General features: G+C 39.9%; 4 protein-coding genes and 2 pseudogenes across 4 annotated transcripts; 4 read left to right on the top strand and 2 right to left on the bottom strand.

Annotated features, from left to right (window-relative positions):
* Positions 1–5,029: 5,029 nt before the first annotated feature.
* LOC130040343 (uncharacterized) lies at positions 5,030–5,412 on the bottom strand (annotated as a pseudogene).
* An 8,392-nt stretch (positions 5,413–13,804) lies between these two features.
* On the top strand, positions 13,805–14,737 carry LOC130040182 (olfactory receptor 2G3-like). The gene has a single exon (XM_056132189.1). The coding sequence runs from the start codon at positions 13,805–13,807 to the stop codon at positions 14,735–14,737; it is 933 nt and encodes a 310-aa protein (XP_055988164.1).
* Positions 14,738–26,385: 11,648 nt separating this feature from the next.
* Positions 26,386–27,318, top strand: LOC130040183 (olfactory receptor 2G3-like). The gene has a single exon (XM_056132190.1). It carries the CDS (start codon positions 26,386–26,388, stop codon positions 27,316–27,318), a length of 933 nt encoding a protein of 310 aa, XP_055988165.1.
* A 15,944-nt stretch (positions 27,319–43,262) lies between these two features.
* LOC130040467 (olfactory receptor 2G3-like) lies at positions 43,263–48,598 on the top strand. The gene is made up of 2 exons (XM_056132549.1): positions 43,263–43,287; positions 47,688–48,598. Exons 1-2 carry the CDS (start codon positions 43,263–43,265, stop codon positions 48,596–48,598), a joined length of 936 nt encoding a protein of 311 aa, XP_055988524.1.
* An 8,435-nt stretch (positions 48,599–57,033) lies between these two features.
* On the bottom strand, positions 57,034–57,979 carry LOC130040184 (putative olfactory receptor 2B8; annotated as a pseudogene).
* Positions 57,980–67,186: 9,207 nt separating this feature from the next.
* LOC130040185 (olfactory receptor 2G3-like) lies at positions 67,187–68,119 on the top strand. The gene has a single exon (XM_056132192.1). It carries the CDS (start codon positions 67,187–67,189, stop codon positions 68,117–68,119), a length of 933 nt encoding a protein of 310 aa, XP_055988167.1.
* Positions 68,120–72,089: the final 3,970 nt, after the last annotated feature.

The raw sequence follows: 72,089 nt of genomic DNA on the forward strand, positions 1-72,089 counted from the left end.
ACCATGATCAAGTAGGAATTATCACAGGGATGCAAGGATGGTTCAATATATATGAATCAATCCATGTACTTTATTATATAAACAAAAGGAAGTATGAAATAATATGAATGATATTAGTTGACACTGAAAGCTTTTCACAAGAAAACTAAGCATCCATATATGATAAAACTTCCACCAAAAGATAGGGATATAAAGATATGTACCTTATATCCCTATACTTTTATACCTTGAGAATATATATCTTGTGAATCACTTAATCACTTAATCACTTAACTTCCCGTTAGTTGTCGATTTGCTTGAGCGGGCGCCAGTAACGTCTCCATTTGTCCCTGTCGCGTGCTAGTGTAGCCCAATGGCATCTGTTCGCTCCGGGAACATGAAGGGCCTCAAACCGATCGTTCATGATCTTGACGAAGAAGTCTGACCATCTGGTAGGTGGGCGGCCACGCGGTCTTTTGACATCCTGTGGAATCCAGTCAGTAACAGCTCTAGTCCAGCGGTCGTCTTTAAATCTCATTACGTGACCAGCCCATCTGATTTTCAACACCTTGGCAAATGAGACAGCGTCCCTGATCCTTGATCGTCGACGGATGTCAGAACTCCGGATTTGTTCTCTAATTTGAGTGAAACGTGATATTCCAAGCATAGCTCTTTCTATTCTTCTTTGGGAGACCTGAATGGCGTTCTCATCTTGTTTGCGTAGGGCCCAGGTCTCTGAGGCATATGTTAATGCAGGAAGAACAGTGGAATCAAAGAGATGTGCCCGGAACCGGAGGTTCTTTGTCCTCTTAGCTATTTCTTCGACGTTCTTGAAGGCGTTCCAAGCCACTCTCTTCCTCCTGCGCAGCTCGGGTGCCAGGTCATTTGTCATGTTGACCTCTCGACCTAGGTACACATAGCTGTTGCATTTGGAGATGGTCGTTCCATTGAGAGCGAATGGGGCGTCAGGAACAAGGCTGTTTCTCATAAACATTGTCTTCGTAAGATTCAGCTGTAGTCCTACCTTTCCACACTCACGGTCAAAGTCGGCCAGCATTTGTGCCGCTTGGCTGATGTTTGGTGTTATTCAAACAATGTCATCAGCAAAGCGGAGGTGGTGTAGTTGCCGACCATCTATCTTCACTCCCATTCCTTCCCATTCCAGTCGTCGCATGATGTTCTCGAGGGTGGCACTGAAGAGTTTTGGTGAAATGGTATCACCCTGCCGCACCCCTCTCTTGACATAAATGATCACTTCTTTGTAGAATGGTGAGATCCTGGTAGTGAATCCGCAATACAGCTCACGGAGGATCCTGATGTATTGGGCTTGAATGCCCTGATTGGCTAGGGCTTCAATGACCGCTTCCGTCTCAACAGAATCAAAGGCCTTCTTTAAATCAATGAACGTTAAGCAGAGTGGCATCTTGAACTCCCGAGAAACCTCAATGAGCTGGTTATCGTGTGGATATGGTCGATGGTGCTGAATCCTTTGCGGAACACTGCTTGCTCGCATGGTTGTCCTTCATCTAGTGTTCTGCCAATCCTATTTAGGATGACTCGAGTGTACAACTTGTAGATGACAGACAATAGGCAGATCGGGCGATAGTTGCCAATGTCATGGATGTTTCCCTTTTTGAACAGTAGTACGGTCCTGCTGGTTTTCCATTGGGACGGAACCTTGCATTCAGACAGGTAGCGTGTGAAGAGCCGAGCCAGTGTATTGATGAGTACTGACGGCAGGTTCTTCAGGTGTTCAGGTCTGACCTTGTCTGGGCCGGGTGCTGTTTGTTTCTTTACCGACGAAATGGCATGTCGGATTTCGGAAGGGAGAACGTTGGGAATGACATATCCATCCTGTGGAATTTGGTATGTTGGCAAGTGGACATGGCTATCGAAGAAATTTGAGTAGAAGTCATGGATAATCTTCTCCATTGCCGTTCTGGAGGATGTGATGGATCCATCAGGACGTCGGAGGGCAGTCATCTTGTGAATATACCTCAAGATAGTAAAGACTATTTGCAATAATTCTATCACCATTATCATAATGAACAGCAACAAAAATCTGAAAGCCTTTCCTTTCATATCAAGTGCAAGGCAAAGTGATCCACTTTTTCTACTCTTATTTGAATATAGCTTATGAATTCCTTGCTACAACAATTAGGCAAGAAGAAGAAATAAAAATAAAAAGGACATAAGATGGAGAAGAAATTTATTTTCTCACTATTTGTAAATTCCTTGATAATATATACAGAAGACCACAATGACTCAATTAAAAACCTTAGGAACAGTAAACAAATACAACAAAGAAGAATATTACAAAATCAAATTAGTAAAGAAAAATCAGTTGCATTTCCCTTATACATATAAAGAAGTAAAGGAGAGAAATAAGGAAAAAGATTCCATAAAAATACTTTGAAATGTCAAACAAATTATGAATTAGTTTAATAAAAGCAAAAAGAACATATATTGAAAAAATATGTTTTATATATATGTATATATATAATATATCCACGATGCCTGCATGTTCTTCGCCAACTATAAGACAAAGATGACTGCCCTCCGACATCCAGATGGATTGATCATAACTTCCAGAGGGACAATAGAGAAGATTATCCATGACTTCTACTCAAATCCCCTTGATAGCCATGTCCACCTGCCCAAATACCAAATTCTGCAGGATGGATATATCATTCCCAATGTTCTCCCTTCCAAATCCCACATGCCATTTCATCAGTAAAGAAGCATAGAGCACCAGGTCCAGACAAGGTCAGACCCGAACACCTGAAGAATCTGCCATCAGTTCTCGTCAATATACTGGCTCCACTCTTCATACGCTACCTGTCTGAATGCAAGTTTCCATCTCAGTGGAAAACCAGCAGGACCATCCTGTTGTATAAGAAGGGAAACATCCATGTCATTAGCAAGTATCACCTGATCTGCCTGATATCCGTCATCTACAAGGTGTTCACTCGAGTCATCCTGAATAGGATTGGCAGAACACTAGATGAAGGACAACCATTTGAGCAAGCCAGGTTCTGAAAAATATTCAGCATGATCGACCATATCCACACGATAACCAAACTCATTGAGTTTTTGCAAGAGTTCAAGATGCCACTCTATCTAACATTCATCAATTTCCAGAAGGCCTTTGATTCCGTTGAGACTGAAGCAGTTATCGAAGCCCTAGCCAAACAGGACATTCAAATACAGTATATCAGGATCCTCCGTGAGCTGTATTACCACCAGGATGTCATCATTCTACAAGGAAATGATCAATGATGTAAAGAGAGGGGGTTCTACAGGGTGATAGCATTTCACCAAAACTCTTCAGTGCCACTCTCGAAAACGTCATATGGCAACTGGAATGGGAAGAAATGGAAGTGATTACAGATGGTCGGCAACTATACCACCTCCACTTCACTAATGACATTGTTCTAATAACACCAAACATTCACCAAGAGGGCACGAATGCTGGCCGACTTTGACCATGAGTTTGGAAAGTTCAAACTGCAGCTGAATCTCCAAGACAATGTTCATGAAAAATGAACTAGTTCCTGACATTCCATTTGCTCTCAATGGAACAAACATCTCTGAATGCAGCAGGTATGTGTACCTGGGTCGAGAACTCAACATGAGGAATCACTTGGTGCCAGAACTGTGCAGGAGGAAGAGAGCAGCATGGAACGCTGTCAAGAGCATAGAAGAAGTTGTTAAGGGGACGAAGAACCTCCGGCTCGGGGCACATCTTTTCAATTCCACCATTCTTCCTGCACTGACATACACCTCAGAGACCTGGGCCCTATGAAAACAGGATAAGAACTCTATTTGTGTATCTCAAAGAGGAATCAAAAGAGCTATGCTTGCAGTATCACGCTTCACTCAAGTGAGACAAGGAATCCAGAGTTCTGACCTCCGTCGATGATCGAAGATCAGGGACACTGCCTCCTTTGCCAAGGTGTCTAAAATCAGATGGGCCAGACATGTAATATGATTTATAGATGACCACTGAACTAGAGCTGTTACTGATTGGATTCCACGGGAGGTCAAAAGACCGTGTGACTGCCCACTAACGAGATGATCAGACTTCTTCATCAAAACCCTTTACAAATGGATTGAGGCTCTTGGTATTCCTGAAGCGAGCAGATGCCACTGGGCTGCATTTGCACACGACAGGGACGAATGGAGACATTACTGGTGTCTGCTTGAGCAAATCGATGATCACAAGTGATGCAAGTGATATTGGAAATTGCAAGCCATAATTGAAAGATATATTAGAGGACACCAAGAAGTGGAAAACTATTTCAAGTGCATGGATTGGAAGATTTGGTAAAGTCAAACTGACCATCCTATGCCAAAAGTTTAGATTCACTGTAATTCTCATCAAAATTCTAATGACATTCTTCAAGGACTTATTAGACACTAAGAGATCATATCATGCCTGTGAGAATGACACATATCAAAAAGAATGCGAACAACCTGTGTTGGCAAGGATGTGGTAAAAAAAAAAATCTCTCACACACTGCTGGTGGGAATGTTTTCTATTTCAGCCCTTATGGAAAACAATATGGAGATTCTTCAAAAACAGTCTAAAAAGAACTCCCAAGGATTCTGATTATACTTCTTGGTATCTACCCCTAAGAACAAAACATTCATTCAAGAAGATATATGATATGCATAACTGTGTTTGTTGCAGTCACTATTTCAATAGCCAGGCTATGGAAACAACCCAGGTGTCCAATAATGGATGCTTGGATAATGAAGCTGTGTTATATAAACTAAACAGCCACAAGGAAGGATGAAATCATGCAATTTGATTCAACTTGGATGGAACTGGAGAATCTCCTGTTGAGTGAAGTCAGAAGGATAAGAACAAATACATGTTATTATTAATTTATGATCTATAGAATGCCATGTCAAGGGAATAGAAGGTAGAAAAGATGGGCATACTCTTGGCCCCGTCACTGTCATCCCATTCATCATTGATTTTACTCGAGCGGGCACCAGTAGCATCTCCACTTGTCCTCGTCCTGGGATTTTAGCATTGTAAACTTTACGCCCTCTCTCCGCGGATGCGGCGGGCCAGCTGGATGTCCTTGGGCATGATGGTGACGCGCTTGGCATGGATGGCGCAGAGGTTGGTGTCCTCGAAGAGCCCCACCAGGTAGGCCTCACACGCCTCCTGCAGCGCCATGACGGCCGAGCTCTGGAAGCGCAGGTCGGTCTTGAAGTCCTGCACGATCTTGTGCACCAGCCACTGGAACTGCAACTTGCGGATGAGCAGCTCTGTGGACTTCTGGTAGCAGCAGATCTCGTGCAGCGCCACAGTGCCGGGCCGGTAGCGGTGCGGCTTCTTGATGCCGCCCGTGGCCAGCATGCTCTTGCGGGCCGCCTTGGTCGTCAGCTGCTTGCGGGTGCCTTTCCGTCTGTGGACATGCACATCATCTGTTTAGTAGGAGTCCTCTCCTTCCCAACTCAGCTGGAGACTCCTTCAAGGTTAGGGAAATGAGATCCATTTTAGCTACTGTTGTTGGCATATTTGGTATCTCATGGGTGGCTTGCCAGTCTCTGCCGTGTGGACTGGATATCCTCTGTAGCTTGCCGGGTTCTCCAGGACCCTTGGTCCTAGATTACAAAACAAAACAAACAAAAAGAAAAACCACTAGGGAAGGAGAGATAAAGGAGGTGGTGATGCCAGATGAGATAGTCTGGAGCAAATATAGGAACAAAACAAGGAGTGTTCACCAATTCTGGAGTACAAAATACTAAATGTATATATCTGAGACACTACAATCAATACTAAAGTTAAACTTAAGAATGTGCCTGTCAAGGAGAGAGGGTGAGGGAGTGGGAGGGAAACTGGGGTCATTGGTGGAGGAATGTGGACACTGGTGGTGGGACTGGTGTTAGAACACTGTATGCCTGAAGCCCTCTTGTCAGCAACTTTTAAAATCACAGTGCCTAAATAAAAACAGCATAAGCATAAAACACACTGGAAAAGAGAAAGAAAAAAGACAAGGAAAACGTCAATAAAATCAATGATCAATAATACTGAGCTTCAAATAAATTTGATGCATACGTTAATAAGCCAGAGTACAGGCACTTAAGTGGTAAAAATTCATAGAAATTTAAAAATATTTTTGCTTGTTAAAGGATTTCTTTTGCACCAGCAATCAAACTCAGGACCTCACACAGGAAAGTAAAGTGCTCTACTGATGAAACACATCTTCAGTTCTATGCTTACTAATGAACTTACCTAACTACAAAAAAAAAATTATCTCACTTATCTGATTATGTAAATAATTGAATTCTTTACTTTTGGAAAGTGATGTTGAGCTCCACCCAAATCTTTGGATTTTCTCCTGGCTCTGTGCTCAGGTATAACTCCTTATAATTCTCAGGGGACCACATGCAGTGCTAGGGATCTACCCAGTGCAAGGCAAGCACTTTAATCCCCATAACATCTCTCTGGCCCTGATTCCTTTTTGCTAACCTAATTTCTTTCTTCTTCTTTCTTTTTAATTAGTGGAACACCATGAGGTACAGCTGTAGACTTACAAATTTTTGTGCTTGAGTTACAATTGTACAATGATCAAGTACCCACCACCAATGATCGCAGTAGCCCCTCCCAAAACTTCACCATCCCCCGCCCCTCGCCTCTGTGGCAAGGCATTCTCTTTTGTTCACTCTTTCCTTTAGAGGTATTGAGTAGCCATCGTGTTCGGTCTATAGTCTACTTACAGCATGCATTTCACAACCCGAGTGAGTTCTCCAAACATCCTTTACTTGGTGTTCCCTTCTCTATCTGAGCTGTCTTTCCCCCCAGCATATGCTGCTGGCTTCTAAGCCATGGAGCCAACATCGTGGTACTTAAATCAGCTATTCTTGGGTGTTCAAGTCCCATTCTGTTATTTTATATTCCGTAGGTGAGTGCAGTCTTTTTCTGACTGTCCCTCTCTTTCTGGCTCATTTCACTTAGCATGATACTTTCCATGTAGAACTACTTATACATAAATTTCATGACTTTATCTTTTCTAACAGCTGGATAGTTTTCCATTGTGTAGATGTACCGAAGTTTCTTTAACCAGCCATCTGTTCTTGGGCACTCAGGTTTTTTCCAAATTTTGGCTATTACGAACATTGCAGCAATGAACAAAGTACAGATGTCATTTCGACTGTACTTCTTTGCCTCCCTGGGATATATTCTCTGGAATGGTATTGCTGGGTCAACTGGGAGCACAATTTCTAATTTTTTGAGAATCATCCATACTGTTTTCCAAAAGTTGTCAATGCTTCCCTACAACTCTTTCTTTTCTTTCATCCCCTACAAAGAATATATTAATATATACCCTGGAAAGGGTAATGAGGTGAGGGAATCTATCTCTGATATAGTTTGTCAGAGACAGAACAAAGTTCACTTGAAAATTGCATTCTTTTAAACTTCACCCCTGGGAAAACCATGCTCCGGACATTCTCAAACTTCACCTTAATGAGTAACTTGGAGATACAGGTCCCCAAGCATTTTTATCTAATGTAATTTTATCCTGGGATTACTGGTTAAGAAATATTTACTTTCATCCAGTTTGTAAGCATTGGCCAGAGATATTCACTTCAGGGAGACTTTCTAACTTGTTAAAGTCATGCCAGCAGCCTTCTTTCCTGCATGGTTGCGAAAATAAAAGACAGAAGGGGGTGACCTAGAGGAGTAAGTAAGCTTTCCCTTCTCACCTCTCTCTCTCTCTCTCTCTCTCTCTCTCTCTCTCTCTCTCGTTTTGCCTCCACTCACATTACCAACTCAACTACTTGAACAACTTAATTAGCCTCATCTATAGATTCTTGTCCAGGAGTACATTCTGAGGTCTGACTTTGATGCATCTTTACCATGGCTCCTATCACAAGAATAATCAGAGAAATGTCTGCCAAAAAGCAGTTGAATGATTGTCAAAGAAAAACCATCTTTTTTCTAACCCATGTCTCCCCTTTTCAAATAGCTCAATATAGCTTTTGTTCATATTTCAGGGTCTGGAAAGATAAACTTTACAGTCTTGTTTTGGGGTAGAATATATAGACTATATATATATATGTGTGTGTATATACATATATATAAATATCTTATTATCTCATTCCTACTTTGGACAAACTTGCAGGCTATCGAATGTAGCCTGCCCACAGGGCAGAGTCTGGCAAACTCCCCGTGGCGTACCCAATATGCCAAATACCAGTAACAATGATGGGTCTCATTCTCCTAAAGAGCCTTGAATATAATCTCAGGGCTAGGATGAAAGAGACGTTACTGGGGCCTGCTCGAGGCAATCGACGATTAACAGGATGATGAAATGAAATGAAATATATATATATATATATATATATATATATATATATATAATCGAGAGCTTGTTTGGAGGTTCTAGCAGGGGAGCGCAGCTACTCGTATACCCTCGACCGAAGACCGGTCCGTCTCTATCGGGGAAGGTCGTCCTCTTCGACCGAGCTCACAGCTTTGGGAGGGACGCACATGGAGCGGTGAGGGAGGAAGGGGACACCCGCCTAGCCAGCCAGATCAGCCGAATCAACCCTGACGATCAATGGGGTGACAGATGTCGAATGATAGCACAGCAGGTAGGGCGTTTGCCTTGCACACGGCCAACCCGGCCGGCCTGTGCGGCCTGTGTTCAATACCTTTTCCCCTTTCAGAGAGCCCGGCAAACTACTGAAAGTATCTCGCTCGCATGGGAGAGCCTGGCAAGCTCCCCGTGATGTATTCGATATGCCCAACACAGTAACAACAAGTCTCACAATGGAGATGTTGCTCAGCCCTGTAGAGTAAAGCGATCAACAATGCGAGAACAGTGCTACAGTGCACATACACAAACACTAATTTTTTTAGAGCATGATATACTCTATTTTGACAAGCACAAACACTAATTTTTGACTCTTCAATTCCTCAGATCTTCACTTCCTTTATATCCACATACACAGAAATATTAACCCTTAAATCTTAGACTTGAACTGTGAAAGGGCAAAAGCCTCCACTTTTCATCTCCAATTTCTAATGGAGAAAGTATAGCTAGTCTTCAACTTAGTCAAGTTAGGAAGATAGTCAGATATAAGTAAGTGTAGAGGTGGAGAAGTGGAGAAGGTCTTACTGTAAGAACTCCTTATAACTGCTTAAAAAATTTTAGAACACTGTACTTGAAAAATATGAGAATAATTAAATTTTATTTTCTTAGTGATTCGGATACAAATAGTCCAGTCCTAAACACCTCTCTCAATATTATGTTCTTTATGAAAATATAAAAATTTGTTTCTATGATATTTCCTAAATCTAAAATTGTATTAAATTTAAATTTAGTGATCTTGAGATTTGATGGAAAATTAGAGAATTAGTAATTCTTAAATTTATTCAGTTTGAGAAATGTAAATTCATTTTTTAAAAGATATTACTTTTAAACAAATTCAAATTTCCCCCAATTTTATTTAAACACTGTGATTTACAAAGTTTTTCCATGATTACTTGTTTCAGGATTTAATATTCCAACCCAAATCCCTACACGATTGTCTCTATTTTCCCAAACAACCGGCAAGTCTGTCCCTGTAGCAGGTCAACACTAATTTATTTTAAATTCCTTTAAACAAATTCAACTTTAATTTGGATTCTAATTTTCAAAAGTGTGAAAATTATTATGTTATGTTCTAGAAACAATGGGTCTAATGAGCTATCATTTGATATTTTTTTTGGTTTTATTGTTTTCTCTCTCTCTTTCTTGCTCTCTCTTTTGTTTTAGGGTCATCCTGGTGGTGCTCAGGGCTTGCTTATAGCTTTGAGTTCAGATATTGCTCCTGGTGGGGTTTGGGGGACCATATGAGGTGCTGGGGTGGATTTGGGTCAGCTGTGTGCAAGGCAAGTGCCCTACACACTGTACTCTCTCTCCAGCCCTATGAACATACTGTGTTTTTAAACAATTGAAGCATAAATTTTAATGATAAGAATTAAGGCATGTAGATTAGGACAAATTAGTATTTGTTGTTAAGTAACATTAGGAATATGTGGTATATATGAATTTCCATAGTATGATTTTTGGTATTCTGAGTAGAGGTTAGATAAACATGGTCAATCAGCCTGGGAAAAAAATTCAGTGAATATGGGCTGGAGTGATAGCACCATGGGTAGGGTGTTTGCCTCGCACAAGGCTGAATCGGGTTCGATTTTCCTTTCTTGGAGAGACTGGGAGCTACTCAAAATATCCCACCTGCAAGGCAGAACCTGGCATGCTCCCCGTGGCGTATTCAATATGTCAAAAACAGTAACAACAAGTCTCACAATGGAGACATTACTGGTGTCCTCTCGAGCAAATTGATGAACAACGGGAGGACAGTGCTACAGTGCTACAGTGAGGAGAAGTTATTACTAGTTACACAAATGTATTTATTTTAAAATTCTAGAAAATGAAAAAAATACTTTATTAAAGCACCGTGATTTTTAAAGTAATTGAGGTTGGACACACAGCTTTCCAGCATATATTCCACAACCAGTGCCCCTAGGGCTGGTCCCAATCCTCACACTGACTCCTTGGCTGACACAATGTAAAATTTGGGGTTTGGATCTCCTGTTTCCAGTGTTACTGGTTTTGTGGTTTGGACATACAGCTATTCAAATTTAAACATTCAGCTTTAGAATGAAAATATTTAGGGAATCCTTATATATTTTAGAGGGAATGCAAAATGGTACAGCAATGGGGGAAAATAGTATGACTTAAAATTGATTTATACATATACTAGTATCGAAATCAGTATTTCAAAAATCTATCTGCATAGACCAAGTTCATTGAAATTATGTACAATAGATAAGAATGAGAACATCTGGGAAAGGAGTGTGAGGGGACTAAAGGAAAGAAATGAGAATTACCTACATGTCCTTCAAGGGATTAATTAAGATAATCTGTTTTCTATACATACCTCAGTTATTTTTGCAATCATATTTTGCAATCACTTTTGTATTCCGACATTCGGAACAAACTGTACAAATCAGAGATACGTCATTAGCTACATGAAATAAAGCAGTCAGAGAAAGACAAATACTCTATGGTATCACATATATGAGGAGTGTAAAATGAGAAAAAACTGATACCATAGGAACAGAGAAGAGAATAGAATGGTGGTATCCAATGTCTGGAGAAAAGGAAGTGAGGATAATATCAGTAAAGGGTACAGCAGGCTGGCCATAGTTAATAAAATGATATCGTGCACTTGGAATGTACTCAAATTAAAAACTTAAGCATATGCAACACACCCCAAATACAAAAGTGAACGATATTGAACATATGAGATACTCCATGTTAATTTTCTTGTTTGTGATCATTCTTTAATGAGAGTGACAATCAAGTCATCCTGGTGGATACTTTCAATCTACTAATTACATTTGTGAATTATTCCTCAACACATTAATTAAATAAAATTTAGGACAGTAAATAAAGATCTAGAATTATATTTACCTAATTTTCTTTTTTGGATTAAAAACATAGCTGAATTAAATGACAATTTTAGCTTTTTCTATTTCTAAAAGTAATTAATTGAATAAGATATGTATGCCTGTAAAAGTGATAGTAAACCTTCTAGAGTGTTTACACTGCAGGCAGCCAGTGGGTTTGATCCCCTGCATCCCATATGGTTCCCTGATCTCTGCTAAGATTCCTTAGTGCAGAACTAGGAGCAACCCTGAGCAACACTGGATGTGATGCAAAAACAAAAACAAAAGATAAAAGATACACAGATTAGTATATTAAAAAAGGTAAGGGGATAGACATGAACCAATATCTTATACTTCACAAATTTTATTACACAGAACAATTTTTAACAGGTGGCAGAATGCCAATGCTTCTTCTATGCATGTGTATGGGTGAGTTTTTATATTTTTCTCCCCAAATTCTCCACTGGAGATTGAACCCAGGACCCCACAAGCTTTTAAGCACATACTTTATTGCTGGGCTGGAGTAATAGCATGGCGAGTAGGGCGTTAGCCTTGCACATGGCCGACCTGACCCTACCGGCAGACCCAGGTTGGATTCCTCCACCCCTTTTGGAAAGCACAGCAAGCTACCGAGAGTATCTCCCCCGAAACAGAAAAGCCTAGCAAGCTACCCTTGAGGTATTTGATATGCAAACACAGTAACAAGTGTAACAATGGAGCCATTAGAAGGCCTGCTCGAGCAAATTGATGAACAATGGGAGGACAGTGACAGTGACAGTGACTTTATTGCTAAGGCATCTATGTGGATCTTTGAACTTATTGTTTTTAATTTGATCTTTTTTGGGGGATTTGGTCCACACCTGGTGGTGCTCCAGGCTAGCTCCTGGCTCTGTGTTCAGATACCACTCTTGAGGGGCCATCTGGGTGTGGTGTCAGGAAACCACTGGGGTCAAATGCATGCAACGGAAGTACCTAAATCCCTGTACATCTCAAAAATTATTATTATTATTTAATTTTTTAAATTTTATAAGTAGCACTGTAGCACTGTCCTATACCATAGTTCTCCTGCTGTTTATCGATTTGCTCGAGCGGGCCCAGTAACGTCTCCATTGTGAGACTTGTTGTTACTGTATTTGGCACATGGAATACGTCAGGGGTAGCTTGCCAGGCTTTGCCGTCCAGGCAAGATACTCTTGGTAGCTTGCCAGGCTCTCCGAGAGGGGCGGCAGAGGAATCGAACTTGGGTCGGCCAGGTCGGCAGGTCTGCCGCATGCAAGACAAACACCATACCTTCTCTGCTATAAAGTAGTTCACAATATTTTATTACACTTAATATTAAATTACCAATCCGCCACTATTACACCTTTCCACCACCATATTTCAAATGTTTCCATTCTGAACCCCAGCCATTTCTCAAAGGAGAACCGAAATAAGATGTTTTGTATTGTTTGTTATGAAAACCCACTGAAAATTCTCAAAAAGTTTTGTTATAGGGAAGAGTTGAAGACTGTTGTATTTCACTCAGGAGCGATTAAGCCATTCTATAAGAGGTCACTAACATGCTGTTAAAAGTTAAGCCTTGTGTGTATATATATATATATATATATATATATATATATATATATATATATATGAAAAAATATGTAGTTCAAAGTAGGAGGAAATAAAAATAGATTTCCTCGTACTTTGAACTACAACAAATGTGGTGCAGTACTCTTGGAATATGGGTGGTATGAGGTATGAAATGTCCAGGAATAGGTTCACTTGTGGGTGGGGCTAGACCCAAATATTGGGAGCATTGATGAGCTGGGCAACAGTTGAGTTCTGGAGGTTTTTGGCTGCCAGGGCTGGGTCCCTTGGGACTACAAGATGTCTCACCACTCCCCAGCCTCCCCACCAGGTTGCCCCGAGTGAAACAGCCTGGAATGAGGTCTGGCAGTATGGTTATGACAAGTGTCATGTTATACTCCCTTCTAGGAGAGAAGAACATGCGACTCTGGAAGGTGGCCCATGATGAGATTATCTGGCACCAGTCAGAGGTGTGTTATGGGCATCACTGTTGAGTTCCCAGAGATAGGGGGATACCCAAACATTATTTTAAACCATTTTCTTTCTTTTATTTTTTTACTAAGTGTCTTTTTAATCAAAGCATTTGTGCATTAGTGTCCTTTTGCATCTTCCTTTACTTCCTCTTCTACTAGCAAAATTGCATAACTTAATCCAGAAGCTTTATGATAATTATCAAGAAATAGGAAATGGATATAATGTGTATTGAGACAAGAAATATAATAAAAAGAATACTGTTTTTGTTTTTGATAAAGATCCCTGTGTCCTTTTTATCTTTTTTATCCCAACAGACCAATGGAACAAAACAATGAAACAGATGATGGGTATCTTGTCTTGCTCGGATTCTCAGACCAGCCCCGATTGGAGTTTATTCTCTTTGTGGTGGTTTTGGTCTCCTACCTTCTGACGATTGTTGGGAACTCAGCAATCATCCTGGTGTCCCGCCTGGATGCCAAACTCCACACACCCATGTATTTCTTCCTCACCAACCTCTCCTTACTTGACCTGGGCTTCACCACCAGTGCTGTCCCTCAGTTACTGTGGAATTTGAAGGGTCCAGCCAAGACCATCACCTGGACGGGCTGCGCCATCCAACTCTACGTGTTCCTGTCCCTGGGTTCCACGGAATGTATTATCCTGACTATCATGGCATTTGATCGCTATGTCGCTGTGTGCAAACCTCTCAATTACACCACCATCATGCACCCCTCCTTTTGCAAGGCCCTAGCAGGAATGGCATGGGTGAGTGGAATAGGAAATAGTCTTATTCAAGGCACCATCACCCTTCGGCTTCCTCGATGTGGGCGTCACCATCTGGATCACTTCTTATGTGAGGTGCCTGCCATAGTCAAGTTAGCATGTGTTGATATACATGCAAATGAGGTTCAGCTTTTTGTGGCCACACTAGTTCTCATCCTTATTCCTATGTTATTGATACTGCTCTCCTATGGACTCATTGTGCAAGCAGTGACAAAACTTAAGTCAGTCCAAGCTTGGCGTAAGGCTCTAGGGACCTGTGGTTCTCATCTAATAGTGGTGTCATTCTTCTTTGGGACCGGCTCGGTCATATACATCAAACCACAGAAATACTATGGCTATGTCGACGGAAAGTTCCTTACACTCTTTTATGGAGTTTTAACTCCCACCCTCAATCCCCTCATATATACTCTCAGGAATAAGGATGTGAAGGGAGCTATGAGGAGATTGTTGAGAATAGACAAGAACTGACTTTCTTAGCTAGAAAGTGACTTAAGATCTATCATCAGACAATTGCTCTTGCATATAGAATATACCTGTTTACCATTTTTCTGCCTGTACATACAGTATAAATAACAGGGCTTTGAAAAAAAACACTTATATTTACCTTGGAAGGTCATGGACCTTCATTTGTATGAATGTGTATGTTGTGTCCATGTACAAAAGATAGAAATTGAAAGATTAAAAATGAATTTTTAAAATCATTCTCAAGTTAAAACTCATTTACAAGCATATATTTTAAGTATAATTTATTTGTTAACTCTAGGTGAAATAAATTGATGGAATAGGAATAAAGGAGAAATAATAAAATTAGTATTATATTGAAATAAAGCAAAATAGTATCTGATGTGATCAGTTATAGTTTGTATTAAGAAACACAGGTTATATCTTTCAGTACTATGGAAATTCTATTTTAAAATCAAAAAGAGAAAAATGTGTTGTACATATGAGCTGTGAATTTTTTACTTTCTGGTAGTTGTAGTGTTCAGGAATAGAGGCCCAAGTTTTATTAAGGATTGTCCACTAAAAAGTAGAGAAGTTTTTCTAATAACTTTCTTATGTTCAACTTCTTATTATGACATCTTATTATCTCACTCCTACTTTGGACAAACTGGCAGGCTACCGAATGTAGCCTGCCCACACGGCAGAGTCTGGCAAACTCCCCATGGCGTACCCAATATGCCAAATACCAGTAACAATGATGGGTCTCATTCTCCTAAAGAGCCTTGAATATAATCTCAGGGCTAGGATGAAAGAGATGTTACTGGGGCCTGCTCGAGGCAATCGACGAATAACAGGATGATTTGTGATTTGTGATTTGATGTTCAACTTCACTTTTTTGTTATATAATAAACAGAAAACTTTGCCAATATCAGACAAATTGAATTATTCAATTATTCAAAATTCTTTAATCAAACTTTTACATAAAATTTCTGTTTCCAAGAACTTGCTGGCAATAACTTAGGGCTCATTGTATAAAAGAATAAATACACTGTTTGCAAGATTTTGCGACTGAACGGGAAAGAGCAGAACACTAAGTGAAAGTAAAGAATTAAAATGTGTTCTTCAAACATTTGTGAAATTGGAGTTCATTTTATTATGACAACGAAGAGTCACAGATAGCTAGAGTTAAATAAAATATGAGAGTAGGCAAAACTAAGAGTGAAAAATTTAGATACTTAATTAGAGGCAAGAAAAGAAGGAAAATAGAATATCTTTGGAAGATTCTTGAAGAAATAAAACAAAAATGTTTTTGCTGAGAGAACAGAGAGTCAAAGTGTAATCTTTGTAACTCCCAAGCCGGATTTTCTTTTTGTGAAGTGTATGAATGTACATCAGTTTCCATGATAGATCTAAAGTTCGTTATTGCTTTCTTCCTCCTTCTCAATAATCCATTAAATGCACCTCTTTCCTTATCTCACTTCCTCTATTTCTTATCTCAGTCTCATTTTGTAGCACAGTAGCACTGTCCTCCCATTGTTCATTGATTTGCTCAAGTGGGCACCAGTAACGGCTCATTTGTGAGACTTTGCTATATCAAATAGGCCACGTTGAGCTTGACAGGCTCTGCTGTGTGGGCAGGATACTCTTGGTCTCTTGCCGGAATCTCTGAGAGAGGGATGGAGGAATCAAACCCTGGTCGGCAGATGCAAGGCAATGGATCTAACAGCTGTGCTATTGCTTTAGCTAAGTCTCATTTTACAAGTGAATAGTTGATGGAAATTTAATGGATAAGAGGAAGCCACGCCCACTTCTGCGGAGGCCACGCTCCCTGCTGCACTGTAGTTGGGGACTTTGGGCAGGGTCCTTCATCAACCTGTCCCAGGGAGCAAAGCCTGGCGCTGCAACATGACACACACAGGCACATGTCCGGAGTGAGGGGGCCCGGCCCAGGAAGTGGGGGAGGGAGGGCTCTGGACAGAGCTGATTTTGTATTCTATTAACTACTAGTGAAAAATTTTAATTGATTTAATGTCCTGTTGATACAAACTACTTTATTTTAAAAAGTGAACATACATTTTTGTGTTTGATGGGTCTGAGTGTCTATGTTATTATAGTATAAAATCTTAGCTAACAAAATACAACATTGTGTTAAAAGAATCACACACTATGATCAAATGGGAATTATCACAGGGATGCAAGGATGGTTCAATATACATAAATCAATCAATGTAGTTTATTATATAAACGAAAGGAAGTATGAAATAATATGAATGATATCAGTTGACACGGAAAGCTTTTCACAAGAAAACTAAGCATCCATATATGATAAAACTTCCACCAAAATATAGGAATATAAGGACATATACCTTATATCCTTATCTTTTTATACCTTGAGAATATATATCTTGAGAGGGCTGGAGCGATAGCACAGCGGGTAGGGCGTTTGCCTTGCACGCAGCCAACATGGCCGACCCGAGTTCGATTCCTCCGCCCCTCTCGGAGAGCCCGGCAAGCTACCGAGAGTATTCGATATGCCAGACACAGTAACAACAAAGTCTCCAATGGAGACGTTACTGGGCCCGCTCGAGCAAATCGATGATCAACGGGAGGGCCTTTATACCTTTATATATCTTGAGAATACATCTCAAGATATTAAAAGACTATTTGCAATAATTACATAGCCAATATCATAATGAACAGCAACAAAAATCTGAAAGCCTTTCCTTTCATATCAAGTTCAAGGCAAAGTGATCTACTTTTTCTACTCTTATTTGAAATAGCTTATAAATTCTTTGCTACAACAATTAGGCAAGGTAAAGGTAAAGGTAAAGATCCTCCCATTGTTCATCGATTTGCTCGAGCGGGCCCAGTAACTTCTCCATTGGAGACTTTTGTTGTTACTGTGTTTGGCATATCAAATATACGTCACGGGGAGCTTGCCAGGCTCTGCTGTGCGGGCGAGATACACTCGGTAGCTTGCCGGGCTCTCCGAGAGGGGTGGAGGAATCGAACTCAGGTCGGCCATGTTGGCTGCGTGCAAGGCAAACGCCCTACCACTGTGCAAGAAGAAATAAAAATAAAAAGGACCTAAGATGGAGAAGAAAATTATTCTCTTACTATTTGTAAATGAGTTGATAATATATAGGGGAGACTTCAATGACTCATTTAAAAACCTTAGGAACAATAAACAACTACGACAAAGAAGAAAAGTACAAAATGAAATTAGTAAAGAAAAATTAGTTGCATTTCCCTTATATATGTAAAGAAGTAGAATAGAGAAATAAGGAAAGAGATTTCATTAAAATAGTTTAAAATGTCAGACAAATTATGAATTAGTTTAATAAAGGTAAAAAGAACATATATTGAAAAATATGTTTTGTATATATAAAATATATCTGCAATGCCTGCATGTCCTTTGCCAACTATAAGACCAAGATGACTGCCCTCCGACATCCAGATGGATCTATCTTATCTTCTAGAAAGACAATGGAGAAGATTATCCATGACTTCTACTCAGATCTCCTTGATAGCCATGTCTGCCTGCCCACATAACAAATTCTGCAGGATGGATATGTCGTTCCCAATGTTCTCCCTTCTGACTCCCACACGCCATTTCGTTATTAAAGAAGCATAGAGTACCTGGTACAGATAAGGTCAGACCTGAACACCTGAAGAATCTGCCATCAGTTCTCGTCAATACACTGGCTCAGCTCTTCACATGCTACCTGTCTGAATACAAGGTTCCATCCCAATGGAAAACCAGCAGGACTGTCCTATTGTACAAGAAAGGAGACATCCACAACATCAGTAACTATTGCCCATTCTGCCTTTTGTCCATCATCTACAAGTTGTTCACTCAAGTCATCCTGAATAGGATTGGCAGAACACTAGACAAAGGACAACCATTCAAGCAAGCCGGGTTGTGAAAAGGATTCAGCATGATTGACCATATCCACTCAAGCTCATTGAGGTTTTGCGAGAGTTGAAGATGCAGCTCTGTCAAACGTTCATCGATTTCAAGAAGGCCTTTGGTTCTGTTGAGACTGAAGCGGTCATCGAAGCCCGAGACAAACCAGACATACAAACTCAGTATATCATGATCCTCCATGAGCTGTATTACCACCAGGATGTCATCATTCTACAAGGAAGTGATCATTTATGTAAAGAGAGGGGTTTGACAGGTGATACCATTTCACCGAAACTCTTCAGTTCCACCCTTGAAAATACCATGCAACAACTGGAATGGGAAGAAATGGGAGTGAAGAAATGGTTGGCAACTATACCACCTCTGCTTCGCTGATGACATTGTTCTAATAACACCAAATATTAGCCAAGTGGCAGAAATGCTGGCTGATTTCGACCATGAGTGTGGAACGGTTGGATTCCAGCTGAATCACACCAAGACAATGTTCATGAAAAATGAACTAGTTCCTGACATTCCATTTGCTCTCAATGGAACGAACATCTCTGAATGTAGCAGGTATGTGTACCTGGGTCGAGGACTCAACATGAGGACATTCCTTGGTGCCAGAACTGCGTAGGAAGAAGAGAGCAAGCATGGAACATCTTCAAGAGCACAGAAGAAGTTATTAAGAGGACAAAGAACCTCTGGTTCCGGACACATCTTTTCAACTCCAGCATTCTTCCTGCACTAACATATGCCTCAGAGACCTAGGCCCTATGAAAACAGGATGAGAACTCTATTAGTGTATCCCAAAGAGGAATCAAAAGAGCTTTGCTTGGAGTATCATGCTTCACTCAAGTGAGACAAGGAATCTGGAGTTCTGACCTCCGTTGATAATCGAAGATCAGGGACACTGCTTTGTTTGCCAAGGTGTCGAAAATCAGATGGGCCAGACATGTAATATGATTTAGAGATGACCACTGAACTAGAGCCATTACTGAGTGGATTCCAAGGGATGTCAAAAGAACGCATTACTGCCCACCTATGAGATGGTCAGACTTCTTCGTCAAAGCCCTTTACAAATGAATTGAGGCTCTTCGTGTTCCTGGAGGGAGCAGATGCCATTGGGCTACAATAGCATGCGACAGGGACAAATGGAGACATTACTGGTGCCTACTTGAGCAAATCGATAATCAAAGGGATGACAAGTGATACAAGTGATATTGGAAATTGCAAGCCATAATTGAAAGATATATTAGAGGACACCAAGAAGTGGAAAAATATTTCAAGTGCATGGATTGGAAGATTTGGTAAAGTCAAACTGACCATCCTATGCCAAAAGTTTAGATTCATTGTAATTCTCATCAAAATTCTAATGACATTTTTCAAGGACTTAGACAGTAAGAGATCATATCATGCCAGTGATAATGACACATATCAAAAAGAATGCAAACAACCTGTGTTGGCAAGGATGTGGTAAAAAAAGATACACACTGATAGTGGGGATGTTGTCTACTTCAGCCCTTTTGGAAGACAATATGGAAATTCTTCAAAAAACATCTAAAAAGAACTCCCAAAGATTTTGATGATATTTCTCGGTATCGCCTGCACGACAGAGCCTGGCAAGCTCCCTGTGACGTATTCAAAATGCCAGACACAGTAACAACAAAGTCTCCAATGGAGACGTTACTGGGCCCACGCGAGCAAATCGATGATCAACAGGAGGGCCTTTACTTTACTTTACTTACCCCTAAGAACAAGACATTCAGTCAAGAAGAATGTGCCTGTCAAGGAGATAGTGTGAGGGGATGGGAGGGAAACTGGGTCATTGGTGGAGGAATGTGGACACTGGTGGTGGGACTGGTGTTGGAATACTTTATGCCTGAACCCTCTTGTCAGAAACTTCTAAAGTCACAGTGCCTAAATAAAAAACAACATAAGCATTAAACACACTGGAAAAGAGAAAGAAAAATACACTAGGAAAACATGTCAATAAACTTGACGATCCATAATACTGAGTTCTTCAAATAAATTTGATGTATATATTAATAAACCATAGTTCAGGAAATTAAGTGGTAAAAATTTATAGAAATCAAAGTAAAGTGTTTTACACAAGAAAGTAAAGTGCTCTTCTGATGAAGCACATCTGCAGTACTATTCTTACTTATGAACATAACTAATTACAAAAAAAATTATCTCCTTTATCTGATTATGCAGATCATTGAATTCTTTACTTTTGGAAAATGGTATTTATTGAGCACCACCCAATTCTTTGGACTTGCTCCTGGCTCTGTGCTCAGGTATAATTCCTTCTAATGCTCAGGGGACCACATGTAGTGCTAGAGATCTACCCAGTGCAAAGCTAGCACTCTAATCCCCGTACCACCTCTCTGGCCCTGATTTCTTATTGCCCAGGTAATTTCTAATAGCAAAGACATTGCTTCCCTACAACTATCTTTTTTTTCCTTCATCCCCTACAATGAATATACTAACATACACACTGGGCAGTGTAATGAGGTGAGGGAATTTATCTCTGATATCTTCTTTGAGACAGAACAAAGTTCACTTGAGAACTGCATTCTTGTAAGCTTCACCCCTGAGAAAACCTTGCTCTGGACACTCTCAATCTCCGCGTTAATGAGCAACTTGGAGATCCAGGTCCCCAAGTATTTTTCTCTAATGCAATTTTATCCTGGGATTATTGGTTAAGAAATATTTACTTGGCCAGAGATATTCAGTTCAGGGAGAAATTCTAATATGTTAAAGTCGTGGCAGTAGCCTTCTTTACTGCATGGTTGTGAAAATAAAAGACAGACGGGGGTGACCTGAAGGAGTAAGTAAGCTTTCAATTCTCACATCTCTCTCTCTCTCTCTCTCTCTCTGGTTTTGCCTCCACTTACATTATCAACTTAGCTACTTGGACAATTTACTTAGCTTCATCTATAGATTCTTTTCCAGGACTACATTCTGAGGTCTGACCTCTATGCATCTTTACCAAATATGACTATTGCTCATATCACAAGAACAATCAGAGAAGTGTCTGGTGAAAAAACAGTTGAATGTCCGTCCAAGAAAAACCTTTTTTTTTTTTATCTAACCCATGTCTCCTCTTTTCAAATAACTCAATATAGTTTTTGTTCATATTTCAGGGTTTGGAAAGATAAATTTTATAGTCATGTCTTGATGTTAAAGTCATGCCAGTGACCTTCTTTTCTGCATGGTTGTGAAAATAAAAGACAGACGGGGGTGACCTAGAGGAGTAAGTAATCTTTTGATTCTCATATCTCTCTCTCTATCTCTCTCTCCCTCTCTCTATATATACATATAGGCATATATATATATAAACACATACACAGACACTAATGTTTTTAGAGCATGATATACTCTAATTATTTTGACAAGCACAAACACTAATTTTTGATTCTTTAATTTCTCAGATCTTCACTTCGTTTCAATCCACATGCACACAAGATCAACCCACATATCTTAGCCTAGAACTGTAGAAGGGCAAACGCCTCCAGTTTTCTTCTCCAATTTCTATATGGGAGAAAGCATAGCTAGTCTTCAACTTAGTCAGGATAGGAAGTTAGTCAGATATAAGTAAGTGTAGAAGTGGAGAAAGTTTTCTTGTAAGGGTTCCTTATAACTGCTAAAAATATTTTAGAATAATGTATTGAAAAATATGAGAATAATTAAATTTTATTTTCTTAGTGATTCTGATACAAATAGTCCATTCCTAAACACCTCTTTCAATGCTATTTTCTTTATGAAAATATGACAGTTTATTTCTATGATCTTTCTTAAATCTAAAATTGTATTAAACTTAGTAAACTTTAAATTTGATGACAAATTAGAGAATTAGTATTTCCTGAATAAATCTAGCTTGAAAATCGTAAATTTATAATTTGAAAGATATTACTTCTAAACAAATTTTATTTCCTCCCACTTTATTTAAACGCTGTGATTTAAAAAGTTGTTTGAAACAACTTGTAGGATTCAATATTTCAATTCCAATTTTACTGTATTCTCTCTCTCACTCTTTCTCTCTCTCTCTCATTTATCTTGCTCTCTCTTTTGTTTTAGGGTCATCCTGGTGGTGTTTAGGGCTTATTCATAGATCTGAGTCAGGTATTCCTCCTGGAAGGGTTTGGGGGACCATATGAGGTGCTGGGGTGGATTTGGGTCAGCTGTTTGCAAAGCAAGTGCCCTACACACTGTACTCTCTCTCAAACCCCTTGAACTGTTTTTTCAAACAATTGAAATATAAATTATAATGATAAAAGCTAAGATACGTAGATTTGGTAATATTAGTATTTGCTGTTAAGTAGCATTAGGAATATGTGACATATATGAATTTCTATAGTATGAGTTTTGGTATTCTGAGTAGAATTTATTACTTGTTACATAAATGTACTTATTTTAAAATTTCAAAAAATTTTTAAAAACTTTATTAAAGCACTGTAAGTTTTAAAGTAATTGAGTTGGACACACAGCAATTCGGCAAAGATCCCACAACCAGTGCCCCAGAGTTGCTCTCAATCCTCACACTGTCTCCCTGGCAGACACATTGTAAAATTTGGGGTTTGGATCTTCTGTTTCCAGTGTTGTTGGTTTTGTGTATACAGATATGCAAATTTAAACATTTATCTTTAGAATGAAAAAATTTAGGGAATCCTTATATATTTTTGGAGGGGTTGTAAAGTGGTACAGAAATTCTGGGAAAAAGTATGACTTAAAATTAATTTACACATATACTAGTATTGAAATTAGTATTTCAAAAATCTATCTGCATAGACCAAGTTCACCGAAGTTATGTACAATAGATAAGAATGAGAGCATCTGGGAAAGGGGTGTAAGAGGACTAAAGAAATGAGAATTACCTAAATGTCCTTCAAGGGATTAATTAAGATAATCTGTTTTATATACATATCTCAATTACTTTAGTAATCAGAAGGAATTCCAACATTAGGTACAACCTGTACAAATCAGAGGGACATCATTAAGCTACATGAAATGAAGCAGTCAGAGAAAGACAAATACTACATGGTATTACATATATGAGGAAACTAAAATAAGAAAAAGCTAAATGCCATAAGAATAGAGAATAGAATAGTATGGTGGTGTCCAATGTCTGGAGGAAAAGGAGGTGAGGATGCTGTCAGTAAAAGACACAGCTTCTTACTTAGAAAAAGAATAAATTCTGAGGAGCTAATGTTCAGCAGGCTGGCCGTAGTTAATAAACTGATATCGTGTACTTGGATTGCACTCAAATTAAAATCTTAAGCATATGCAACACACCCCAGACACAAAAGTGAACGATATTGAACATATGAGATACTCGATGTTAATTTTCCTGTTTGTGATCATTCTTCACTAAGAGTGACTATCGAGTCATCCTGGTGGAAACTTTCAATATAATAATTACATTTGTGAATTATTCCTCAACACATTAATTAAATCCTAGCGTTTAATAAGTTCTGGAGCGATAGCACAGTGGTAGGGCGTTTGCCTTGCACGCAGCCAACATGGCCAACCTGAATTCGATTCCTCCACCCCTCTCGGAGAGTCCAGCAAGCTACCGAGAGTATCTCGCCCGCATGGCAGGGCCTGGCAAACTCCCCGTGATGTATTCCATATGCCAAACACAGTAACAACAAAGTCTCCAATGGAAACGTTACTGGGCCCGCTCGAGCAAATCGATGATCAACAGGAGGGCCTTTACTTTACTTTACTTTAATTAAATAAAATTAGGGCAGTTAATAAAAATCTAGAATTATATTTATCTAATTTATCTTTTTGAATTATGAACACAGCTGAATGAAATGACAATTTTAGCTTTTTCTATTCCTGAAAATAAATAATTGAATTAAGATATGCCCTTAGGAGGGCACAGATGGGGGCCAGAGTGGTAGTACAACCTGTAGGGTGTTTGATTCCCGTCATCCAAGATGGTCCCCTGAGCTCTGCTGGGATCCTTAGTGCAGAACCAGGACAGCTCTTGAGCACCACTGGATGTGATGCAAAAGAAAACAAAAAGAAAGAAAAAGGGGAGCATATTAGGATATTAAAAATGGTAAGAAAATAGATGTAAAGAATATCTTATACATAACAAATTTTATTACCCAGAACAATGTAGACAGGTGGCAGAATTCCAGTGTTTCATCTATGCATGTGCGTGGGTGAGTTTTTTCATCCCTACCTCCAATTTCTGCACTGAAAAATAAACCCAAGACCCCACAAGCTTTCAAACACATACTTTAATGCTAAGGCACCTATGTGGATCTTTGAGCTTATTGTTTTTAATTTGACTATTATTTAGGGATTTGGTTCACATCTGACGGTGCTCAGGGCTTGCTCCTGGCTCTGTGTTCAGAGATCATTCATGGGGAACCATCTGGGTTATGGTACCAGCAAATAACTGGGGTCAGATGCATGCAAGGGAAGTACCTAAATCCCTGTACATCTCTCTGGTCCAAAAATATTATTATTTATTTTTTTCACTTTATAAAGTAGTTCAAAATATTTGATTACATTTAATTACCAATCCACCACCATTACACATTCCCACCACCATATTTCTGATATTTCTATCCTGAACCCCAACCCCTGCACCAAAGTGGAACCAAAATAATGTATTTTGTATTGTTTGTTATGAAAAACCACTGAAAATACTCCAAAATGTTTCCTTAGAAGGAAGAGTGTGAAGAATGTATTTCACTCAGGGGCCATTAAGTTCTTCTATAAGAGCTCACTGACGTGTTGTTGAAGGCTGAGCTTTGTTTGCAAATATCTGTATACATATTCAGATATATGAATACAAAGCGCATATGTATGTATCTGTACATATAGCGAGATATTTTTACATATATTTTTACAATATATATATATATATATATACTGTAAAAACTATCAGTTTAAAATTGATTGCCTCCTACTTTGAACCCCATAAAATGTGGTGCGTTACTCTTAGAGTATGGGTGATGTGTGGTATGAAGTGTCCAGAAATAGGTTTACTCGTGGGTGAGGCTGGGCCCAAGCATGTGGAAAGCGGTCGTGAGCTGGGCAAGAGTTGAGTTCTGGAGGTTTTTGGCTGCCAGGGCTGGGTCCTTGGTGAAGGGAGGGATCTCGATAGCACAGCGGGTAGGGCGTTTGCCTTGCACGCAGCCAACATGGCCGACCAGAGTTCGATTCCTCCGCCCCTCTCAGAGAGCCCGGCAAGCTACCGAGAGTATTCGATATGCCAGACACAGTAACAACAAAGTCTCCAATGGAGACGTTACTGGGCCCGCTCGAGCAAATCGACGATCAACGGGAGGGCCTTTACCTTAGGGCCTTTACCTGTGAGTGAAAGAGCCTTGCACGATGTCCTGTGGCACGGTTATGGAAAGTGTCATGTTATACTCGCTTCCCGGAGAGAAGGACATGCAACTCTGGATGGTGGCCCATGATGAGATTATCCGGGCGCCGGTCAAAGGTGGCTTATGGGTGTCACTGCTGAGTGGCCGAAGATAGGGGGATACCCAAACAATTTAAATATTTTTTTACCTGGTGTCTTTTTAATCAAAGCATGTGTGCATTATTGTACTTCTGTATCTTCCTTTACTTTTCTACTAGCAAAATTGCATAACTCAAACCATAAGCTTTATCATAATTATTAAGAAATAGGATATGGATCCAATGTGTATTGAGACAAAAATGATAATAAAAAGAATTTTTTTTTTTTGGAGAAAGTTCCCTGTGTTCATTTCATCTTTTTTATCTCAACAGTCCAATGGAACAAAACAATGAAACAGATGATGGGTATCTTGTCTTGCTCGGATTCTCAGACCAGCCCCGATTGGAGTCTATCCTTTTTGTGGTGGTTTTGATCTCCTATCTTCTGACAATTGTTGGGAACACAGCCATCATCCTTGTTTCCCGTTTAGATGCCAAACTCCACACACCCATGTATTTCTTCCTCACCAACCTCTCCTTACTTGACCTGGGCTTCACCACCAGTGCTGTCCCTCAGTTACTGTGGAATTTGAAGGGACCAGCCAAGACCATCACCTGGACTGGCTGCGCCATACAACTCTACGTGTTCTTGGCACTGGGTTCCACGGAATGTGTCATCCTGACTATCATGGCATTTGATCGCTATGTTGCTGTGTGCAAACCTCTCAATTACACCACCATCATGCACCCCTCCTTTTGCAAGACCCTAGCAGGAATAGCATGGGTAGGTGGAATAGGAAATAGTCTCATCCAAGTAACAACCATGCTCCGACTTCCTCGATGTGGGCGTCACCATCTGGATCACTTCATATGTGAAGTGCCTGCCATGGTCAAGTTGGCATGTGTTAACACACATGCAAATGAGGTCCAACTTTTTATAGGCACATTAGTCCTCCTCCTTATTCCTATGTTATTGATACTGCTCTCCTATGGACTCATTGTGCAAGCAGTGATAAAACTTAAGTCAGTCCAAGCTTGGCGTAAGGCACTAGGGACCTGTGGTTCTCATCTAATAGTGGTGTCGTTTTTCTTTGGGACCGGATCGGTCATATACATTAAACCACAGAAATACTATGGCTATGTCAACGGAAAGTTCCTTACTCTGTTTTATGGAGTTGTAACTCCCACCCTCAATCCCCTCATATATACTCTCAGGAATAAGGATGTGAAGGGAGCTATGAGGAGATTGTTGAGAATAGACAAAAAGTGACTTCAGATATATCATCAGACAATTGTTTAGCTCAAAGTGACTTCACATATATCATCAGACAATTGCTTTTGCATATAGAATATGCCCATCTATTATTTTTCTATATGTACATACAGTACAAATTACAGGGTTTGGAAAAAGAACTTTTATGTTCATCTTGGAAGGTCATGGAACTTCATTTGTATGAATGTGTATGCTGTGTATATAAACAAAAAAATTGAGATTAAAAAATAAATTTTTAAAATCATTTTCAAGGAAAAACTTATTTACAAGCATATATAGTAAGTATAATTTATTGTTTAACTCTAGCACAGTGGTAGGGCATTTGCCTTGCATGCAGCCAACATGGCCAACTTGAGTTCGATTCCTCTACCCCTCTTGGAGAGCCTGGCAAGCTACCAAGAGTATCTTGTCCGCACGGCAGAGCCTCGCAAGCTACCCGTGACGTACTCGATATGCCAAACACAGTAACAACAAGTCTCATGATGGAGACTTTATTGGGTCCGCTCGAGCAAAATCGATGAACAATGGGAGGACCGTGACCAAACTCTAGGTGGAATAAAATGATGGGATAGGAAAAAGGGAAATGATAAAATTATTATTATATTGAAATAGAGCAAAATAGCATCTTTGATGTGATCATTAATAGTTTGTATTAAAATACATGGGTTATATCTTTCAATATTATGCAAATTATATTTTAATTTCAAAAAGAGAAAAAATATGTTGAGTATAGAAGCAGTGATTTATTACTTTCTGGCAGTTGTAAGGAATAGAGGCCCAAGTTTTTTTAAAGAATGTCCACTGAAAAGGTACCTTTTTTTCTAATAACTTTCCTATTTTCAACTTCACTTTGTTGTCACATGATCAGCAGAAAATTTGGTTGAAATTGGACAAATTGAATTATTCAAAATAGATTTTTCAATACAAACTTTACATAAAGGTTCTGTTTCCAAGACCTTGTAGGCAATAAGTGAGGGCGCATTGTATGAAAGAATGACTATACTGTTTGCAACACTTTGTGACTGAGATGGATAGAGCAGAACACTAAGTGGCAGTAAGGAATTTAAATATGTATCCTTCAAACATTTGTGAAATTGCAGTTTATTGTATTCTGAGAACAAAAAGTCACAGACAGTTAAAGTTAAATAAAATATGAGAGAGCAGGTAAAACTAAGAGTGAAAAATTTAGATTCTTAACAGAGGCAAGAAAAGAAGGAAAATAAAATATCTTTGGAAGATTCTTGGAAAAATGTATGAAAAATGTTTTAGCTGAGACTGGAGAACAGAAAGCCAAAGTGTCATCTTTGTAACACCCAGGACTCAATTTTCTTCTTTTAGTGAAGGGTATGAGTTTACATCAGTTTCCTATGATAGATCTAAAGTTCATTTTTGTTTCTTCCTCCTTCTTAATATCCCATAAAATCTGCCTTCTTTCCTTATCTCACTTCCTCCATGTCTTATCTCAGTCTCATCTTACAAGTGAATATGGGGTGGAAATGTGTCAGAAATGTAAATGTCCACTGAAGAATGTGTTTAAATTTCTTTAAGACCCTGGGGTTTGGGTCATACCCAGGGGTGTTCCATCCAGGGCTATTCCTGGAGGCTCCCTGGCAGTGTTGGGTGAGGGGTGGGGGGAGGCAAACCATATTTGATGCTGGAGATCTAACTGTGGTTGGTCACATGCAAGGCAAGTTTTTGTTTTTGTTTTCTTGCTGTGCTATCTCCCTAGCTCTATATTGTGTTCAAAATTAATTTATAACATGGTAAATGAGGTCATGGTGTTAAAAATAAGAAATAAACAATCAAGTTGATGAGAAACCTGGAGTTTTATGCTCATATGGAGTCATTTAAACTAGAATAGAATCACCTGTGGGGAAAAGTTTATAGGGTAATTAAAGCTATAGCTAAAATGGTTAGAAAAATAGGACAAAATAAGACATGAATAAACCAGTTAGGATATATTTATCAAGGAAATCACATATATCCAGATGTCTAAGGGCCTCAGGGCTGACATGTGAATAGAAAGATCTTTGTTGACGTTGGGTGAAGGGTTTTTGTAAGGCAGAGAGTTTGTTTCATTTCTAAGGGCATTCACAGATCACAGATCACAGATCATCCTGTTATTCGTCGATTGCCTCGAGCAGGCCCCAGTAACGTCTCCTTCATCCTAGTCCTGTGATTATATTCAAGGCTCTTTAGGAGAATGAGACCCATCATTGTTACTGGTATTTGGCATATTGGGTACGCCACGGGGAGTTTGCCAGACTCTGCCGTGTGGGCAGGCTACATTCGGTAGCCTGCCAGTTTGTCCAAAGTAGGAGTGAGATGTCATAATAAAATGTCGCGGCCGCGCAGTTCCGGGCTCTGGTTTTTATAGTCTCTGAGTCTTGGCCGCTGATGGGATTACGCGGCGCCAGGGGGCCAGTTGGTGGGTGTGACCCCCGCCTACTGGAATTTGGAGGATCTGGGTGGAGGATGCTCGACTCCAATCCAAGTAGGCTTGGAGATCTCGGTCCCGGAACCCACGTGGCTTTGTCCCTCTGCCGGTACCTTCAGGTGTGTGGAGAGTGGTCTCAGCATGGTGGTGTCTGGTCCTGGAGGTCTTTGGCTGCCAGAGACCTGGTCGGGGCGGGGAGGAAAGCTCAACCTGCTCCCTCCAAGGGGCCACGGTGAGGAACAGCCAGGCGCGGGGGCAGAAGACTGCATTCACACTCACAATTAAACTCTGATCTTTAAAGTAGACATGCTCCAAAACTCTTCAGCTCAGAACAAAGGGCGAGGAATGTGAATGAGATAAAAGGAAAGAGTCGAGACAACTATAGGGTATAAAATGAAGACTTCTAGGGTCCAGAGAGGTAGTACAGGGATTAAAGTCAACTTCCCTTGTATGTGGCTGGCCCACCCTGGTTTGAATCTCCAATGCCACATATGGTCTACTGAACTTTGCCAGGAATCACATTTGAGCACAGAGACATGAATAGCCCCAGAGCACCACCTGGTGCAAAACCAAACTGAAGCAAAGCAGAAATGCCCACAGGGCTGGAAGATGTACTGTGGGTAAGAAACTTGTTTTGCACACAGTTGATCCCATTTGATATCCATCATGGCATATGGTCCCCTGAGCACCACTAAAGTGATACCCAAGCACAGATCCAGGAGTAATCTCTGAGCACTGCTGGGTGTGGCCCAACCCTCCTCACCAGCAAAAGTTTAAATTTTTTTTTTATGTATAGACCTAAATACGCCAACATAAATATGCATAGGAATTTCACGTAGAGTTAGTGTTGAGTTCAGTCTCTATAATATTTCCTTTAAAGACAGCACAACTCATTCTCAAATAGTCAACCTCCCAAACCTACAGTCTACGTCACATGTAATAGCAATATCCATTGAGGGCTTGGTGGCAAAGTTTTCAAAAGCTATCTTGCTGTGATATATTATTCAACTGTATATTTCCATATTTTTGAGTTTTCTTATATACAGCTTTACGATGACAAAATGTTTCTTTCTATTTTTTTCAGTCACCTTTCTTCACATTCTTATAATCTCTCCCTCATTTATCAGATTATGACTTAATCAATAGGCCTCCACCTTCTTCTCCCAGGTACTCCAGCTCCCCTGACCAAGTGTCCCAGACATTGCCTGTGGGCCCCAGTCAGCAACAGAACCTGAATTGTCCCAGCAACCTGCAGCCTGCAGTGGGCGTGGCCTCCACAGTAGTGGGCGTGGCCTCCGTGACAGGGGACGAGGCCTTTGGGTATGGACAGAGTCATTTTCTCCCTCTCCCAACACTCTGGATTCACATCTCAATCCCCATTACCTAATTCTGTGGAGAACTCTCTGGCTATCTCAAGCACAGTAGACCAATAGGCCACTAGCCTATTCCAATTGTACCAAAATACTGGTGAAAACAAGTCTATTCCAATATTACCAAAATACTGATGAACACAAGAAACTCTACAAGCCCAATATTAAAGAACATATCCTCTGAACCTTCCCTAGAGTCCTCACATAAGTCACAGAGAAATACCTGAGAGGAAGGACACATTCTAGAAGGGGAAAGAGGTGACCACCATCGACTGAGGTCATCCAGAATCCTTTTACACAGTAAGAGGTAATAGTGCTAGTGAACTGGAAGGCTCCACCTCCATACAGTCACAGCAACATGAAGAAACAGCACAAATCCCCACTATGACGAGAGGATGAAGAAAAGAGACCAGAAGCCTGGACCGGGGTTACCCACAAATACTATCTCTCTGATAAAGAATTCAGAGATGACATGCTGAGGATGTTCAATGAATTCAAAGAAACAGTGGAGCAGTCATCCAGCAAATTAAGGAGAATATGAAAGAAACAGTGTAACAGATATCCAAGAAAATACAGGAAGAAATGAGAGCAGAAATAAAAAAGCTCCAATCAGAAGTGACACTAATAAAAGATTTGGTAGATGAAATAAAAAACTCAGTGGGTGTCCTCAACAGTAGAATGGCTACAGCTGAAGACAGAATCAGTGAGCTTGAAGATGAGCTGTAGAAAGCTTATAGGCAATGGGGCTGGAGCAATAGCAAAGCTGATAGGGCATTTGCCTCGCACGTGGCTGACTCAGGTTCGATTCCCAGCATCCCATAGTGTACCCTGAGCACCGCTAGGGGTGATTCTTGAGTGCAGAACCAGGAGTAACTCCTGTGCATCGCCGGGTATGATCCCCCCCAAAAAAAAGCAGAAAAAAAGAAAGCTTATAGGCAACACTGGGAAAAGACCTCAAAATAACTCTAGGGTGAATCAGAGACCTAGGGGATGGTTTCAAGAGGAACAACATTAGAATTATTGGAGAACCAGAAAGAGAGGGAGGCAACCCCAATGAAAATGCCACAGTTAAAGAAATCATTGTTGAAAAATTCTCAGAACTGAAGAATGCAGGCATCCAGATCCAAGGAGCCTGAAGAGTGCCAGCTAAAAGAGACTCTAGCAAAAAGACTTCAAGATATATCACAGTCAGAATGATGGATGCCACGGACAGAGACACAGTACTGCAAGCAGCCAGGTCAAAGAAGGAAATCACATATAAAGGAGCACCTCTTAGATTTACAGCAGACCTATCTTAGGAAACCCTCCAAGCCCGAAGACAGTGGTGGGATATAGTGAAAAAACTCAATGAAATGAACACCTTACCAAGAATACTTTATCCGGCTAAACTCTCACTCAAGCTCAAAGGAGTGATACATTATTTCATGGATAAACAACACTTCAGGAGCTTCATAGACTCAAAACCAACCCTAAAAGAAGGACTAAAGGGGCTACTGTAAGACAAGAAAACCCCTTACAAGCACAACAAACCTCTACAGAAAGATGGTACAAAAACCCATGACAAGAATATCCCTCAATGTCAATGGTCTACATGCACCCATTTTGCAACACAGAGTAGCAAAATGGATTCAGAGACAGAACCCAACATTCTCCTGCTTACAATAAATGCATCTGAACAGTCAGAGCAAACAGACTCAAAGTCAAAGGATGTAAAACAATCCTTCAAGAAAAAAACTCCCTCAAAAAAGGCTGGAGTGGCCATACTAATATCTGACAATATAGATTTCAGGCTGAAAAAGATGAGAAGGAACAGTGAAGTGCTCTGCTGTCTGTAGACAGTGGAGGATCCGCATGTGGGCAACAGTTAACCTCACACTCTCTTGGTGAAATCCTGATACCAACTCTTCAGCCAGGTGGGATATGGCTTGTTGACACAGCAGCGCTTGTCTCTGGAATTCTCCTTCTCCAACTCCTTCCTGTCATTATGTTAGAGAAGGATGCAGGTCCCTGGAGAGTGGAAAAGCCACAGAGGTGTGTAGCATAAAAAATATGCTCACATAAAACAATGCTAGAATTTTTAAAAATATGCAATGCATTTCTATAGTTGTCTCTAAAATATATAGCCTATATCCAAATTATGTGATCCTCAGAATATGGCGGGGTGGCAAGAAAACAAAATACAGTGGATGGGGTGGCAAGAAAAAAAGAAACAAGCTACTGAGGCTGTTTATGTTTTTCAAAATACAATTCTATATGCCTAGAATTATGCATAAGTATAATTTGGGATAAAAATGTTTGTACTGGAGTTTCCTTTCCCTAATGTTACTGGTGAAGGACAAAGCATAAATGATGTATAATGAACTCGTAATTTACTGTCCTTTCAATTATAGAGCCAGAAGCAGACAGAAATGCTTGCTAGTTATGTAGTTATCTGTATAGTTGCGTAGTAATAGGTAGAGTTGCTTACAGGTCCTTCAGAGTACCTTGCCACATGTTATTTATTTCATGGGAATAATTGTGTGGAAGCTACTCCCTTATCATCTGGATCTCAGGCCAGAGACACTGAAAAAAAGACTAGAATGAAAACAGAAACCAAAGTGTTTCTGCTTCCTCATCTGCAATGGAGTATTTCCAGGTAGACACTTCCTTTGGCTTCTGTTCCTGTCACAGGCTTCCAATTGTTGGTGCTTCTACCAGGTAATCCCAGTCCTTTGCTACATTCTTGGCTCTGGACCAACAAGGGTTGTTCATTCTGGTTTTTCTAATCCAACTTAAATTCAACTGAGAATAACTTTCCCATCATTTTTGTAACCAATCAATGCATTATAACCTCCTTATTTAAATAACTGAGAATCCAAAATAATTAGTATCCGTTATTACTCTTTTGTTAAAATTAAGTGACCATGTTTTGCAAAGTTCTTCATAGTTGAGTGTCAGTGTTCCAGCGTCAGTCTCACCACCAGTGTCAGTTTCCTTCCTCTGTTGCCCTCAGATTTCTTCCCACCCACCTCACCTTGACATCTGCTATCTTGATCTGCACATTTTAAGATTAGTTGCTGGCAAGCTACTGAGAGTATCTCGCCTGCATGCCAAATCCTGCTAAGCTACCTGTGACGTATTTGATATGCCAAATGCAGTAACAAGAAGTCTCACAATAGAGACTTTACTGGGCGCACTCGAGCAAATCGATAAACAATGGGAGGACAGTGACAGTGACAGTGTTATGGTTTGGATTCCATCCTTTCAGTGTTGTTGAGTCTGTAGTTTGGATTTATAGCTATGCCACTACTCTCCACCATCGATGTACCCAGGGCCCTTGAGCCCTCTCCCTTGTTATTCTTATTCTTAAGAATAAGAATTCTTCTTATCCACTTATTCTTACTCTGGATTTTGTATCCTTTTTAATAAGTGCTAGTGAAAAGTTTTAATTGAATATAACGTCTTGTTGGTACAAACTACTTTATTGTTTAAAAGTGAGCAAACAATTTCTAATTTTTTGAGAATCATCCATACTATTTTCCTAAAGGGCTGAACCAGTTGGCATTCCCATCAGCAGTGAAGGAGGGTTCCTTTCTTGCCACATCTGTGCCAACACCGGTTGCTTTTGTTCTTTTGGATGTGGGCCAGTCTTTGTGGTGTGAGATGATATCTCATTGTTGTTTTGATCTGCATCTCCCTGATGATTAGTGATGTAGAGCATTTTCTCATGTGCCTTTTTACCATTCGGATATCTTCTTTAAGAAAGTTTCTGTTCATTTTGTTGCCCCAATATTTGATGGGGTTTAATGTTTTCTTCTTGTGGAGTTCAACTGGTGCTTTGTATATCCTTGATATCAACCCCTTATTGGATGGGTATTGGGCGAATATCCTTTCTCATTCTATAGACTGTCTTTGTATTTTGGTCACTGTTTCTTTTGAGGTTCAGAAGTTTCTTAGTTTAAGATAGTCCCATTTGTCTACCTCTGTTTTCACTTGCTTGGCCAGTGGCATGCCATCTTTGAAGATACCATTCGCTTCAGTGTTGTGAAGGGTTTTGTCAACCTTGTCTTCAATGTACCTTATGAATTCTGGTCTGATGTTGAGGTCTTTAATCAATTTTGATCTTACTTTTGTACATGATTCTAGGTAGAGATTTGAGCCCATTTTTTGCATGTAGCTATCCAGTTTTGCCAGCACAATTTGTTAAAGAGACTTTCCTTGCTCCACTTCACATTGACTGAGCGATACCACTTCTGGGAATATATCCCAGAGAGGCAAAGAAGTACAGTCGAAATGACATCTTCACTTCTATGTTCATTGCTGCACTGTTCGTAATAGCCAAAATTTGGAAAAGATCCAAGTGCCTAAGAACAGATGACTGGTTAAAGAAACTTTGGTACATCTACATAATGGAATACTATGCAGCTGTTAGAAAAGATAAAGTCATGAAATTTAGATACAAGTGGTTGTACATGGAAAGTACCATGCTGAGTGAAATGAGCCAGAAATAGAGGGACAGACATAGAAAGATGACACTCATCTGGAGAAAATAAAGTAACAGAATGGGAGTTGAACACCTCAGAATAGTTGAGATAAGTTACCAGGAGGTGTGCTCCAGGGCTTGGAAGCCGGCAGCACATGCTGGAGGAAAAGGCAGCTCAGATAGAGAAGGAAACACAAACTAAAGGATTTTTGGAGGACCCACTCAGGATGCAAGATGTGTGCTGAAAGTAGACTATAGACCAAACATGATGGCCACTCAATACCTCTATTGCAAGCTACAAGACCCTGAAGGAAAGAGTGAACAAAGGTAATGTCCTCCCACAGAGGTGGGGTTGGGGGGAAGGGATAGGGTGTGGGGGTGGGAGGTCTACTAGGATCATTGGTGGTGGAGAATGGGCACTGGTGGAGGGTTGGGTACTCAACCATTGTATAAGTGAAACCCAAGTACCAAAGTTTTTAAGTCTGTGCTGTACCTCATGGTGTTTCACTAATTAAAAAAAGGTGAAAAAACATTTTGTGTTTAATTGATTTGAGTATCTCTGTTATTACAGTACAAAATCTTAGCTAACCAAATCCAATATTGTGTTAAAAGAATCACACACCATGATCAAGTGGGCATCATCATTTGGATGCAAGGATGTTTCAATACACATAAATCAATCAATGTAGTTTATTATATAAACAAAAGGAAGTACGAAATAATATGAATTATATTAGTTGACTCAAAGCTTTTCAGAAGAAAACTTAGCATCCATATATGATAAAGCTTCCATAAAATACAGGGATATAAAAAATATACCTCAAGATAGTAAAGACTATTTGCAGTAATTCCATAGCCAGCATCAAAATGAATAGCAAAAAATCTCTGAATGCCTTTCTATTAATATCACTGCAAAGCAAAATGATCTACTTTCTCTACTCTTATTCGATATAGCTTTTGAATTCCTTGCTACAATAGTTAGGCAAGAAGAAGAAATAAAAAGTACATATGGTGGAGAAGAAAGTTACTCTCATTGTTTGTAAATGACTAGATAATATATACAAAAAACCATGATGACTGTAATTTAAAAATATTAGTAACAATAAGCAAATACAACAAAGTAGAAGATTACAAAATCAAATTAGTAAAGAAAAATTAGTTGTATTTCCCTTATACATATAAAGAAGTAGTTGAGAGAATAAGGAAAGAGATTACATTAAAAATAATTCAAAATGTCAAACAAACTATGAATCAGTTTAATAAAGGCAATCCCCCCCCATATATTGAAAATTGCAAGGCACAATTGAAAGATATATTAGAGGACACCAGTAAGTGGAAAAATATTTCAAGTGCATGGATTGGAAGATTTGATAAAGTCAAACTGACCACCCTATGCCAAAAGCATAGATTGATTGTAATTCTCATCAATCCTAGTGACATTATTCAAGGACTAAGACAATAAGAGATCAGATCATGCCAGTGAGAATGACATATACCAAAAAGAATGCAAACAACCTGTGTTGGCAAGGATGTGGTGAAAAAGTAGTTCACACACTGCAGGTGGGAATATTGTTTATTTTAGCCCCTTTGGAAAGCAATATGGAGATTCCTCAAAAAAGTCTAAAAAGAACTAGGAATGATTCTAATTATACTTCTTGGTATCACCCCCTAAGAACAAAACATTCATTCAAGAAGAAATCACTTGATCACTTGGCATCCCGTTACTCATTGATTTTCTCTAGCAGGTGCCTGTAACGTCTCCATCTGTCCCTGTCGCATGCTACTGTAGCCTAATGGCATCTGCTCATTCTAGGAACATGAAGAGCCTCAAACAATCAATAGTTCAAGGTCTTGAAGAAGAAGTCTGACCATATTTTAGGTGGGTGGCCATGCAGTCTTTTGATGTCCATTGGAATCCAGTTCGTAATGGCTCTAGACCTATGGTCATCTCCAAATCTCATCACGTGTCTAGCCCATCTGATTTTCGACGCCTTGCCAAATGATACAGCGTCCCTGATTCTTGGCCGTTGACAGAGGTCGGAACTCTGAATTCTTTCTCTCAGTTGAGTAAAGCATGATACTCCAATCATAGCTCTTTTGATTCCTCTTTGGGAGACCCGAATAGTGTTCTCATTCTGTTTTCGTAGGGCCCAGGTCTCTGAGGCATATGTGAATGCAGGAAGAACGGTGGAATCAAAGAGATGTGCCTGGAGCTGGAGTTTCTTTGTCCTCTTAGATATTTCTTCAACGCTCTTGAAGGTGTTCCAAGCTGCTCTCTTCCTCCTGTACAACTCAGGTGCCAGGTCATTTGTCATGTTGACTTCTCAACCTAGGTACACATAACTGTTGCATTTAGAGATATTTGTTCCATTGAGAGCGAATGGAATGTCAGGAATGAGCCTGTTTCTCATAAACATTGTCTTCGTGAGGTTCAACTGTAGTTGAACCTTTCCACACTCATGGTCAAAATTGGCTGGCATTTGTGCTGCGTGGCTAATGTTTGGTGTTATTAGATTGATGTCATCAGCAAAGCAGACATGGTGTAGTTGCTGACTGTCTATCTTCACTCCCATTCCTTCCCATTCCAGTTGTCGCATGATGTTCTTGAGGGTGGCACTGAAGAGTTTTGGTGAAATGGTATCACCGTGCCGAACCTCTATCTTGACATGGATGATCACTTCTTTGTAGAATGGTGAGATCCTGGTAGTGAATCCTCAATACAGCTCACGGAGGATCTTTATGTATTGGCCTTGAATGCCATGATTGGCTAGGGCTTCAATGACAGCTTCTGTCTCAACAGAATCAAAGGCCTTCTTTAAATCAATGAACGTTAGACAGAGTGGCATCTTGAACTCCTGAGAAACCTCAATGAGCTTAGTTATCATGTGGATTTGGTCGATGGTGCTGAATCCTTTGCGGAACCCGGCTTGCTCGCATGGTTGAACTTCATCTAGTGTTCTGCCAATCCTATTTAGGATGACTCAAGTGAACAACTTGTAGATGACAGACAATAGGCAGATCGGGCAATAGTTGCCAATGTCATGGATGTCTCCCTTCTTGAACAGTAGTACGGTCCTGCTGGTTTTCCACTGGGATGAAACGTTGCATTCAGACAGGTAGCGTGTGAAGAGCCGAGCCAGTGTATTGATGAGTACTGACGGCAGGTTCTTCAGGTGTTCAGGTCTTTTCTTGTCTGGGCTGGGTGCATGTATTTATCTGAGCCACTACAACCAACACTACAGTTAAACTTAAGAATGTGCCTCTCAAGGAGATAGGTGAGAGAGTGGGAGGGAAACTGGGGTCATTAGGGGAGGAATGTGGGCACTGGTGGTGGGACTGGTGTTGGAACACTGTATGCCTGAAACCCTCTATCAGCAACTTTTAAAGTCACAGTGCCTAAATAAAAACAGCATAAGCATAAAACACACTGGAAAAAAGAAAGGAAAAAAGACAAGGAAACATGTCAATAAAATTGATGATCAATAATAGTGAGTTTCAAATAAATTTGATGCATACCTTAATAAACCATAGTACAGGCACTTAAGTGGTAAAAATTCATAAAAACAAAAACACTGTCCTCTCGTTGTTTATTGATTTGCTTGAGCAGACCCAGTAATGTCTCCATTGTGAGACTTCTTGTTACTGTGTTTGGCATATTGAATACATCATGGGTAGCTTGCCAGACTTTTCCATGAGGGTGAGATATTCTCGGTAGCTTGCCGGGCTCTCCAAGAGGGGCGGAGGAATTGAACCCGGCTCGGCAGGGCTGACTGCGCTCAAGGCAAATGCCCTACCGCTGTGCTTTCATAGAAATTTAAAAGTATTCATGCTTATTAAAGGGTTTCTTTTGCACCAGCAATCAAACTCAGGACCTCACACATAAAAGCAAAGTGCTCTATTGATGATCCACATCTTCAGTTCTATGCTTACTAATGAATATATCTAATTACAAAAAAAATTATCTCACTTATCTGATTATGTAAATAATTGAATTCTTTACTTTTGGAAAGTGGTGTTGAGCTCCACCCAGTTCTTTGGATTTACTCCTGGCTCTGTGCTCAGGTATAACTCCTTATAATGCTCAGGGGATCACATGCAGTGCTAGGGATCTACCCAGTGCAAGGCAAGCACTTTAATCTGCATACCATCTTTTTGGCCCTGATTCCTTTTTGCCCACGTAATTTCTATCTATCTATCTATCTATCTATCTATCTATCTATCTATCTATCTATTATCTATCTATCTATCTATCTTCTATCTATCTTTCTTTCTTGCTTGCTTTCTTGCTTTCTTTTTCTCTCTCTCTTTCTTTCTTTCTTTCTTTCTTTCTTTCTTTCTTTCTTTCTTTCTTTCGTGAAACACAATGAGTACAGTTGTACACTTACAAACTTCCGTGCTTGGGTTTTCGCTGTACAACGATCAAGTACCCATCCCTCCACCAGTGCCCATTTTCCACCACCAATGATCCCAGTGGTCCTCCCACTCCCCACCCCATCCCCCTCCCTCCGCCTCTGTGGAGGGCATTCCCTTATGCTCACTCTTTCATTTAGAGGCATTGAGTAGCCATCATGTTCAGTCTGTAGTCTACTTTCAGCAAGCATTTGGCATCCTGAGCGAGTCGTCCAAACATCCTTTACTGGTGTTCCCTTCTCTATCTGAGCTGCCTTTTCCCCCAGCGTGTGCTGCCGGCTTCTAAGCCCTGGAGCACACCTCCTGGTACTTATCTCAACTATTCTGGTGTGTTTGACTCCCATTCTATTACTTTATAGTCCCCAGATGAGTGTCATCTTTCTATGTCTGTCCCTCTCTTTCTGGCTCATTTCACTCAGTATGTTACTTTCCATGTACAACCACTTGTTTGTAAACTTCATGACTTCATATTTTCTAACAGCTGCATAGTATTCCATTGTGTAGGTGTACCAAAGTTTCTTTAACCAGTCATCTGTTTTTGGACACTTGGGTTTTTTCCAAATTTTGACTATTGTGGACAGTGCAGAAATGAACATAGAAGTGAAGATGTCATTTCGACTGTCCTTCTTTGCCCCACTGGGATATATTCCCAGGAGTGGTATTGCTGGGTCAATTGGGAATTCAATTTCTAATTTTTTGAGAATCGTCCATACTGCTTTCCAAAAGTTGCCCACGTAATTTCTAATAAAAAAGACATTGCTTTCATGCAACTATCTTTTTGTCCTGAGCCCCTACAAAGAATATATTAATATAAACACTGGACAGCGTAAAGAGTTGAGGGAATTTATCTCTGATATGGTCTGTCAGAGACAGAAAAAAGTTCACTTGAGAATTGCATTCTTTCAAACTTCACCCCTGGGAAAACCTTGCTCCGGACACTTTCATACTCCACGTTAATGAGCGACTTAAAAGCATTCTTTTAAGCTTTACCCCTGGGGAAACCAGGCTCCGGACACTCTCAAACTTCACGTTAATGAGCAACTTGGAGATCCAGGTCCCCAAGCATTTTTATCTAATATAATTTTATCCTGGGATTATTGGTTAAGAAATATTTACTTTCACCCGTTTTGCAAGCATTGGCCAGAGACATTCACTTCAGGGAGACATTCTAACTTGTTAAAGTCATGCCAGCAGCCTTCTTTCCTGCATGGATGCGAAAATAAAAGACAGAAGGGGGTGACCTAGAGGAGTAAGTAAGCTTTCCCTTTTCACCTCTCTCTCTCTCTCTCTCTCTCTCTCTCTCGTTTTGCCTCCACTCACATTACCAACTCAACTACTTGAACAACTTAATTAGCCTCATCTATAGATTCTTGTCCAGGAGTACATTCTGAGGTCTGACTTTGATGCATCTATTACATGGCTCCTATCACAAGAATAATCAGAGAAATGTCTGCCAAAAAGCAGTTGAATGATTGTCAAAGAAAAACCATCTTTTTTCTAACCCATGTCTCCTCTTTTCAAATAGCTCAATATAGCTTTTGTTCATATTTCAGGGTCTGGAAAGATAAACTTTACAGTCTTGTTTTGGGGTAGAATATATATATATATATGTATATATATATGTGTGTGTGTGTGTGTGTGTGTGTGTGTGTGTGTGTGTTTTGGGCTGGAGTAACAGAACAAATGGGTAGGGCATTTGCCTTGCATGTGGTCAACCTGGCCAACTAGGGTTCGATTCCTCCGCCCTCTCGGAGAGCCCGGCAAGCTACTGAGAGTATATCACCCGCACAGCACAGACTGGCAAGCTCTCCGTGACTTATTCAGTATGCCAAACACAGTAACAACAAGTCTCACAATGGAGACATTACTGGGCCCACTCGAGCAAATAGATGAACAATGGGAGGACAGTATTACAGTGCTCTCTCTCTCTCTCTCTCTCTCTCTCTCTATATATATATATATATATACACACACACAAACACTAATTTTTTAGAGCATTGATATACTCTATTTTGACAAACACAAACACTAATTTTTGATTCTTCAATTTCTCAGATCTTCAATTCCTCTTAATCTATATACACAGAATTATTAACTTATATGTCTTAGACTTGAACTGTGAAAGGGAAAATGTATCCACTTTTCATCTCCAATTTCTAGATGGGAGAAAGTATGGCTAGTCTTCAACCTAGTCAAGTTAGAAAGCTAGTCAGATATAAGTAAGAGTAGAGGTAAGAAGTGGAGAAGGTCTTCCTGTAAGAGTTCCTTATAACTATTTAAAAGATTTTAGAATACTCTAATTGAAAAATATGAGAATAATTAAATTTTATTTTCTTAGCAATTCTGATACAAATAGTCCAGTCCTAAACACCTCTATCAATGTTATGTTTTTAATGAATATATGAAAATTTGTTTCTATGATCTTTCTTGAATTTAAAATTGTATTAAATTCAGTGATCTTGAAATTTGATGGAAAATTAGAGAATTAGTAATTCTTAAATTTATTTAGTTTGAGAAATGTAAGTTCATATTTTTTGTAAGTTCACATTTTGAAAGATATTATTTTTAAACAAATTGAAATTACCCCCAATTTTATTTAAACACTGTGATTTACAAAGTTTTTCCATGATAACTTGCTGCAGGATTCAATATTCCAACCCCAATCCTTACACCATTGTCTCCATTTTCCCAACCAACTGGCAAGCCTGTCCCTGTTGCAGGTCAAGACTAATTTATTTTAAATTTCTTTAAACAAATTCAACTTTAAGTTGGATTCTAATTATCAAAAATGTGAAAATTATGTTATGTTCTATAAATAATGGGAATAATGCACTATCATTTGATGTAATTTTTTTTGGTTTTATTCTCTCTCTCTCTCTCTCTCTCTCTCTCTCTCTTTTGCTTTAGGGTCATCCTGGTGGTGCTTAGGGCTTACTTAGAGCTTTGAGTTCAGGTCTTGCTCTTGGAGGGGTTTGGGGGACCAGATGAGGTGTTGGGTGGATTTGAGTCAGCTGTGTGCAACGCAAGTGCCCTATGCACTGTACTCTCTCTCCAGCCCCATGAATATACTGTATTTTTAAATAATTGAAATATAAATTGTAATGATAAGAGCCAAGGCACGTAGATTTGGAAAAATTAGTATTTGATGTTAGGTAGCATTAGGAATATGTGGTATATATGAATTTCTATAGTATGATTTTTGGTATTCTGAGTAGAAGTTAGATCAACATAGTTGATCTGCCTGGGAAAAAATTCAGTGATCATGGGCTGGAGCAATAGCACCGTGGGTTGGGCGTTTGCCTTGCATGTGGCTGAACCAGGTTTGACTCCTCTGTCCCTCTCGGCGAGCCCAGCAAGCTACCGAGAGTATCCCGCCCTCATGGCAGAGCCTGGCAAGATCCCCGTGGCGTATTCAATATGCCAAAGGCAGTAAAAACAAGTCTCACAATGGAGACATTACTGGTGTCCGCTACAGCAAATTGGTGAACAACAGGATGACAGTACTACAGTGCTACAGTGAGTAGAAGTTATTACTAGTTACACAAACATATTTATTTTAAAATTCTAGAAAATTAAAAAATACTTTATTAAAGCACCATAATTTTTAAAGTAATTCACACAACATTCCAGAACAGATCCCGAAATCAGTGCCCCTAAGGCTGGTCTCAATCCTCACGCTGACTCCTTGGCTGACACATTGTAAAATTTGGGGTTTGGGTCTTCTGTTTCCAGTGTTGCTGGTTTTGTGGTTGTGATATACAGCTATTCAAATTTAGACATTCAGCTTTAGAAGAAAAAAAATTACTTTATACATTTTAGAGGAAATGCAACTTGGTACAGCAATTCTGGAAAATAGTACGACTTAAAAATTGGTTTATACATATACTAATATTGATATCAGTATCTCAAAAATCTATCTGCATATACCAAGGCATTGAAATTATGCACAATCAGAACGAGAACATCTGGGAAACGGGTGTGAGGGGACTATAGAAAAGAAATGAGAATTACCTAAATGTCCTTCAAGGGATTAATTAAGATAATCTGTTTTCTATACATACCTCAATTATTTTAGTAATAAGAATGAATTTCAACATTAGGCACAACCTGTACAAATCAGAGATACATCATTAGCTACATGAAATGAAGCACTCAGAGAAAGACAAATACTCTATGGCATCACATATATGAGGAACCTCAAATAAGAAAAAGCTAATACCATAAGAACAGAGAATAGAATACAATGGTGGTATCCAATGTCTGGAGAAAAGGAAGTGAGAATAATATCAGTAAAGTGTACAGCTGCTTACTAAGATAATGAATAAGTTCTGTGGAGTTACTGTTCAGCTGGCTGGCCATAGTTAATAAAATGATATCGTGTACTTGGAATGCACTCAAATTAAAATCTTAAGCGTATGCAACACACCCCAGACACAAAAGTGAACGATATTGAACATATGAGATGCTTGATGTTAAATTTTCTTTTTTATGAGCATTCTTCAATAAGAGTGACTATCGAGTCATCCTGGTGGATACTTTCAATATAATAATTACATTTGTGAATTATTCCTCAACACATGATAGCACAGCAGTAGGGTGTTTGCCTTGCGTGCAGCCAGCCCAGCCACCCGAGCTGGGTTCGATTCCTCCACCCCTCCCAGAGAGCCTGGCAAGCTACCGAGAGTACCCATGACGTATCCATATGCCAAACACAGTAACAACAAGTTTCAAAATGGAGACGTTACTGGGCCCGCTCGAGCAAATCGATGAACAACGGGAGGACAGTGACAGTGATCCCCAACCCATTAAATAAAACTTAGGTCAGTAAATAAAAATCTAGAATTATATTTACTCAATTTATCTTTTTGACTTATAAACACAGCTGAATGAAATGACAATTTTAGCTTTTGCTATTCCTAAAAGTAACTAAATGAATAAGATATGTATGATTGTAAGAGTGATAGTAAAGCTTCTGTGGTGTTTACCTTGCAGGCAGCTGGCTGGTTTTGATCACCGGCATCCTATATGGTGCCCTGAGCTCTGCTAGAATTCCTTAGTGCAGAACTAGGAGCAACCGCTGAGAAACACTGGGTGTGATGCAAGAAGAAAACAAAAAGAAAAAAAGGGGCACAGATTAGGATATTAAAAAAGGTAAGGGGATAGACATGAACAAATATCTTATACTTAACAAATTTCATTACCCAGAACAATGTCGACGGTGGCAGAATGCCAATGCTTCTTCTGCATAGTATGCATGTGTGTGGGTGAGTTTTTACATTTTTTTCTCCCCAAATTCTCCAATGGAGATTGAACCCAGGACTCCACAAGTATTTAAGCACATACTTTATTGCTAAAGCACTGAAAATTCTCAAAAATTTTCCTTTCAGGGAAGAGTTAAAGACTGTTGTATTTCACCCAGGAGCCATTAAACCATTCTATAAGAGGTCACTAACATGCTGTTAAAAGTTGAGCCTTGCGTGTGTGCATATATATATATATATGGAAAAATATCCCTCTAAAATAGATTTCCTCCTACTTTGAACTACATCAAATGTGCATCTTTGAACTTATTGTTTTTAATTTGATTTTTTTTTTTTTGGAGATTTGGTCTACACCTGTTGGTGCTCAGGGCTAGCTCCTGGCTCTGTGTTCAGAGATCTCACTTGGGGGACTAGATAGGGTCTGGTTTAGGAAACAACTGGGGTCAAATGCCTGCATGCGAAGTACCTAAATCCCTGTACATCTCTCTGGTCCAAACATTATTATTATTATTTAAGTTTTTGTTATTTTATAAAGTAGCACAATAACACTGTCCTGTAGCAATGTCCTCCCATTGTTCATCGATTTTCTCGAGCAGGTCCAGTAACATCTCCATTGTGAGACTTGTTACTGTGTTTGGCGTATGGAATACATCACAGGTAGCTTGCCAGGCTTTGCCGTGTGGGCGAGATACTCTCAGTAGCTTGCCGGGCTCTCTGAGAGGGACGGAGGAATAGAACCCAGGTCGGCCGGGTTGGCCTTGTGCAAGGCAAATGCCCTACCTGCTGTGCTATAAAGCAGTTCACAATATTTTATTACATTTAATATTAAAATACCAATCCACCACTATTACACATTTCCACCACCATATTTCAGGTGTTTCTATCCTGAACACTCCAGTCCTTTTCACAAAGGAGAACTGAAATTATATATATATATATATATATATATATATTTTTTTTTTTTTTATGAAAACCCACTGAAAATTCTCAAAAAGTTTTCTTTCAGGGAAGAGTTAAAGACTGCTGTATTTCACCCAGGAGCCATTAAACCATTCTATAAGAGGTCACTAACATGCTTTTAACGTGCTGTTAAAAGTTGAGCCTTGTGTGCGTGTGCATATATATATATATATATATATATATGAAAAAAATATCCCTCTAAAATAGATTTTCTCCTACTTTGAACTACATCAAATGTGGTGCAGTACTCTTGGAGTATGGGTGGTGTGAGGTATGAAGTGTCCAGGAATAGATTCACTTGTGGGTGAGGCTGGGCCCAAGTATTGGTGACCGTCCATGAGCTAGGCAGCAGTTGAGTTCTGGAGGTTTTTGGCTCTCATTGCTGGGTCCTTTGGGGCAGGAAGGTGTCTGAGCCGCCCCCCTTCCGGGGTACCCCGAAACAGCCTGGACGAGGTCTGGCAGCATGGTTATTGTGAGTGTCACGTCATACTCCCTTCTGGGAGAGAAGGACATGTGATTCTGAATGATGGCCCATGATGAGATTATCTGGCGCCAGTCAGAGGTGGCTTATGGGTATTACCGTTGATTTTCCAGAGATGGGGAATAACCAAATATCATTTTAAATTGTTTTCTTTTTATTTTTCAACCGAGTGACTTTTTTTGTTTTTATTTTATTTTTTAATTTTTTTTAGCGTAATCTTTTTCTTTTTTTGTGAGACATCATGAGGTACAGCAGACTTACAAATTTTTGTGCTTGGGTTTCAGTTATACATCCCTCCGCCAGTGCCCATTTCCCACCACCACGGATCCCAGTTTCCCTCTCACCCCCCATCCCCGCCATCCCACACTGCCTCTGTGGCAGGGCATTCCCTTTTGTTCTCTCTCTCCTTTTGGGTGTTGTGGTTTGCAAAAGAGGCAATGAGTGACAGTCATGTTTGGTCTATAGTCTACTTTCAGCACGCTTCTCCCATCCTGGGAGGATCCTCCCAACACCTTTATTTGGTGTTCCCTTCTCTATCCGAGCTCCCTTTTCTCCTAGCATGTGTGGTTGGCCTCCAAGCCATGGAGTAAAATTCCTGGTACTAATCTCGGCCATTCTTGGGTGTTAGTCTCCTATTTTGTCACTTTATGTTCCCCATGTGAATGCAATCTTTCTATGTCTATCCCTTTTTTTCTGAGTCATTTCGCTTAACATGATACTTTGCATGTTGTCCGAGTGACTTTTTAATCAAAGCATTTGTGCATTATTGTACTTCTGTATCTTCCTTTAATTACTTTTCTACTAGCAAAATTACATAAGTCAAACCATAAAATTTATCATAATTATTAAGAAATAGGAAATGGATCTAATGTGCATTGAGACAAAAATAATAATAAAAAGAATCCTTTTTTTTTTGGAGAAAGTTCCCTGTGTTCATTTTATCTTTTTTATTCTAACAGACCAATGGAACAAAACAATGAAACAGATGATGGATATCTTGTCTTGCTCGGATTCTCAGACCAGCCCCAATTGGAGTTTATCCTTTTCGTGGTGGTTTTGGTGTCCTACCTTCTGACAATTGTTGGGAACTCAGCCATCATCCTTATTTCCCGTTTAGATGTCAAACTCCACACACCCATGTATTTCTTCCTCACCAACCTCTCCTTACTTGACCTGGGCTTCACCACCAGTGCTGTCCCTCAGTTACTGTGGAATTTGAAGGGACCAGCCAAGACCATCACCTGGACTGGCTGCGCCATACAACTCTATGTGTTCTTGGCACTGGGTTCCACGGAATGTGTCATCCTGACTGTCATGGCATTTGATCGCTATGTCGCTGTGTGCAAACCTCTCAATTACACCACCATCATGCACCCCTCCTTTTGCAAGGCCCTAGCAGGATTGGCATGGGTAAGTGGAATATTAAACAGTCTCCTGCTAGTAACGACCACACTCCGACTTCCTCGATGTGGACATCACCATGTGGATCACTTTTTATGTGAAGTGCCTGCCATGGTCAAGTTGGCATGTGTTGACACACATACAAATGAGGTTCAGCTTTTTGTGGCCACACTAGTTCTCCTCCTTATTCCTATGTTATTGATACTGCTCTCTTATGGACTTATTGTGCAAGCAGTGGTAAAACTTAAGTCAGTCCAAGCTTGGCGCAAGGCACTAGGGACCTGTGGTTCTCATCTAATAGTGGTGTCCTTCTTCTTTGGAACTGGCTCGGTCATATACATCAAACCACAGAAATACTATGGCTATGTCGACGGAAAGTTCCTTACACTCTTTTATGGAGTTTTAACTCCCACCCTCAATCCCCTCATATATACTCTCAGGAATAAGGATGTGAAGGGAGCTATGAGGAGATTGTTGAGAATAGACAAGAACTGACTTTCTTAGCTAGAAAGTGACTTAAGATCTATCATCAGACAATTGCTCTTGCATATATAGAATATACCCGTTTCTTATTTTTTTGCCTGTACATACAGTATAAATAACAGGGCTTTGAAAAAAGAAACTTAAATTCACCTCAGAAGGTCATGGAACTTCGTTTGTATGAATGTGTATGTTGTGTGCGTGAACAAGAAAGAAATTTAGAGATAAAATCATTTATAAAAGCGTTTTTAAAAACATTCTCAAGGAAAAACTCATTTACAAGCATATACAGTAAGTATAATTTATTGCTTATCTCTGGGTAGAATAAAGTGATGGGATAGGAACAAATAGTAAATGATAAAATTATTATTGTATTGAAATAAAGCAAAGTAGTATCTTTGATGTCATCAGTTATAGTTTATATTAAGATATATAGGGTTATATCTTTCAATATTATGCAAATTCTATTTTAATAATATCAAAAAGAAAAAAATCTTGTGTATAGAAGCAGTGAATTTTTTACTTTCTGGTAGTTTCTAAGGAATAGAGGGCCAGGTTTTGTTAAAGATTGTCCACTAAAATGGTATAGAAGTTTTTCTAATATTTTTCCTATGTTCAACTTCACTTTGTTGTCACAGGATTGGCAGAAAACTTCGCTGATATTGGACAAATTGAATTATTCAAAATAATTTTTAATACAAATTTTTAATAAAATCTGTTTCCAAGACTTGCTGGCAATTAATGAGGACTCATGGTATTGTTTGCAACTGTTTGTGACTAGAATGGGTAGAGCAGAACACTAAGTGGAAGTAAAGAATTAAAGCATGTATTCTTCAAACACTTGTGAAATTGCAGCTTACTGTATTATGAGAACAAAGAGTCACGGGCAGCTAAAGTTAAATAAAATATGAGAGAGCAGGTAAAACAGAGAGTGAAAGATTTAGATACTTAACAGAGGCAGGAAAACAAGGAAAATAGAATATCTTTGGAAGATTCATGGAAAAATGTAAGAAAAATGTTTTAGCTGAGACTGGAGAACAGAAAGCCAAAGTGTCAGCTTTGTAACTCCCAGGACTCAATTTTCTTCTTTTAGTGAAGGGTATGAGTGTACATCAGTTTTCCATGATAGATCTAAAGTTGAAGATACTTTTATCAATGTGATCAGATACATTAAGATGTTAAAGTGGTAGGGGCTGGAGCAATAGCACAGCGGGTAGGGCGTTTGCTTGCACACGGCCGACCCGGGTTCGATTCCCAGCATCCCCTATGGTCCCCTGAGCACAGCCAGGGATAATTCCTGAGCGCAGAGCCAGGAGTAACCCCTGTGCATGGCCGGGTGTGACCCAAAAAGCAAAAAAAAAAAAAAAAGATGTTAATGTGGCTCAAAATCTGACATTTTAACTGCAATATCTTGTTGACCTGAAGGGAAGGGCTAGGGTACAGCAGAGTATGTTTCTTTGCTATTGGCGTTCACACTCACAGTTAAACTCTGATCTTCTAACCAGACATGCTCCACAACTCTTCAGCTCAGAACAAAGGGTGAGGGAATGTGAATGAGATAAAAGGACTAAGTTGAGACAACTATTAGGGTATAAGATGAAGACTTTTAGGGTCTGGAGAGGTAGCACAGGGGTTAAAGTCAACTTGCCTTGCATGTGGCCAACCCGCCCTGGTTTGAATCTCCAATACCACATATGGTCCCCTGAGTTTTGCCAGGAGTCACATTTGAGCACAGAGCTACAAATAACCCCAGAGCACCACCAGGTGCAAAACCAAACTGAATCAAAGGGAAGATGTACTGTGGGTAAGGAACTTGTTTTGCACACCGTCGATCCCATTTGATTTCTATCATGGCATATTGTTTCCTGAGCACCACCAAAAGAGATACCAAGCACAGAAACACCAGTAAACTCTGAACACTGCTGGGGGTGGCCCAACCCATTTCCTCCAAAAACGGTTTAAAATTATTTTTTTATCTGCAGACATAAATACGCCAACCAAAATATGTGCAGGAATTTCACGTAGAGTTAGTGTTGAGTTAGGTCTCTTTTAATATTTTCTTTAAAGACAGTTTTGGTTTCAGGTATTATTTTTATTCTTTAATTCCTTTCAAGTTCATGTTTGTATTTTAAAATAGCTGTTCAGTTTTATACATCTGCATGTGGCTATTCAGTCTCCCAGAACATTTATCAAAAAGAACATTTTTGTAGGATAACATTGGTTTGTCTTTTCTGCCTTGCTGCAGGGAGCTGAGATTTATTGGGTTACTCCCATCACAGTGCTCCACTCCTCTGTGTTTATCTGTAACTTCTTTCTTTGTGTTCTATTGACTTACAAATATAGTTTTTCTCGTTTCCTTAAGTCCTTTGCATACTTAATTCAGAGCAATGTCCTTTTATGTATGCTTTTGTAAAGTGGAGGTCAATTAACTCTGAATGAAATTTACCTCCTGGGCTTCTGTTCTCTCCACTTAAGCCTCAGTTTCCCTCACTTCCTAGCACCCCCAAAGCAGGGTCCCGATGAGGGACTGGATAGACTCGGGGCAAGCAATGAGCTATGTGTTACCCTGGCATTGAAATGGGCTTGGCCAAAGTGACTAATGCTTAACCATAAGTTAAGAGCTTGGGCATGGACAAGCTGCTGTCATGATCCAAAAAGTAATAACTAGATTTGGACCCTGCTAGGGGTAGGAAAGATTAATCAAAGCACTGTAGCTTGAGTCTTCGGCAAGTTGTTCCCAGGAGAGCTGCACTACAAGTCTCAATGTATCTCGTACTGTGTCCATACATGATCATGATCATGATCATCCTGTTGTTTGTCGATTGCCTCAAGCAGGCATCAGTAATGTCTCCTTCGTCCTAGCCTTGAGATTCTAAAAAGTGCCACGTTCAAGGCTCTTTCAGGGTTAGGAGAATGAGACCAATCATTGTTACTGGTATTTAGCATATTGGGTATGCCACGGGGAGTTTGCCAGACTCTGCTCTCTGTGCAGGTTATATTTGGTAGCCTGCCAGGTTGTCCAAAGCAAGAATGAGATAATAAGAATCAGGGATGCTGTCTCATTTGCCAAGGCATCAAAAATCAGATAGGCTGGACACATAATGAGATTTAGAGACAACCACTGGACTAGAGCCGTTACCGACTAGATTCCATGGGACGTCAAAAGACCACGTGGCCGCCAACTACCAGATGGTCAGACTTCTTCATCAAGATCATAAACGAATGGTCGAATGGTTTGAGGCTCTTCGTGTTCCTAGAACGAACAGATGCCATTGGACTACACTAGCACGTGACAGGGACAAATGGAGACCGTTACTGGCACCCACTCGAGCAAATCAACGATTAACAGGAACTCAAGTGATCAAGTGATCACACATCGTGCACCACTTTATTAATGATGTTGATTTAATAATGTACTTGGAACAAACTTCTTTGTCCTCTTGATGTGTAGTGTTTGAGAAGCTGCCCAGCTTTCTCATCTTGCATGTTCAATAAAAAAGTCATTGAATCTGAACAGAGAGAATAAGGATCAGGAAACGAGGGGTCTTTGGTGGGATTTTATAAAAGTTACCTCAGCATACATCAAAGTGACTGTAATTTTCACTTCCTAAAAGACTAAAGAAGCCAAGGTCTTAATTGACTTTTTGAAAGTACAAATACTTATAAAAGGTAAAGGTAAAGGCCCTCCTGTTGATCGTCAATTTGCTCGAGCGGGCCCAGTAACGTCTCCATTGGAGACTTTGTTGTTACTGTGTTTGGCATATCGAATACTCTCGGTAGCTTGCCGGGCTCTCCGAGAGGGGCGGAGGAATCGAACTCGGGTCGGCCATGTTGGCCGCTTGTAAGGCGAATGCCCTACCGCTGTGCTATCGCTCCAGCCCACTTATAAATATAAAGATTTTAATGTACTTATAATACAAAGCACTGTCGCACTGTCCTCCTGTTGTTCAGCAATTTGCTCGAGCAGGCCCAGTAATGTCTCCATTGTGAGATTTGTTGTTACTGTGTTTGGCATATTGAATACGTCATGGGTAGCTTGCCAGGATTTGCCGTGCCAGCGAGATATTCTTGGTAGCTTGCCAGGCTCTCCGAAAGGGGTGGAGGAATCGAACCCGGCTCGGCCGGGCTGGCTGCATGCAAGGCAAATGCCCTATCACTGTGCTATCACTCCAACCATAATACAAAGCATAAAAAGCATAAAAATTTTAATTTACTTCACATTTAGGATATATAGGCACTTACTTACGTGTCATCGATAAATCACTTATCACTTAATCACTTAACTTCCTGTTAGTCGTCGATTTGCTCGAGTGGGTGCCAGTAACGTCTCCATTTGTCCCTGTCGCGTGCTAGTGTAGCGCAATGGCATCTGTTCGCTCTGGGAACATGAAGAGCCTCAAACCGATCGTTCATGATCTTGATGAAGAAGTCTGACCACCTGGTAGGTGGGCGGCCACGCAGTCTTTTGACATCCCATGGAATCCAGTCAGTAACAGCCCTAGTCCAGCGGTAGTCTTTAAATCTCATTACATGACTAGCCCATCTGATTTTTGACACCTTGGCAAATGAGACAGCGTCCCTGATTCTTGATCATCGATGGATGTCGGAACTCTGGATTTTTTCTCTCATTTGAGTGAAACGTGATATTCCAAGCATAGCTCTTTCTATTCTTCTTTGGGAGACCTGAATAGCGTTTTCATCCTGTTTGCGTAGGACCCAGGTCTCTGAGGCATATGTTAATGCAGGAAGAACAGTGGAATCAAAGAGATGTGCCCGGAGCCGGAGGTTCTTCGTCCTCTTAGCTATTTCTTCGACGTTCTTGAAGGCGTTCCAAGCTGCTCTCTTCCTCCTGCGCAGCTCGGGTGCCAGGTCATTTGTCATGTTGACTTCTCGACCTAGGTACACATAGCTGTTGCATTTGGAGATGGTCATTCCGTTGAGAGCGAATGGGGCATCAGGAACGAGGCTGTTTCTCATGAACATTGTCTTCGTAAGATTCAGCTGTAGTCCTACCTTTCCACACTCATGGTCATCGATAAAAGTCACAATAAACATTGCCTCAATATGCTTTCATAATGTAATAGCATATCTTGAAAAAGTTTTATTGCTTGTTGTGAAAATTAATCATGGGAATAAATATATTAAGCAATTATCAATGAGGATAACTTATATCTAATTATATTATGTAAATATATCTAGGGCTGGAGCAATAGCACAGCAGGTAGGGCATTTGCCTTCTATGCAGCCATCCCAGATTCGATTCCTCCACCCCTCTTGGAGAGCCCGGCAAGCTACCGAGAGTATCTTGCCCTCTTGGAAAAGCCTGGCAAGCTACCCGTGATGTATTTGATATGTCAAAAACAGTAACAAGTCTCACGATTTGTTGTGAGATGTTACTGGTGCCCGCTCGAGCAAATTGATGAACAACGGGAGGACAGTGCTACAGACAGTTACATGTCAAAAATTAATGAAAAGAAAATGAACTCACAAGAAAGTTATATGAGAGCCTGGACTCTCAACAACACCAGCAAGTTCATGGTGGGCTTTGGGGAACCTTACAGGGTGCCAGGGATTGAACCAAGGTAGGCCATGTGCAAAGCAAGTGTTCTACTCCATGTACTACCTTTCTGGCACTCTGCATTAAGTTTTTTGAGTGTTTTTTATACATTGGTGATAAACATTTAATGACACTTTCATGGAAATGGAGAAAAAAAAACTTATATGAAACCAAGAAAAGAGAAAAAATAGCAAAAGCAATCTGAAAAGGTCAAATGGGGGGTCATTGCAGTTTCTGATTTCAAACCACACTACTAAGCTACCATAACTAAAACATAATGCCAGTATGCATTTAAAAAAAAATATGTAGACCAGTGATACAGAAGCAAGAGCCCTGAAATAAACTCTCACACATGGTAAGCAAACACTTGACAAGGAAAACAAGAATAATCAACAGGAAAGAATATTCTTTTAGGAAAAAAATAAAAGAACGTGTTTAAGAGATACACAAGTGGAAGGGTATGTGTTTGTGGGCTCTCCGGGTGGCTCTCTCTCACCACCCGCATTCGGTGCTCTCAAGCCACTGTGTATGGACGGGTCAGGATGGCTGTTGGTGATGGGCAGGCGAAGGAAGAACGAGGACCATGCTGGTTGCTGATTAGTTACGGTTTACTCAATCTCTCTTCTCTCCATCTCACACACTCTTCCTTCCCAGCCCCTCATTCCTCCATCCCAGCTCTCCGAATTCTGCTCTCCTCAACTGTGTTTTCACCTGAACTTGTCTCTCTATCCCTTGCCCTCAGGGCCCATTCTACACCCAGTCTGGTAGCAAAATCTACATAAGAAAGCCCTTCCTGACCACCCATCAGGCTCAAGGGTAACATCACCTGAGGTATTTCTCTTCTTGTAACATCTAGTTAACATCTTAATATTAGTTATTTTTGTAAGGACAAGGCGGGGGGGGGGGGGCAGTTGGTGGGTGTGACCCCCTTCTACTGCAAGATGGAGGATCTGGGTGGAGGATGCTCAGTCCCAATCCGAGCAGGCTTGGAGATCTCAGCCCCAGGACCTGCATGCCTTTGTTCCTCTGCCGGTACCTTCATGCATGTGGAGAGTGGTCTCAGTATGGTTGTGGCTGGTTCCGGAGGTCTTCAGCTGCCAGGGCTCTGCTCGGGATGGGGAGGGAAACTCAACCCGGTCCCCTCCAAGGGGCCCCGGCGAGGATGGCTAGGCGTGGGGGCAGGAGACTCTGTGCTGTTCTCTGCTCGGATCATGGCTTTGCATCGTCCACCCAGATCCTCCATTTTGCAGGAGGCGGGGGTCACACCCACCAACTGCCCCCCAGCACGGTGTAATCCCATCAAGGCCAAGACCCAGAGACTATAAAACCCAGCTCCGGAAGTGCGTGGCCTCATATGCATGTCCCTGGTCTTTTCCGTGGACCCCAAACTCCACCCTCCATGTACTTCTTCCTCACTCAGCTCTCCCTGGTTGACATTTGCTTTACCACCAGCATCACCCCCAGCTGCTGTGGAACCCAAGAGGTGGTAAGGCCATCCCCGTGCCCAGGTGCGCTGTCCAGCTCCACGAGGCTCTGGGGTGGGGCTCCACTGAGTGTGTCCTCCAGGAGTGATGGCCTTTGATTGCTATGCAGCTCTGGAAGCATTTCTTGGATGTGCGGAGAAGGGGAACATGATCATCCAGGGTACCACGGCCCTCCTGATACTTCGCTGCGGATACCAGCACATCTATAATTTCTTCTGTGAGATGCCCTTGATGATTAAGCTCACAGGTGTGAGCTCCACACTCACTTCAACGTGGTTCAGGTGTTCTTTGCTGTGTTAGTCTTGCTCTTTCTGCCCTTATCACTGATCTTAATTTTTAAAGGATTTAGTGTCAAGGCAGTTGAAAATAATAGCTCCTATGCCCAGACACACAGCAAATTAATTTTTCTCTTCTATATGATGGTGACCCCAACTCCCAACCCCCTCATTTGCACCCCGAGGAATAAGAACGTGACACGTGCTGTTGGAAAACTATTTTGCAGAATCCCAGGTTTGTGAGAAATGTGGCACTGCACACGGAGTGTTTCAATATTAAGATAAATCCACCACAGCAAAACTACTCAAGACATCTTGTTGGATCTTTGACTCAAAAACGAACTCATGATGAATGTATGTACCTTTTAGGGCCTGTACAAATATGACTTGCATGGCCTGTAAGTTTGTATGTTCTTTTTATTCCCCTTCCCTCACCAGGGTACATTTTCCACCACCACTATCTCCAGTATCCCTTCCCCTCCTCACCACACCCCTCTCCCTGTCTCTATGGCAGACAATTTCCCCCATATTCTCTCTCTGCTTTGGGGCATTATGGTTTGCCATACAGATACTTAGAGGCCAACATGTTTGGTCGTTTGTCTACTTTCAGCACACATCTCCCATCCGAAGCCATCCCTCCAATCATCATTGACTTAGTGATTCCTTCTCTATCCCTTTTGGTTGCATGTTCTTGGTTTCAGAACCCTAGTGCATAGGACCATTGGTTGTGAGTCCTGAGAGGAAGAAAAAACATCCTCAGGTAATCCAAAACTCCACACAATGAAATGATCTGAGATTTCACTTCGTGAGACAGAAGAGTCACTACTGTGATGACAAAATAGATTTATTACAATGTCAGTAGGACAGTAACTCCAGAATGATCATGATGTCCATACATACATACATATAAACATATATTTATATATATTCTTACAAAATATTTGTTTACTGTATCTTTACAAAATAGACCCACTGTTTACCCCCAGGAGACTACGATTTCAAGTTAGTTACTTCAGGTGTCATTGAATTTCATTCTTATTTTATTGAGATTTAGCCTATAGTCCTTTAAATGAGAAAAGAAACCATGAAAAAGCTTAAAAGTCCTTAATATTTTGTTGTCAGTATGAAGTGATTTTACATTTCAGCCTGGAGGGGGGATGTATCTCTGATCCTTTTTAAGGCTGACTTAAATTCTTTGTTCCTCAAGGTATAGATCAGAGGATTAAGTGAGGGTGTCACTACAGTGTAGAAGAGGGTGAGGAATTTAGTGTGATTCTGTGTGTTCTTACTCTTGGGCTGAGTGTAGACACCAATTATAGTCCTGAAAAACAAGACTACAACAATTAGATGGAATCCAGGGATACCAAATGATTTCTTCCGGCCTCAGCAGATTGTATCTTGAGCACACTTCTAAGGATGCAGTCATAGGAGACCAGGATCAGCCCCAGAGGTATAACCCCTTAGAGCACAATAGCTGTGGAGAGCTCATTTTCCAGGAAGGTTGTTTTGCCACAGGCAATTTTAATCAGTACAGATTCCTCACACATAAAATCAACCACCCTGTTGTGGCCACAGAAGGGCAGCTGGAAAACTAGGATGCTCTGAACTGTGGATTCCACAAAACCACTGATCCAGGTCACAGCTGCGAGTTGCTGGAGAAGCCTGGGGTGCATGATGACTCCATAGTACAGGGGCCGGCAGATAGCATTGAAGGGGTCATAGGCCATCACAATGAGGAGAACACACTCTGTGGAGCCCAGCCCCAGGGAAATGTAGATGCTGCACCACACATCCCCTGTAGGTAATGGTCTTCTTGGGCCCCCTGAATGTTCCAGAGCAACTGTGGGACAATACTGGTAGTGAAACAGAGGTCCAGGAAGGAGATATTGCAGAGGAAGAAATACATGGGCGTGTGGAATTTGGGGCTCAAATGTGACACAATTATGATGGCTCTGTTCCCCAATAGGGTCATGATGTATATGACAGAGATGACCAGGAGGAGAACCAGCTCCAGCTGGGGTTGGTCAGAAAAGCCTAGTAAGATAAATTTTGTTGGGTGGCTAAAACTTGTCTTTTTCATGGCTTTTGATCAATCACCTATTTTGGTTATTCCTGTTTTCTGCCTGTGGAAATAAAATCAGACACCATAACCTGTTGGGTAACATTGCTTTGTCCTTCAAGAAGCTTAGGTTTTATCTGGTTACACCCATCAATCTGGTTACACCCACCTCAGTGCTCCAGAGGCACTTCCACTTCCATTGTGTTTACATGTAAACATGTAAACAGTCTTCCCTATGCTCTCCTCCCCATCCAGTTAATCAGCTTTCCCCTTAATCAGACTTTGTTAATTTGTAAGATCAGTTTCCCAGAAATCTATGATTTTATATGTATGAGTGAAATAATGCCTTTCTCCTCTCCTTATGCCTTATGAATAGTTTACCTTAAGGTAATATCCTTTTTGTATAGATACAGGAAAACCGTTAACATTGTGCTTTGTAACTTAGGATTTGATTGGCCTTGAATATTATTCACTCCCGGGCATCTTTCTCGACTTAAGCCTCAGTTGCCCTTAGTTCCTAACACCCCAAAAGCAGGGTCCCGACGAGGGACTGAATGGACCTAGGGCAAGCAGTGAGCTACCCTGGCAGCGAAATGGGCCAGGCCAAAGTGCCACGATTCTTAACTATAAGTTAAGAGTTTGATCATGGACAAATGCTGTCATGATCCAAGGTAACGACAAGACTAGGATCCTGCTAGGGGTGGGAAAGACTATCTGGCCTGAGCACCATAGTCTTGAGATCGAGATGGCCCTAGGAGAGCAATTCTATAAGTTTAAGATATTTCTTACTGTATCCATACAAAATGATTTATATAATATTTTATATGCTTGTCGGACAAGGAGAGGAGAGGCACGCCCATGGAATTCTGCTCTAGGGTGGGTCCTCCTGCTAAGGAAGGATCTGTCCTAGGAGCGGTCTTCCCTGAGGCTAAGATTTCTACCCCTGTTGATCTCCACCCCTATTGATTGTGACCACACCTATGTGTATCTGTTTCCCCAATTCCTCACGGAGAGAGGATTTAACTGTACTGTAGGAGTGAGAAGGGGGCAGAAAGAAGGAAGAAGAGAGTTCAGAGAGGACCAGAACCCAGACTCCAGAGAAGGAGGATGAAGGGGAATGGAGGAGAATGAAGTAGCTGGGGGAGGAAGAATGGGGGCAGAGATAGAGAGACAGATGAGGAGAGAATGAGAATAAACTACGACTAATACCAACCAGCCTGGCCCTCGTTCCTTCCTCCGCCTGACCATCGCCATCGACCTCTCCGGGGTGGTAGAAGGGTGAGACTACCGAACGCGGGTGGCGGGAGAGATAGAGCCGCTGCCGTGTGGGTGCCGTGCGCCCCCAACTTGTGTGAGTTTACACAATAACCAATGGAAAAATACTGATTATAGTAAAATATAAGAATAATCATACTGGAATAATGTATATACCATATATATATATGCATCTGATGGATAAGTATGAAATAATGCAAAGTTAAAATGTAATAGGTATACCTGATATGAAAAGACATACATGTGTGCTCATGAAAACACCAAATGCATTGAACGGAAAATAAGTAGAATTAGAAAAAATTTCAATTAATATCCTGAACAGATGAGATAAATACAAAACTCTGTGAAGATATAATACATAGACAATCAGCATGTATACAAAAGTAAAGAAATGGAAACTATAATAGAGGAGAGATTTCTGCCAAAAGCCGCTGAGTTCCAAGATTCGTTTGTGTGTCTCGAATCATGATAGGTAAGGACCTTAATAAGTTTCCAGAGGGGCTGTTAGTGGGTGGCATCTCAGGGTCTTGTCCGGGTGTGGGAGGAGAAGGACCAGCTCCACCCCTATCCTGTGAGGCCCTGAGTCTCGTCACTGTTGGCCTGGACCTGGAGTGTCCAATGAGCTCTGGAATATGGCAGCCCGGCCCTGAAGCTGCCAGGGGGAACAGGAGGAGGGACAACACCTTTTCCCACATGGATAACCCCTGCCCCAGTGGCCTAATGCAAAGTCTGGACGCATTTCTGCCAAAAGCCTCTGGGTTCAGAGATTCATTTGTGTGTCTCTGGGATCATGACCATTAAGGAGCTTAATAAGTAGCTGGAGGGGCCCTTTGTGGGTGGCATCTCCCCTCCAATTGTTAATGCTTCCACCATGTAATCCCAGTATTTTGCTACATTCTTGGCTCTGACCCAGCAATGGTTGTTCCTGCTGGGTTTTGTAATCCAAGTTAAATTCAACTGACAATAACTTTCCCATCATTTTTTGCAACAAATCAATGCATTATAATCTCCTTATTTAAACAATGGAGAATCCAAAATAATTAGCATCTTCTATTACTCTTTTGTTAAAATTAAGTGACCATTTTTTGCAAAGTTCTTCATAGTTGAGTGTCAGTGTTGCAGCAAGAGTCTAACCACCAGTGTCAGTTTCCTTCCTCTGTTACCCCCAGATTTCTTCCCACTCACCTTACCCCTGCCATCTGCAATCTTGATAGCTACATTTTGAGAAGAGTTGTTGTAGTTTGGATCTCATACATTCAGTGTTGTTGAGCCGGTAGTTTGGGTATAGAGTTATGCCACTACCTTCCACCATCAATTTACCCTGACCCTTGTTATTTCCCGTCCACTTATTTTTACTCTTGGTTTTGTATTCTTTCTATTAACTGAAAGTGAAAATTTTTAATTGATTCTAAAGTCCTGCTGGTAAAAACAACTTTAATTTTTTAACATTGTGTTAAAAGAATCACACACATGATCAAGGGAGAATCATCATAGGGATGCGAGGATGGTTCAATATACACAAATCAATAAATGTAGTTTATTATATAAACAAAAGGAAGAATGAAATAATAGGAGTATTAGTTGACTCTGAAAGTTTTTCACAAGAAAACTAAGCATCCATATATGATAAAACTTCCACAAAAATATAGTAATAGAAGAAATATACCTCAAGATAGCAAATATTATTTGCAATAATTACATAGTTATATTCCATATTCCATCATACTGAACAGCAAAAAAGTCTGAAAGCCTTTTCTTTCATACCAGGTGCAAGGTAAAGTGACCACTTTCTATACTCTTATTTGATATAGCTTATGAATTCCTTGCTACAACAATTAGGCAAGAAGAAGAAATAAAAATAAAAAGGACATAGATGGAGAAGAAAATTATTCTCTCACTATTTGTAAATGACTTGATAATATACACAGAAGACCACAATGACTCATTTAAAAATCTTAGTAACAATAAACAAATACAGCAAAGTAGGAGATTACAAAATCAAATTAGTAAAGAAAAATTAGTTGCATTTCTCTATACATATAAAGAAGTGGAAGAAAGAATTGAGGAGATTCCATTAAAAATAGTTCAAAATGTCAAACTATGAATAATTTTAATAAAGGCAAAAAACCAAATATATTGAAAATTGCAAATCACAATTGAAAGATATATCAGAGGACACCAGGAAGTGGAAAAACATTTCAAGTGAATGGCTTCGAAGACTTGATAAAGTCAAAATGACCACCCTATGCCAAAAGTATAGATTCATTGTAATTCTCATCAAAATTCTAATGGCATTTTTCAAGGATTTAGACAATAAGAGATCATATCATGCCAGTGAGAATGACACGTATCAAAAAGAAATCAAAAAGGAGTCGAACTCGGGTCGGCCATGTTGGTTGCGTGCAAGGCAAACGCCTTTACCGCTGTGCTATCCCTCCAGCCAGGACTTCACACATGAGAGTAAAGTGCTCTTCCAGTGAACCACATCTTCAGTTCTATGCTTATTAATGAACATATCTAATTACAAAATAAATTTATCTCATTTATCTGATTATGTAAATGATGAACGTAATCATCATCTACATAATCATAATTGAACTCTATTTTTTGAAAGTGGCATTGAGCTCCACCCAGTTTTGGGATTTATTATTGACTGGCTCTGTGCAGAGCTCAGGGGACCATATGCAGTGCTGGAGTTCTACCAGGGCAGATTCTGTGCAAGGCAAGCACTTTAAATAAAGTACTATCTCTCTAGCCCTGACTCGTTATTGCCCACGTAATTTCTAATAGCAAAAACATTGTTTCCCCTTAACTATTTTTTTCCTCATCCCCTACAAAGAATATACTGATATATCCACTGGACAGTGTAATGAGGCGAGGAAATTTATCTCTGATATCGTCTCTCAGAGACAGAGCAAAGTTCACTTGAGAATTGCATTCTTGTAAGCTTCACCCCTGAGGAAACCTTGCTCTGGACACTCTCAAACTCCCCATTAATGAGCAACCTGGAGATACAGGTCCCCAGGGTGTTGAGAGAATCTTCATTCTATGTCTTTAATTTTCTCTAATGTAATTTTATCCTGGGATTATTGGTTAAGAAATATTTATTTTCACCCAGTATGTAAGCATTGGCCAGAGATATTCACTTCAGGAGAAATTCTAACATGTTAAAGTCATGCGAGCAGCCTTCTTTTCTGCATAGTTGTGAAAATAAAAGACAGAAGGGGGTGACCTAGAGGAGTAAGTAAGCTTTCAGTTTTCACATCTCTCTCTCTCTCTCTGGTTTTGCCTCCACTCACATTACCAACTCAACTACTTGAACAATTTGCTTAGCCTCATATACAGATTCTTGTCCAGAAGAACATTCTGAGGTCTGACCTCGAGGCATCTTTACCAAATATAACCAGTGCTCATATCACAAGAATAATCAGACAAGTGCCTGGGGAAAAACAGTCGAGTGTCTGTCAAAGAAAAACCATCTTTTATCTAACCCACGTCTCCCTTTTTTCCAATAGCTCAATATAGCTTTTGTTCATATTTCAGGGTTTGGTAATATAAATTTACAAGCATGTTTTGGGGTTGAATATATAGGATATATATAAAAACACATACACAAACACTAATTTTTGATTCTTCAATTTCTCAGATCTTCACCTCCTTTTAATCCACATACACATAAGTAGTAACCCATATATCTTAGACTTGAACTGTGAAAGGGCAAATGCCTCCACTTTTCATCTCCCATTTTTAGATGGGAGAAAGTAGAACTAGTCTTCAACTTAGGTTAGAAAGTAAGTAAGATATACCTAAGTGTGGAAGTGGAAGAAGGTCTTTTGGGAAGAGTGTCTTATAACTGCTTCAAAGATTTTGAAATACTGTAATAGAAAAATATGAGAATAGTTAAATTTTATTTTAGTAGTGTTATGATATAAACAGTCTAGTCCTAAGCACGCCTTTCGATGTTATGTTTTTCATAAAAATATAAAAATTTGTTTCTATGATTTTTCCTAAATCTAAAATTGTATTAAATTGAGTGATGTTGAAATTGATGACAAATTAGAAAGTTAGTAATTCTTAAATTTATCTTATTTGAGAAATGTAAAATCATATTTATAAAGTATTACTTCTAAACAAATTAGATTTTTCCCCACTTTATTTAAACACTGTGATTTGCAAAGTTGTTCATGATAACTTGTTGCAGGATTCAATATTCCAACCCCAATCCCTCCACCACTGTCTCCATTTTCCTAACCACACAGCAAGCCTGTTCCTGTAGCAGGTCAACACTAATTTATTATATATTTCTTTAAACAAATTCAACTTTAAGCTGAATTTTAATTTTCAAAAGTGTGAAAATTATGCTATGTTCTAGAAATAATGGGACTAAAGTGCTATCATTTGATCTTTTTTTTGTTTTATTGTATTCTCTCTCTCTCTCTCTCTCTCTCTCTTGTTTTAGGGTCATACTGGTGGTGCTCAGGGCTTACTTACTCATAGCTCTGAGTTTAGATCTTGCTCCTGGATGGGTTTGGGGGACCAGATGTGATGCTGGGATGGATTTGGGTCAGCTGTGTGCAAAACAAGCACCCTACACACTGTACTCTCTCTCCGGCCCCAAGAACTTATTATTATTTTTTTTAAACAATTGAGATATAAATTTTAGTGATAAAACCTAAGACATGTATATTTGGAAAACTTAGTATTTGCAGTTAAATAGCATTAGGAATATGTGGTATGTAGAAATTTCTGTAATATAATTTTTGGCATTCGAGGAGAATTTATTAATAGTTGCACAAATGTATTTATTTTAAAATTTAAAAAAATTTAAAAAAACTTTATTAAAGCACCATAATTTTAAAAGTAATTGAGTTTGGACACACAGCATTTCAGCACAGATACCACCACCACTGCCTCCAGAGTTGGCCCCAATACTCACACTGAGTCCTTGGCAGATGCATTGTAAAATTTGGGGTTTGTATATCCTGTTTTCAGTGTTGTTGGTTTTGTGGTTTGGATATAGAGCTATTCAAATTTATTTATTTTTATTTTTAATTTTATTTATTTATTTATTTATGGCCTTTTTATTGATTGATTTTTTTTTCCTTTTGGGTCACACCCAACAACGCTCAGGGGTTATTCCTAGCTCTGCACTCAGAAATTACTCCTGGCGGTGCTTGGGGGACCATATGGGATGCCAGGGATCGAACCCAGGTCGGCTGCATACAAGGCAAACGCCCTACCTGCTGTACTATCACTTTGGCCCAGCTATTCAAATTTAAACATTTAGCTTTAGAACGAAAAATTTAGGGAATCCTCATATATTTTTGGAGGAGATGTAAAATGGTACAGCAATTCTGGAAAATAGTATGACTTAAAAATTAATTTATACGAGTATTGAAATCAGTGTCTCAAAAATCTATCTGCATAGATCAAGTTCATTGAAATTATGCATAGTAGATAAGAATGAGAACATCTGGGACTGGGGTGTGAGGGCTAAAGAAAAGAACTGAGAATTACCTACATGTCCTTCAAGGGATTAAGAAAATCTGCTGTATATACATATCTCAATTACTTTAGTAATCAGAAGGAATTCCAACATTAAGTACAACCTGTACAAATCAGAGGGACATCATTATACTTCATGAGATGAAGCAGCCAGAGAAATACAAATACTACATGGTATCACATATGTGAGGAAACTAAATAAAAAGCTAATACCATAAGAGCAGAGGGTACAATAGAACGGTGGTATCCAATGTCTGGAGGAAACGGAGGTGAGGATGCTGTCAGTAAAAGAACAGCTTCTTATTTAGAAAAAGAATAAATTCTGAGGAGTGAAGGTTCAGCAGGCTGACCATAGTTAATAAACTGGTACTGTGCACCTGGAATGTACTTAAATCAAAATCTTAAGCATATGCAACACACACCCAGACACAAAAATGAACGATATTGAACATATGAGATGCTCGATGTTAATTTTCTTGTTTGTGATCATTCTTCAGTAAGAGTGACTATCAAGTCAGCCTGGTGGATACTTTCCAAATGTAATATAATAATTACCTTTGTGAATTATTCCTCAACACGTTAATTAAATAAAATCCAGGACAGTAAATAAGTGTCTCGAATTATATTTACCTAATTTTCCTTTCTGAATTATAAACGCAGCTGAATGAAATCACAATTTTAGCTTTCACTTTTCCTAAAAGTAAATAATTGAGTAAGATATGCCTTTAAGGAGGCCACAGATGGGGGACGGAGTGATTGTACAGCTTGTAGGGTGTTGGCTTTGGGGGCCACTGGCCAGGGTTTGATCCTCCTCTGCATCTCATGTGATCCCCTGAGCTCTGCTAGGATTCCTGAGTGCAGAACCAGGAGTAACCCTTGAGCATCACCGCTGTGACCAAAAAAAGAAAAAAAAATGTAGAAAAAGGGCACTGATAAAATATTAACAAAGGTAAGGGAATAGATGTGGAAGAACATCTCATACGTAACAAATTTTATTACACAGAATAATGTAGATAGCTGGCAAAATGCCAGTGCTTCATCTATATGCTTGTTCATTGGTGAGTTTTTATATATTTTCCCCCAGTTTCTGCACTCCAGATTGAACCCAGGAACTCACAAGCTTTCAAGCACATACTTGACTGCTAATGCACATAATCCACAGGACCTTTGAACTTACTATTTTTAATTTGTCCTCTTTTTTGGGGATTTGGTCCACTGGTGGTGCTCAGGACTTGCTCCTGGCTCTGTGTTCAGAGATCACTCTTGGGGGACCACCTGGGGTGTGGTACCAGGGAACAACTGGGGTCAGATGCATGCAGATAAGTATCTAAATCCCTGTACATCTCTCTAGCCCAAACATTATTGTTATTATTTAATTTTTTATAAAGTAGTTCACAATATTTTTATTACCTTTAATATTCAAACACCAATCCACCACTATTACAACTTCCCACCACCATGTTTTCATCCTGACTCCAAACCCCTGCCCCAAAGCAGAACCAAAATAATATATTTTGTATTGTTTGTTATGAAAACCTGCAGAAAATGCTCCAAAAAAGTTTCCTTAGAAGAAAGAATGTTGAGATTGTCGTATTTCACCCAGGGACCATTAAGCCCTTAATGATCATTAAGTCCTTAATGACCATTAAGCCCTTAAGAGATCACTAACATGTTGTTAAAGGTTGAGACTTGTGCGCATGTGTGTATCTGTGTGTGTGTGTGTGCGTGTGTATATATATATACACACACACACATATATATCTGTAAAAAATATCTCTCTAAGATTGGTTGCCTTCTACTTTGAACACCATCAAATGTGGTGCGGTGCTCTTGGAGTATGGGTGGTGTGTGGTATGAAGTGTCCAGGAATAGGTTCACTTGTGGGTGAGGCTCTGCCCAAGTGTGTGGAAAGTGCCATGAGCATGGTGGCGGTTGAGTTCTGGAGGTTTTCAGCTGCAGGGGCTTAGTTCCTTTGGGCAGGAAGGATCTCACCCACCCACCTCCAGGGTGCCTTGAGTGAAAAGGCTTGGCATGGAGTCCCACAGCATCTTATGGAGAGTGTCAAGTTATGCTCGCTTCCGGAGAAGGACGTGTGACTCTGGATAGCGGCTCATAACAAGATTATTTGGCGCCAGTCAGGGGTGGCTTATGGGCGTCACTGCTGAATTTCCAGAGACAGGGAACATTATTTTAAACATTATTTTAAACCTTTCTTATAACCTAAGTTTTATTTTTTAATCAAAGCATTTGTGCATTAGTTAACATCTGTATCTTCCTTTACTTCTTTGTTTACTAGCAAAATTGCATAAGTCAAATCAGAAGTTTTAATGATAATTATCAAGAAATAGGAAACGGAACTAATGTGTATTGAGACAAGTCATAAAATAATACTTTTTTTTTGGATAAAATTTCCTGTGTCCATTTTTTCTTTTTCATACTAACAGACCAATGGAACAAAACAATGAAACAGATGATGGATATCTTGTCTTGCTCGGATTCTCAGACCAGCCCCGATTGGAGTTTATCCTTTTTGTGGTGGTTTTGGTCTCCTACCTTCTGACAATAGTTGGCAACTCAGCCATCATCCTGGTCTCCCGTCTGGATGCCAAACTCCACACACCCATGTATTTCTTCCTCACCAACCTTTCTTTACTTGACCTTGGCTTCACTACCAGCACTGTCCCTCAGTTACTGTGGAATTTGAAGGGACCAGCCAAGACCATCACCTGGACTGGCTGCGCCATCCAACTCTACGTGTCCCTGTCCCTGGGTTCCACGGAATGTGTCCTCCTCACTATCATGGCATTTGATCGCTATGTCGCTGTGTGCAAACCTCTCAATTACACAACCATTATGCACCCCTCCTTTTGCAAGGCCCTAGCAGGGATAGCATGGGTAAGTGGAATAGGAAATAGTCTCATTCAAGTAACGATCACGCTTCGACTTCCTCGATGTGGACGTCACCGTCTGGATCACTTCGTTTGTGAAGTCCCTGCCATGGTCAAGTTGGCATGTGTTGACACACATGCGAACGAGGTCCAGCTTTTTGTGGCCACACTAGTTCTCATCCTTATTCCTATGTCATTGATACTGCTCTCCTACGGACTTATTGTGCAAGCCGTGACAAAACTTAAGTCAGTCCAAGCTTGGCGCAAGGCTCTTGGGACCTGTGGTTCTCATCTAATAGTGGTGTCCTTCTTCTTTGGGACCAGCTCGGTCATATACATCAAACCACAGAAATACTATGGCTATGTCGATGGAAAGTTCCTTACACTCTTTTATGGCGTTGTAACTCCCACCCTGAACCCCCTCATATATACTCTCAGGAATAAGGATGTGAAGGGAGCTATGAGGAGATTGTTAAGAATAGATGAAAAGTAAACTTTCTTGGCTAGAAAGTGACTTAAGATATATCATCAGACAATTGTTCTTGCATAGAGAATATACTTGTTTATTATTTTTCTGTATGTATATAAAGTATAAATAAATGGTTTTGAAAGAAAACACTTATGTTCATCTTGGGAGGTCATAGAACTTTGTTTGTATGAATGTGTATGTTGTGTGTGTGAACAAAAGAAAGAAATTGAGAGATTAAAAAATGAGTTTTTAAAATAATTTCCAAGGAAAAACTCATTTACAAGTATATGCAGTAAGTATAATTTATTGGTTAACTCTAGGGGGAATAAAATGATGGGATAGGAACAAACTGGAAATGATAAAATTATTCACTGTATCACTGTCACTGTCATGCCATTGTTCATCGATTTACCCAATTGGGCACCACTAACGTCTCCTTCATCTCTGTCACATGCTAGTGTAACGTGATGGCATATTGGGGGCTCTTTCAGGGTCAGGGGAATGAGGACCATCATTGTTACTGTTTTTGGCATATCAAGTATGACATGGGTAGCTGGCCAGGCTCTGTTGTGCGGGCGGGATACTCTCTGTAACTTGCTGGGATCTCCAAGAGGGCTGGAAGCTTTTGGTACATCCTCTAATCACCTTCACAGGTATTTCCAGTCAGGCATATATGCAGGCAGAATACTTTCGGTAGCCTGTTGGGTTCTCTGAGAGTGAAAACTACACAGGAAAAGGTCACTCAGCCATAAATGCGGCCGCATGCTTCCACGAACTTGGTTTTATAGTCTCTGGATCTTGGCCGTTGATGAGATTACATGGCTGTTGGTAGTTGTAACTGTCTAGCTACTAGAAGATGGGGGATCTGGGTGGAGGAGGTTCAGTCACAATCCAAGCAGTCTTGGAGATCTCAGCCTCGGGTCCCTCACACATGGGTAATAATAATAAACAATAAAATAATAATAAATAAATAATAATAAATAAAATTATAATAAATAAAAAAATAATAATAGCACTGTAGCACTGTCCTCCTGTTGTTCATTGATTTGCTCTAGTGGGCACCAGTAACATTTCACAATACATTGTGAGACTTGTTACTGATTTTGGCATATTGAATACATCACAATTAATAATAACATAAATATAAATAATAATTTTAATATAAATAATAAAATTATTATATAATATAATATACTAATTATAATTAGTATATAATCAGTGGGGCTGGAGCTATAGCACAGTGGTAGGGCATTTGCCTTGCACTCAGCCAATATGGCCGACCCGAGTTCAATTCCTCCGCCCCTCTCGGAGAGCCTGGCAAGCTACCGAGAGTATCTCGCCCGCCCGGCAGAGCCTCGCAAGCTACCCGTGATGTATTTGATATGCCAAACACAGTAACAATAAAGTCTCCAATGGGAAGTTACTGGGCCCGTTTGAGCAAATCGATATAATCGGTATCAATAATAATTATTATATTGAAATAAAGCAAAATAGTATCTTTGATGTGATCAGTTATAGTTTGTATTAAGAAACACAGGTTTTATCTTTCAATACCATGAAAATTCTATTTTAATATAATAAAGAGAAAAATATGTTGCACATAGAAGCAGTGAATTTTTTTTACTTTCTGGTAGTCATAGTGTTAAGGAATAGAAGCCTAAGTTTTATTAAAGATTGTCCACTAAAAAAGTACAGTTTTCTCAATAACTTTCCTATGTTCAATGTCACTTTCTTGTCACATGATAAACAGAAAACTTGACTGAGATTGGACAAACTGAGTTATTCAAAATAAATATTTTAATACAAACTTTTACATAAAATTTCTGTTTCCACAAACTTGCTGGAAATAAGTGAGGGTTCATTGTATAAAGAATGAATATATTGTTTGCAACTTTTTGTGACTAGATAGAGCAGAATACTAAGTGGAAGAGTTAAAATATATATTCTTCAAACATTTGTGAAATTGGAGGTTATAGTATTATGAGAACAAAGAGTCACAGATAGCTAAAGTTAAATAAAATATGAGAGAGTAGGTAAAACTAAGAGTGAAAAGTTTAGGTACTTAATAGAGGTAAGAAAAGAAGGAAAATAGAATATCTTTGGAAGATTCTTGGAAAACTGTAAGAAAAATGTTTTTTGCTGAGACTGGAGAACAGAAAGTCAAAGAGCCATCTTTGTAACTCCCAGAACTCAAGTTTCTTCTTTTGGTGTAGGGTATGGGCTGGAGCGATAGCAGGGTGGGTAGGGTGTTTGCCTTGCATGCTGCTGACCCGGTTCGATTCCTCCACCCCTCTTGGAAAGCCTGGCAAGCTACCGAGAGTATCCTGCCCGTACAGCAGAGCCTGTCAAGCTACCCGTGACATATCCAATATGCCGAAAACAGTAACAACAAGTCTCACAAAGGAGACGTTACTGGTGCCCGCCCCACCAAATTGATGAACAGCGTGAGGACAGTGTAGTGCTACAGTAAAGGGTATGAGTGTGGATCAGTTTCCTATGATAGATCTAAAGTTCAGTTTTGTATTCTTTTTCCTTCTCAATAACCCATAAAATCTGTCTTCTTTCCTTATCTCACTTCCTTCATTTCTTATCTCAATCACATCTTACAAGTGAATATTGGGTGGAAATGTGTTGTGTTTAAATTTCTTTAAGATCCAGGGTTTGGAGTCTTTCTGGTGGTGTTGACAGGGGCAAACCACATTTGATGTTGGAGAGCTAACTGTGATTGGTCACATGCAAAGCAAGTTTTTTTTAATATATATTTTATAACCTCTTGTGCTCTCTCTCCAGCTCCACATTGTGTTTAAAATTAATTTAAGACATAGTAAATCAGGTCATGGTGTTAAAAATAAAAAAGAAATAAGATCAAGTCTGTGCAAAACCTGGAATTTTATGCTCATATGGAGTAATTTATGCTAGAATAGAATTACCTGTGGGGAAAAGTTTATAGGACAACTAAAGCTATAGCTAAAAAAGTAGAAAAATTAGACAAAATAAGATATGAATAAGTCTGTTAAAATATTTTTATCAATGTGATCACATATATCAAGATGTTAAAGTCCCTTAAAAACTGCCATGTGAACTGCAAGATCTTTGTTGGCTTCTAGGGAAGGTCTATTGTAAAGCATAGTATGTTTAATTGCTATAGGCATTCACACTCATAATTAAACTCTGATCTTCAGACGAGACATGCTCTAAAACTCTTCAGTTCAGAACAAAGGATGAGGGAATGTGAATGAGATAGAAGGAATAAGTTCAGAAAAATATAGGGTATAAGATGAAGACTTTTAGGGTCTGGAGAGGTAGTACATGGAAAAGCCAACTTGCATGTGGCTGGCCCACCTGGTTTGAATCTCCAATACACATATGGTACCCTGAGCTTTGCCAGGAGTCGCATTTGAGCACGGAGCCACGAGTAGCCCCAGACCACCACCAGGTGCAAAACCAAACAGAAGAAAATCAAAAATGCCCACACAGCATTAAGATTTAATCAATAATAAATTTGTATAACATAAACATATGGTCTATGCTCTTGAATAACGTTTTTCAGATGAGAACTTGTATAAAAATATGATAGTCAAAACCATAGATAAGCATATAGGAGTTATTCTTAAATAATTTATCTATGAATTCTGCAGAACAGTATGATTATCAGTATGAAGGATTAGAAGCTCTTCATTAGAATTCCCCATGACCAGTTTATAGTCATTCTAGGAAATGTATTTTGTGATTTATGCAACAATTAAAACGATTTATGTTAAAATAGGCATAAAATAAAGCAAGAGGCAAAGTATATTCAATGTCACACATTTGAGAAATTGATAGTAAAGATTATATTTATTGATTACTGTGAAGAACTTTTCATTTATTCATTTTAGTTTTTTGGGGGCCACATCTGATAGTACTTGGGGCAATTCCCGGTGTGGTTCTTGGAGGTACTGCAGATAGTGTTGGGGGCATGATGCAGTATCTGGGTTTAACCTGGGGTACTCTT

Source organism: Sorex fumeus, unplaced genomic scaffold, assembly GCF_029834395.1.
Source record: "Sorex fumeus unplaced genomic scaffold, SorFum_2.1 ptg000094l, whole genome shotgun sequence".
Taxonomy (NCBI): Eukaryota; Metazoa; Chordata; class Mammalia; order Eulipotyphla; family Soricidae; genus Sorex; species Sorex fumeus.

Coding starts and splice junctions, on each gene's coding strand:
- LOC130040467 (XM_056132549.1), top strand. CDS start 43,263: ATGGGCTGGAGCAATAGCACCGTGG. Junction 43,288..47,687: donor CTGGAGCAATAGCACCGTGG/GTTGGGCGTTTG, acceptor ACAATGAAACAG/ATGATGGATATCTTGTCTTG.
- LOC130040185 (XM_056132192.1), top strand. CDS start 67,187: ATGGAACAAAACAATGAAACAGATGATGGATATCTTGTCTTGCTCGGA.
- LOC130040183 (XM_056132190.1), top strand. CDS start 26,386: ATGGAACAAAACAATGAAACAGATGATGGGTATCTTGTCTTGCTCGGA.
- LOC130040182 (XM_056132189.1), top strand. CDS start 13,805: ATGGAACAAAACAATGAAACAGATGATGGGTATCTTGTCTTGCTCGGA.